The sequence below is a fragment of the Aspergillus thermomutatus genome (assembly GCF_002237265.1).
Source record: "Aspergillus thermomutatus strain HMR AF 39 chromosome Unknown NODE_57, whole genome shotgun sequence".
Classification (NCBI taxonomy): Eukaryota; Fungi; Ascomycota; class Eurotiomycetes; order Eurotiales; family Aspergillaceae; genus Aspergillus; species Aspergillus thermomutatus.
In genome coordinates this window covers 578-69,283 of record NW_020798106.1, presented here as the reverse complement: position 1 = coordinate 69,283, position 68,706 = coordinate 578, and the positions used below count along the sequence as shown (strand labels likewise).

The following is a 68,706-nucleotide window of genomic DNA, read 5'->3' as shown; positions in this document are numbered from 1 at the left end:
AGCCAGTGCGATCAGTTCCAGCCGCAAACATGGCCTGGTTGAGCTGCATCCCGATATCGTACGTCTGCCAATTCAAGGCTGCCATTTGCACGCCACGTCGCCAAAACTTGAGCGGATCGAAATTGGACGAACGCAAGCGAAATCCAGACGGATAGACTCGCGTAAGGTATTTTTGATTATGTCTTTCAAGGATCGCCTTACTCTCCGCATCACGGCAGATGCTCTCAAAAGCCCGCTCCGCGAAGGAGTAAACATGGTTGAACCGTTGACTCTCGGGAGACGTGAAACTATGCCATTTGTATCCACGGGTGTAAACCCCAAGGTCTGACAGAGGCTTCGTAATCTTGCTCTTCTGACGTCGCCTTCTTTCTCTCTTGACTGACACCAACGCGCCATCGCTGTCTTCTGTCGCACTGCTCATACTTGTGGTGGTGAAAGATCGTCTATCCTGTGAAATGAACGGTCCTACACCCTCCTGGCTAATGGTCGAAGGACTGGAGAGAGGAGGAAAGTTTGTGATCATGGGACCCTCAGGCACGGTCGGGCGCATCCATGGGGAACTCGCGCTGCGCTTCCGACCAGTGCTCACAAAAGAAGTTGAGGTATCTTGCCTCATTTCCTCGAGGTTCTCGTCACACGTTTTGACTTTGACGAGAATCCGGCCCTTCAGCTCATCTGGTGATGGAAGAACAAAGCTATTAGTCAAGAGCGGCTCTAGGACGAGTCGTTCCTTGAAAGTATCTTTCATGATCTTGACCATTGCCAGCTGCTGTTCGGGATTGCAATGAACCTCGAGCGAGAGGATCAAGGGAAAGTCGCAGGTGATAAATGCATATCGATTGATAACAGTAATGCAGTCGGCAAAGAGAACACTGGTCGTCATCGTCCGTCCGTGCGAAACGATCGGGCGGCCATCTGCACCATCCCAGCAGTCAATCTCCACACAGCGGCAACCCTGTGACAGAGCGCTGATATACGCCTCCGTGCTGGATGCGCCGGCGACTTGACGACCCAACAGGTACGTGTTATGGGAGCTGGAAATGAAATACTCATTGAGCGGTCGGTCAAATCGCGATTGAGGAGGGCGAGAGGCGTATATCCCGTTCCAGTTGGAGGAGAGAAAGGCAGAGAAGGCTTCCAGGCTCATTCGGAAAGCCTGACGTTCCACGACTTCTGGGAGACTTGAGGCTCGCGGCTTGGATTTTCGAACATATTTGTCAAAGACTGAAACCCAATAGGCTCGGTCGTTATCAACATCTTCTTGCTGTGCGTCGCGGAGAAATGCCAGAAATTCATCGACGGTGAGACCCTCCTGGACATTCGCGGCCCATGTTTTAAACAGGTCCTTGACATCTTTCCTTTCTTTCAAACGAGCGACAAAGTCTTGAAATTCTGAGAAGTTGAGTCGACCATTGTTGCCAAGATCAGCCCTGGAGAACTGGGCCCGAAGCATGTTCTTTGAACAATTGATATGCAAGCTTCGACAAACAGTTTCAACTGCACCGAAGTCAAGACTCTCTTCTTCGCCGGGTCGCAAGCCCTGAGGGAACAGCCTTGACATTTCACGTTGCCAGTGTGCTTTTAAGACAGCCTCACTCTGACCGGACCCAGCCAAGCCAGCCATGAGATTGATTCGATACTGAGAGATGTTCTCCAGAGTTGTTGTCCAAAGATCAAGGATATGGTCATTGGGAGCGATGAGGTGTAAAGTCTTGACCGACCGACCCTTGGACCTTTCAGGGTCAGCAATGACGATGGTGAACCAGCGGCCTTCGACATCCTGAGGAACTTGGTGTTCCTCGCGATAGTTGCGTGCATCCGCTCCGACGCGGATCTCCTTGATATCGTCAATGTAAAACCGTTTCGCCGGGTTTGACAGATCCCAGTACACCTTGCCTGCATCAAGGTCGAGGAAGAAGCGCACCTGCTTCTTGCGCTTCTTAGTCACTTTCGTCAACACCGTCCCGCGCTGAATCGCCGAATCAACTTTGGGCGCAACGGCACCCGCGTTGCGCGAGGCCATCATGTTGGCATCGTTCGGGAGACTGGATGCTTCTGAGCCACACCAGATACCTAGAGAATCCACCGCGTCGTTGCTATCTTCCTCATTGCTAGAATCAAGAGCACACTCACGCCCGGTCTGAACTGCGGTTTTACTGTCGCTGCGTCGCCGCATGATGACCGGACCGGAGCTGCGATCTCGTTTGTCACTGTGAGAAGTAGATTGTCTCCTTCGTGTGAGCTTGCTGGCTGCGCCTCTAGATATTCTGCGCATCAGACCAGCGCCTTTGTTCGGATTGGGGCCGACAGAGTCCCCATTCAAGGCCCCGGGATGACCTGGGACAGCCATCATGGACTCTCCTAGCTCGAAAGACGAAAGAGAGATCGGAGGAAAAGAAGATAAACGGCCCCGAAGGGCGTCGGTAGCGATTTGTAAGGGTGTGCCTGAAGGGCTAGAAGCGTTCGAATGGTTGGAGGTTGGAAAAAGAGATGAGGGAGTATTTGTGAGCGGAGACATAAAAGAGGGTGCTGAGGAGGAGTGAGTCGCGGGCGGAAAAGACGTGATGACATGATGTAATTTTGGAGGTTTGGTAAGAGAAGTGGTGATATTTAAACTGGGTTGAGCATCGCCATTCAGAGCCGCAGGCGACGAAGTAGTAGCATAAGCCATTGCGACTACCGAATAGACCGCTAAGCTGTACAACGTGAGATATAGAAGAGTTGTGGTGAACCGCGTCTGTGCCTGAGTCACCTGGACTCTGCAGAGAACGAATGAAGTTCAAGGCAGTTACCAAGGGATCAGTTGGCTTCGGCGAGCAGCCTATAGCTAGGATGCAATACGAGCCCTAAAAGGGAACGTGTCTGAGTGAGAAATGCACAAGCCACGTCCTTAGCGGGAATGCTCCGATTTTGATATCTGCATCTTGGCCGGCCTTTGATGCAATGCGGAGAGCCCTGCCTGAGAGCGCTCGCGAGAGATGAAAACAGAGAGAATGAAAAGGGGCAGAGAGGTCGACTCAGGTCCTTGATAGCAATTGAGACAGGTACTGGCTTTGTTGTGTAACGATAAGGCTGCGTCTGAAATCTGACAGGTGCGCAATTCGCAGTAACGAATCGCTGAATCGTGCAATTGCGCCTTTGACTGGAGACTTGGCTGCGTGCTCGCTCGTCTTCGCGTCGGCCTCGGTTTGGAGGGCTGAACTTCGCCCTGGTTCTTATTGTCTCCTGTTATTATTATAATTTTTATAATTCTCTTATCTCCCCGGTCGACTATGATATTTTACCCCTCCTCAGAGCGCCGATCTTCCAGTACGCGGGGAAAGCTCTATATCCTCTGCAAGAAAAGTGCGAGGGGATTGCGGAGACGGGCTGTCTCACTGACTGGAATATAGACGGCCGCTGTAGTGTTCCAGTTCGAGAATGAGGGACAAGGCGAGCGAAATTCAAAGACAATTTCTTTTTCGCTCTCTTCTTCTTTCCTCTAAATGAAGGGATGCGAGTCACAACGTATGCAACTGCGCATGTGCTTGGTTGTCAGCAGAGCCCCCTCCGCAGAACCAGGCAGCGCTCTTTTCGCGACAATAATTGGGAACAAGAGCCAGGAAATCGAACTAGGCGTCGGTTGGCGTCACTCCTGACAAAAAGGCAAGGCGGCGCGGGTAACGGAATGGGGAATCGGCGACGAGGATCGGGACCGATTGCAATGCGAATGCAGGATTGCCTGCCAACACAGGTGGATGCAGGCGGTCCAAAAGGGAAGAGGGACTTGATGATGAGCAATCGGAGATTGGACCGAGTAGAGGAACGTCGTGGGAGGTAATAGTGCAGTTTTGCTCGACGTCAAAGCTATGCCGGTTTTTCCTGCACGGTTACGTGGTACGAAGAAGAGTGACCTGCAATAACACCGTCCAGGGAAGTAGACCGACAAATCTCTAAGTGAGTCAGAAACGACGATGGATCATGCGACGGAAGGAGAATGTGCCAGCGTTATCCTTCGTCCAGGTAAAATCGAGTACTTGGGAGGTTATAGATGGCGGTACAAGGATACTTGTAGGATTGAATGGTAGAGGTTGGAAAAGGGAGTAGAAAAAAAAGAAATCTGAAGAATTGTTCGAATTTCTTCTCTCTTTGGATACCCTTTTTTTTCCCCCCTCCCGAAAAATAATAATGTAATAATAAATGACGGGAAGGAAGATGATAGTTTTAGGGCCGCACGGGGCAGGGCTGGGATTATTGGAATTGGAAATGGAAGAAGGATTTTGGAAGGCTCGAATCGAATTCGAAGAAACCGATGGATGTTTCAATTGATTGAAAGAAAGCTCGAGTGGGTCCTTGAGTTGACGTACAGCTTGGTTTTGCAGTATCGTCACAGCCGTTGATACACGTACGGACAAGTGTACCAGTTCCCTAGGTACCTACCTAGGTAGGTAGCCTCTCCAGGCCTTATTCTTGTACTGATAAATGTAACGCGTCGCGATGGCGTATCTTCGGTTGCCTTTTCCTCTCTTCTTTGTCCTCGGAGGCCTGCGGGTATTCGCTGAGGTGATACTGATTGTTCCTTCAATATTACAGGCGCTTCTCTTACTGGTACGGAGTACCAGAGGACGGATTTGGTATTGAACAATGAGTACTTGTAATGATGGTATAACGCAACAATAATGGTGATGCGATGGCTTTTTCAAAAGTCCTGATAGGAATGAAGGACGAGCTCTAAATCGATCTGATGATGGGAATCAAATTATGCTTGCGAAAGGGAGTTTAATCCTCCATATAAATATCGGACCATGAGGGTCAAGAAAGGGGGGTGATACTCCATCAGGCATGTTGTCTCATTAGACTGGGCCGTTGTACTTGTTGAGGTTGCTAAGGCATCTTGATTTCGGGGGTGGAATTTGAACAGCGCATCGCAACAGGCCTTTTTTCTTTTTTCTTTTTTTTCCCCCCATTTTTGAGCTGATCTTTCGACTTACTTCCCGCACCGTTTTGAGAAGAAGATTGAGTCAATCTGATCGGCTTAATTAGATATTGGAAGCGTGACCAACGAGCTAAGCATTTTCTCCTGCTACGTACCTGTATTAGAGCCAACCCCGTTGAGAAATGAGGATTCTCTACGTACTTGATTAATTAATATGATTGAGTCAACAGAGCCGCGCATTAACAATATTATTATCATTACTATTAATTAATATATTAGAATTATCCCATTTTCAATCGTCTCGAAAATGAGTACTACCTAGTAGATACTGGAAGCGCATCTGGCAGAGACACAATCAGCGGATCCCAATACGACTCTCTAATTGGCCAACCATCCCTTGGAGAATGTCACTGTCAATCTCATAGGAAGATGACTAATGTTTCAAGTTCCCTTTCCAACCTTCTTCTCATTCTTTGTTACAGAATAGAGAATCGTGTATCCATATGGAGCTGAAGTCTTGTCATTCCATCTAAGGCGCATGTCTTGTTTGCAACAGGATTGGTAGGTAGATAGTCTATATCAATTCCGTCACAGACTCGGACCCGCGTCCCGACACGTAACCCATCATGATCATGAGATGACATGAGAAGATTGTTTCAGCTGCGTAGGTGCCCACGGAACTCGCTGAGCTTTTCCAGTGTGAGTCTATGCAGTCTATCTACCCTACACACAATACTCCAATAGAAAGTCATGTAGAACATCAAGGTAGGCAAGACCATATATGAACGTTTAGTACCCACATACGTAATACCTTCCTGTCGCTGTCACTACTATTGTTACAGAAAGTGCATGGCACCGACACAGTGGTCCTGGGAAACAAGCTGTGGAGGTCTCAGTCTGGTCTCCTCATAATCAGTATCTGATCGGCGAACTTGCGTCGGCCATTTTGAGGGAGTTTTGTTTGTTTATTCCTACCCAGCAGCACCACTGTCGCTGGCCGCGGAACAATAATATCTTCCAACCCAACACACCCTCAGTTACCTCACATCGCTGTCAAGTTGATACAGGATAGACTTGCTTGACTTGATAGGTTTTAGGGGGGTGGGGCCCATCACCTGACAACTGGAACAGGACTTTATGAATATCACTGTCAATCATCTCTGAACTCTGTAACTTACTCTCAACGTTCGTTGACCCTATCAACGCACTGTATCTGTGATTCAGGAAGATTGATCTACGGATGGCAGTAATGTAAATCATTCCTCGAGAGTAAACCCTTCATATCTCTTGAGGCTTCGAGCTATCTATGTGATAACAACTCCTGAGCTACTGTATCCCGAGCTCTGACGCTGCCGGAAACTTTCTGACTTTGTTTGCCAAACGTAGGCTAGGGATTCACACACTGCGGAGGATTTCCTATATGATTGACATCGTAATTATCCTGGAACCAGGAGCGTTCCCCCCATCTTGTCGGAATATTACACAGTACAGAACCGCGATAAGGTTCCTTAGGCCTACGGCTGAGGCTGGAAGAGAATATTAAGTGGCGGTGAAACAATGGCCGAGGGGCGGTGCAAGAAAGGAGGAAGTCAAAACTGAGGGAAAAAATAACAGGGATCATCATCCTGGAAAGAGTAATAACGAGGCTATGAAACTCTGCTCTTCAAACACTAGTTGGCAGATCCATGGGGACCTCTCCCGAGGATTTCTGCGATGAATTGCTACCGTTGAAAGTCATCCACCAGAAGCTTCCGCCTCAGAACGTCAGAAGAGCGGTCAAATTCCCCGTTATGCTCGATCCTCGGGTGAGATGCTATCTACTGGTTGCGGCTATATACCCACCTAGCTTCTCTCAGAATGAAGATGGGGCGCTCAAAGCCCCACCTATGAATCACTCTTCCTAATCATCATTATTTATGCACTATGTTGAGAACTTGAGATTGTATCATCAGTTGACACTCTGACAACAGACTTAATCACACTGCAAATTCACGTCTGGCCTGATCAGTGCTTTAACATGCTGAGCCTATCCTGTTGAGAGACCAGCTACCAGCGTCATTCTGCAGGGTACATTCTAACCCCGCACATGGGTGACAGTTCCCGTTGAATTGGCGTCGCTCATTTCCTCATATCGTCAACAATAGCATTGAGAAGTTCATTGTTCACTCCCATGTTCAGCTTGCTCTTAACCTTCAAGGGTAAAAGACCCGAGCCAATTCTCGTCTTGACGAACCTTCGACTTTGACTGCCCTGTCCCTGACGCAGAGTATCTACATGCGCGATCCGAAACATTGCGTACAGGCAAGGCTTAGGCGAGGAATTGATCAGCCGGCGATTTGAGGAGGCTCCCATTCCCACCGCCAATCATTTAGGTTATCCTCTATTGATATCGGGAGAAGAGAATGCCCTCAATAAGGATTGCCGTGGATTATGGCTTCTGAGCATGGCATCGTCCCAACACACATGATAGGCTGTTGGGGGTCGGAAACAGCCGCTCAGACACAGCGACTTTCATCACCTAGGTATTCTTTGAGGATTCTTTCACGCTTCCATGGGGCAAGTTCTGATTAGATTGATGTTGATTATCTATCTGGCATGTCTTAGAATAGTGCACTGATTAGCGTAGGTGCTCATTGCACGGAGGAGTATCATACCTCTAGCTGGCATCGTCCTCCAATGAGAGACTAGGCAGAATGCGAATGATCAGGTGAGAGGTTGCAGCTTCCCCTCGGTCTAAGCGTCACAGCCTTGGCTTTGAATCACCAAGAGGAGGATGTATCAAGGTATCACGCTTGTTGTCGTCTAATGAACCAGGCAGCATCGTTTTCTTCACTATTATCGTCTATCATGGACTTGTAATGCAATCATTAATGGATCTCTTCCGGCTTATCCGTTTACAGACTGATTTCGCGGCTATTGCGGGATATGCTTTGACAGAGTCGACGGAAAGCTGAGAATATCAATTTGGTCTTCAATATCAGAATGCCTCATGTCTCTATGACGCAAGGGGATGTACATTGCTCAGTTGCTCATGATCACCAGGAAGCTGCATGTACATACTATTAAGGCATAGTTTTACCTGTAGACAGCCCTCCGAGGTAGGTACCAAACATTATCACCAAGATATTCGGGATAATCTTCTGTTCTCGTGATAAGAGAGATGTCCGAGAGGATTGTGCTATTAAATTACCTACCTGGGTAATTAATGTGCTGAGACACCATTTCATACAACCTTACCTACTGCATTGTGCATATGCTTATACTTGAAGAACATGCCCCATGAGCAGGAAATGCCCAGAGGACCAGGGGGTCTACCTATCTACTTCCAATACTAGTAACTTACCCCTCCCCGACATCCAGAATCTATGACCATTAATAAGTACAACATCTGGAGAACGGAAGTTTTTCTCTATTTCTGATACATGCATCTCTTATCAACCGATAAGCTAGTCAGACCACCTGATGCTATCATCCAGTCAGCCTTGATAATGCTGATACTCTGTATTGGTGCTGACAATCCTGATGATCTGACCGCTCTAGTGAGCATCATCCAGGCGCGTCCTGACGTGCCACGAAGTCAACAGATAGCAGTATGCTTTCGCAATCAAAGTATGATTGATGATGATAGATAGGAAATCGCTGCGAGTCCCCTTTTTCATAATGATACCAGTCAATAAACAGAAACATGAAAGAGCGAAGCAACCATCTTGAGCCCCGTGACCACCATCTCGACCCCTTATTCGTGGCGGGATGGGCCGGCTCCTAGTGCTGTGTCACCACGACAGTTGATTCAATCACCTCAGCTCCAATATCAACGGCGTTAAGTGTTACATGTCGAAGGCGATAAAAAGAGGTCATCCAATCTACTCCGTATTTAGGCAGGTAATCATAATAGTTTGAGTCATGGGAGTGTCTCCTCCCCCTGGAGCTGTGCAGCCTAAGGCATCCAATAAGGACAAACTCCTGAGCGACGGTCCAAGCCAGCTGATTGGCTTCTTGAGGTCTACCGTAGACCTCATGGGGCCTTTCCCAAACGGTACCTAGCTGCCCCACACTTGACAGCTTCCAAGCCTTCCATCCATCGTTCTTTCCCTTCACCCAGGATCTCGCATCCGATAATTTTTTGCTACGATCACACACTTGCCAGCGGCCAGCGACAGTGCGGTCAGAATCCCCGCTTCTTGCTCGGTCATTGTTTTCGTTTCGCCCTACTAGATGAAATCAAGTCTCACTTGTTCAAGTCATCATTATATTCCGTTGCTGATAGCATGTATCGCTGATGACAGCTGGGATCTTCCATTGTTCCCACGTTCGTTGATTTTCCTAATCTGTCCCCCACAAAAACTTGTCACCTACAGTATTACAGAGCTCCACTGGAAAGGGAGGGAGAGGGGGAGGGGAAGGGTAAGGGGAAGGGTAACACGCGAAACGTGGCAGGCTTCATTCTCCATTTTTAATACGATAATCAACGCATCAAGTTAGTCCATGGCAGAGCAAGAAGCGATATCATGATCCGGCCAAAATGGCAGCAGTTGTTAAGGATATTATGACATCATGGACAAATTGCGCCATGTAAGTGAACCAGGGATCCCCCGCTTTTCAAGTCTTTCATACCCTTCTAAGGTAAGTAATTCGTAGGTACTCCGTACACCACAAGGTATTGAAAGCATGAAAGGGGAGAATAACAAGCTGCTTCAATGGAAATACATACGAGAATTTCGAGTCTACTTTACCTTATGAGTATCTAGCTCAAAGAAAATAGTTAAAACTAAAAGGAGACTAGGTACCTTAGTCTATCTTTTCCCGCCATCATGGTTACCGCATCAGATGCATTAGCGTGTATCATTGGGCTTATCAATGTAATTCCATTACAATGTTTTCGTAATAACAAAACATACAATACCTCCCGTACAAGACAAACCTGAGGTTCTGCCCTGTCGGTATTTCGCGGCCCCAAGTCCAGTGTCCACAGCCCACACAACCCCATATCAGATAGAAACCGTTCGCAAATAGGTAGAATCCTCGCTGTCGATCTTCGATAATTGGCCCAACTTCAATCACAACACTCGGTCAGATGATTCTGTCGAATACGTATTTGTAATCTCGTCCCTTGATCTTCAGGAGACTGACTGACGGGGCGGACAAACAACCCCCCTGTAAGCGGTACTACTTGCATACCTAGGTAGGCTTTGACATCATCGGCGACTAGGGTTGAGAAATGCAATTCCTTTGTAATTATGACCAGGTGCAAGCTGAGGTGAGCCGTTCCCAACTGGATGGAACGTTGCGCCTCTCGGACCGGGGTGGGATGGGTGTATTTTCCTGTTCGTTCGCCTTTTAGCTTGAGCGTCTACCTTTCCTTAGGGAGTATAGAGGATTTCGATCAATTCCGTTCTAATATCGTTTTGGCTCTCATGAAGTGACAGTGACACTAATATTGATTTAACTTGAGATTCACTCATGATTACCTTAGTCTGACTTGCTGGTAGTACTTTGTATCTTGTGCCCAAGGCCCCAATAGCATCTCATAAGGAGGAGCTGAATGGTATGCAGCCTCCTGCCTCAGGCATGGGTGCCAGCTCAGCCGCTCCCATCGTTCGATGCGTCTTCGATGCGGCAAGTGCAACACCAAGTCATCTCTACGAATCATGAAAAGTCGTCCAGAGCATGCGCCTCAGAGCGTCAGCATGGTCATCTCCTTCGTGCCTTGTGCCTTGGATCGATGAGCTGCACACTGCAGTCCTGATTCTAACACTTGCCCTCCCTAGCCAGCCAGCCAGCCAGCCAGTCAACCCACCAACGTGCTGTGGCTGGCGAATAGTTGTCAATAGTGGTCGATTCGTGAATGATAGCAGCATACATAGGTACTCTCAACAATAATGGTGGCTACTGGGCTAACAATCTGCATGAGCGAAGCCTTTCTCCCTCTATCGGCGGTCGAATCTCGTGATCATGATTCTCGATAGGGGCTTTTCCTCCGTTGTTTTCCCTGAGCTCACAGGAGTTTCTGTGACTCTGTCTCTCATGGTACGGTGACTGGGGACCATGGTGCTTGTCACCTGTATTCTCAATAACGCATACTCTTCATGTGCTGATGACCTTATTATTGAATTCTTGCGCCGCTAGCAATGCAGCCTCATCTGGGGACAGCGAGGCTCGTCACTCACCGATGTGTGATTGAAATTATAAAAACCTATTAAAGACAATATTATTATACCTTACAGAGACGAGAACGGGCTCTTGGTGCTTCTTTCGACTGTCCATCCAGACATTCTGAGACACGCCAGCTGCGGGATAGATTCTATTGCCTTCTTGCCGGGATACACACCGGCAGAGTCTGGTTTGAGACAGCTTGAGATCCATCATCCAATCTCGGACCCTTCCAACAACCTGTTTCAGTATCTCCGTCTCCAGGGACTTGGTTTTGAGTGCCTGATAGTCTGATACTGGCATGCTTCGCCAACCAGCCACCAGTTGTCCTACAATGAATTATCAGTGATCAAATCCAGATGCTCTCAGTCAATATCTACTGGTAATCGAGACTTCTACACTTCACTCAAGAGTTTTCACTCTTTCTATCGTCTCGCAGTCCAGACTCAGATGTTGTTCTCTTGTTACTTTCGGTCCGCCCCGGCAACAGGGCGCCACTCCCGTGCTCAGCTCTATCCTACGCACAAACCGTTAGGGTCGAAATTGTCAGTTGCGCTCCTTGATTGAACTAGAAATGAATACGAGTTCATTATTGCTTCCATGGCCGACCTACGGAGTAGTAGGGGCCAAAATGCCGGCTATGAGAAGCACTATCCACTGATCAAGTGATACATTGCCAATTAAACTACTAGTTTCAAGCACTCTCTCGCCAGAAAACCACTTGTTTTTATTTTGTATCGTCAAAATCCACCACTCCAGATCTTCGTCTAAAAATAGCCTCACTTGCTTGGGATCTGAAACTATTTATCCAATCATCTATGTCCCAGGTGCTTTTTCCAGAATCCTTCGACATCCTCATCCACGGTATTAGGACTTGGTGGAAAAATTGCAAGTCTCACTCGGCTGGCTTGACGACCTGTGGCAGTGCATATTGCAACCTGTAAGGCAGCCAGGTTTGTACCTTGTCCTCAACGACAATCCCTGAATCAATATTTGCGTCCATACTTCATACGGGAATAGGATCTGAGACACGAAGAATCACAGTTGGCGACCCCGCCTTCAAATCGCCAATGCTACCAAGGCCCTAGGTTTTTCGAAAATGTGCTTAGCGAGAGCCGAGGGAACCCCACGGAGAGCCATTTCCTCAAATCTCAGTGCTGGACTTGCATCCCACGCTGAAGACATTATTTGCATAGCCATGAGTCGCGCCAGCCGCAAAATGAGCTTTGAAATGCCGATGAGAGAAGAGAATGTGAATCTTCTGTTCGTGCTACAGTGCCTCCACCATGTTCCCTATCGGCGCACTGGTTGTCATAGTGATATCCAGATAAGAGTATACGAGAGTGCCCTTGGGCAAGTGTACAAATGCATACATACGACAGGCGGCTCACAGATAGCAACAATTTTGCAATTGATCAGGATTTTAATTCTTTCGAGTCTTGTTCTGTGACCTTCGCGCACTCCCGTGTTTCCTCAATCGTTCTCCACTTTTCATTTCAACCGTCTTCTGAATCCCAGAGTCCAATATATTCGAAACTGCTACTGACGGGTTCAAAGGCTCTGTGATTCCATCATTGCAGTTAATGTCGACAAGACTAACGAGTCCCCGCATTATGCAGTTAGCCTGCTATCCACTGCATCCGAACGTCATCTGACTCTACCAGGATTTACATCGATCAGCTCATCGCGGAGGAAAGTCCTCACATGGGCAGGGTCCTGCGTTTCTAAAATCAGCTATGATAAAGATCATCTTAATGACAGGGATATGGACTGTTCGGGAAAGCAGATGCTCAACTTGAAATGCTGAAGCAAATATATTACAGGCATCCGTCAAGCGTGGGCTAGATAGATATTATTTGACTCCATCCGCCGACAATTGACTTTGGTGAAACCCCACGAGGCAGCACCAGTTAGAGAAAGTTTCATTGATTTATGCGCGGGAGGAAAAGGGACAATTATCGGCTTTCAGGGGCTGTCACTCATTCAGCTGTCAGGCCATACAATTTCTGAGCATCTGGCCTGGCCACGTACCTTGTCATTTATCGGCCGAGGTGAAGCCAATTGGGTCGCTTCAGGTCCTAGGATGTGACTGACGAGATGGACTACTTGTTGTGCTTCACAGTCTGCTTGTGATGTTTGCAGCAGTACGAAGTGCCAACAATCGAAACATGATGGCAGAGGATGTAATGCCGAGTCGTGCGTGGTAAGAGACCGGTACTTTGTAGAGGATGATGAGTCTACTGTTTGTTTGACGTGCAAAGTACTTCCATATGACCAATTCAATTGAATTCCAATTATTTGATCTTCTGACCCATGCTTTCAAATGCTTCTTTCCTCTCCAAACAGGAGATTCTTGCAGAGTAGAGCAACATGAGACTCAATGTACTGATCGTCAAGAATATTCGAAGAGACTGCTCACAAGGAAAAGTACTGAGCAGCAATGGTAAGATTGAATAGCACAGAGAGCACAAGAATCACCTCGTACCCGTAGTTACTCTCAAGAAAAGAAGAGACAGAAATGGTTGTGCATCCTCAACGTGTAAATGTATCCGGCATACTTGCTATGTGAGGAGTCACCGCCATCTTCCCCACGCCAACTCACCTGTAGCTTCATCTTGCGCCATTCCAGCTTCATCGTCCGTAGCGACTAGAGATACCACAGAAGGATATCAAGTCGATATACAAAAGTTATCCATCAGAACCATGGATCTTTCCAAGCCCGTCGATGCCACATTCACCAAGGCGCTACCCAAGATCGAGGTACTGTAGTAACATCCCCCAACACCATCCGACAGAGTCTAACGAGTTCCAGGTCCATGCTCATCTGAGCGGCAGCATCAGCCGCCAATGTCTCCACGAGATCTGGCTGAAGAAGAAAGCCCAAGACCCTGGCTTCGACGTTGAAGATCCCCTGGTAGTCATGCCACCAGGAAAAGTCGACTACTCTCTTCAGACGTACCCCAAACACAACCTGACCCCCATCGCACAAGTACACACCCGCTAAGATGCATCCAACAGCTTCTTCTCCGCCTTCTCCAAATCCATCTACCAGCTCTGCAACGACCTCGACAGCCTCGCCTACGCCACCCACTCCGTCCTGCAGGACTTCCTCTCCGACGGCGTCCGCTACCTCGAACTGCGCACCATCCCCCGCGCCTCACCCACCCACGCCTTCACCCGAACAGGATACCTCACCACAGTCCTCACCACCATCGAAGCCTTCCTCACCACCCACTCCCCCCACCTCTCAGTCTACCTCATCCTCGCCATCGACCGCGGCAACAGCACCGCCGCCGACGCCCTCGAAATCGTCGACCTGGCCATCGCGCACGCCCCGCGCGTCGTCGGCGTCGACATCTGCGGCAACCCCACCCGAGGCGACGTGTCGCTCTACGCAGACGCCCTCGCGAAAGCCAGGGCGCACGGGCTTGGCATCACGGTGCACTTCGCCGAGACGGAGGTCTCCGGCTCGGAGAGGGAGCTGAGCACGCTGTTGTCGTTCCGGCCGGATCGCCTGGGCCACGTCATCCATGTGCCGGAGGAGTTCAAGCGGGAGATCGCGCGGCGGAGGCTTGGGCTCGAGCTGTGTATGTCGTGTAATGTGCATGCGGAGATGATCGATGGCGGGTTTCCGGCGCATCATTTCGGGTATTGGAGGCATGTGGATTGTCCGGTTGTGTTGTGTGTATGTTTGCCTTGCCTTTTTTTCTCTCTTACTTTACTTCCCCTGGGGAGTCCGAGGGTGCGGTGGCTGAGGGTGCTGACACGGTCTCAGACGGACGATGTGGGCTTCTTTTGTAGCCCCGTGTCGAATGAGTATCTCCTGGCGGCGGAGCACTTTCATCTCGACAGGGCGGATCTGCTCGCGCTGTGTCGGGAGTCGGTGGATGTGATTTTTGGGGGCCAGGCTGAGAAGGAGCGGATGAGGGGGCTTCTGCTGGATTTCGAGGATACGTATACGTCGTAGAAGTGACTATGTGAGTTATGACGCGGATGATTGATGAGATATGACCATGAGTGGAATGAATTGTCTAGGAATACAATGGGTATCAAAATATCGTACAGTTTTCAGCCTTGCCATCTGAACTTCCCCTCTCTCAGCGTCTCGACGACCCCCAGAGGCATGAACTCCCTGTTGACCGCCGCCAGACTTCCAAACTTCTTGACCATCTCCTCGTGATACACCTCGGCCGTCCAGCGCCAGTACGGTGTCATCGTCACCCACGAATCCGTGATCCCACGTCTGCCGCCCGGCCCCGTCACCCCCGTCTTGTTCAGCGACATCAGGCTACTCTGAAACCCGGTAGTCTGGTTGATACTGACCTCTTCGGGGATGCGGATCAGGTCCTTATAGGCCTGCAGCAGAGCCCGACTGTGAGACTCGGGGAACCGCATGAACTCCTCCAGCGACATGAACGCGGCCGGGTCCCTATCATCACCATTGATGTAAACCCGCACCGAGCTCCGCGGCCCGCCCTTCTCGAACCGCTCCTTGGCCGCATGCCACGCGTCCTCGTCCTCCAGGAACGCTTTCTGGAGACGCTGCTGCGGCGTCTGCTTGATGTCCTCGCGCATGGCCAGGAGCGGAATGTACGGATTCAGCAGCTGCAGGCCGCCCAGCTCGATGGGGAAGTAGAAGAAGCCCTCCGGGAGATCGTGGACGTCGAACTGGTCCGCGATCATCCGGCGGAGGTGCGCGGTGACGCCGTCGGGGAACAGAGTCCGCTCGATGCGGCTGAGCGTCGAGATGGCCATGTCGATGTGGCTCCGGCCGAAGCACATGGCGGGTTTGCCGAAGTTGTTGGTGAAGAAGCGCGCAAAGTAGCTGTTCCAGGCCTGTACCCAGGCGAAGATGCTCTTGCACGAGGCGAGCTGGTGGCCCAGTTCGACAATGTGGCTGTCCACCTGCGACTGGTCGATGATAAAGCGGCCCTCCTGCGGGTCGAGCTTCAGAAAGCCCCAGCGGATGTCCCCGGCTGGTAGCAGGGAGGAAGGCTCTTGTTCTGCCGGGACTTGGCTGCCCTGACGGGGGTTTGGCTTTGTCAGTCGGACGGTTCCTGTCTTTTCCTCGTTGAGCTCAAGACCCATGACCCCAGTGAACTTGGTCATGGCGCCCCAGGCTTTGACGCAGGTATGCTCACGGCCCCAGAACCAAAAGTCATCATGCAGACGGTACAGGTAGGCGCCGCCGGTGCTTTGGTTTACCGCGTAGTCCATGCAGAAGAGGACCGTCTCGCCAAAGCAGTCCGATAGGGCATGACTCACGGGAACTCCCCGCTTGCGGACTTGCACCGCGGCGTTCTCTCCGTTGTGCGTGAATTTGAGCGGCGCTTCGAGGAAGACTCGGAAGAAATCGAGCCAATTCTGGGGGACCCCGAAGTACTTCAGCACCTCCATAACGGTCGCGTGTGGCAGCGACGGGCCGAACCACTTGAAATCAGAACGGATGGCCGTAAATTGGCCGTACTGGGTGGTGTGGATGATTGACTCTGTGATCAAAAGGTGAAGCAGCGAGTGCTTTGTGTCCAGAGCGTGCTTGCGCGTTCCTCTGTCGGTAATATCATCGCTGCTCGCTTCGTCACTGTACTCGGGAACACCTGCTTCCACTGACGAGGGCAGCTGGGTCATAAAGTAGTCCGCCTCGTACGTCTGCCGTCTGTAGTCGTTTACGCAGCTGCCGTCAACTGTCGAGTCCAGAAAATACCGGCGCCGTTCCCGCTCTTCCTTGGAGATATGCTGGCGCGGCGATTTCCAAGCGCGAGTCTTGAAAAACGCCTCGAATGCTTTCTTGAACGCCACCGACCATTTAAGTCCCAGGTATTGGAAGAGAAGACTGTCCAGCAGATCCTCGTCCATAAACACTCGGTACTTGCCGTTGAGCTGACGACGCATCTCCACAGGTATCCCTTCCTCAGGCCAGCTCCAGCTATCAAGCGAAGCCAGACGCATATTCAACACATCGGCCACCTCCTGAGCCACTGCCTTGTTGCGCATGAACTCCCTCAGGATGCCCATCTTCTCCTTGGTGAGCAGGTCAGCCTTCAACAGCGACTCGGAGACCCACTTGAGGTCATCGACGCTGAACCACTTCTTTTTCGCAGCGAGGTCGGTCCCAAACGACTTGACCCTTTCCCGGAGCTCCTTGAGCGCCTGCTGGGTTAAGGGCGTCGTGTTGAACAGACTGTCAAGGTACGCACGGATCGTATCGGCATTTACATCCGCCGTCGAGAAAACCAACGACTCCCACGTCGCGCGCTGCTCCTGCATCTCTGCGCGTCCCACCGGCTCAAACTCTTTACCGGCGCTCTGCTCAGCCTCCAAATTCTCCAGCCAATCCGTCACCAAATTACTGTAGAACGCAGCATGCTCATGCTTCAGCTCGAGCGACTGCAGCTCCCCCTCCAGCTGCGCAATCCAGTCTTTCAAGCTACCGTCAGAAACAGATGGGTCATACTGACTCTGTAGGAGGAAGCGGCGAATGTTGGTGTACGTGGCGCGGTCGGAACAATCTGTGACTCTGGTCGTGTGCTGCTCAGTATCATCCGCGTCGAGATCCTCCTTATCGAAGGCGTCGTTGGGATCACCGTTGAGCTTGGTGACTCCCTCGAGAAGGATCTGGACCTTAGAACGCAGATCGGGGGCGTCCCGTGAGGCTTTGAAGATCTGGTCCTTGCGTTTTTCAAAGAGGCTGCGCTGTTTCGAGAGTTCTTTGATTTTGGTGGCGGTGATGGACTTGAGAGTTTGAGGAAGGGCACCGGTGGATGCCATTCTGAGGTGAATGAAATGGCCGGACAGCTTCAAGGATCCTCTGCGATGAAGTCTCAGGGCGTTCATGTAGTTTCCTCACATTCAATGAAGAATGGTGAGTTGTGAGAACCCAGGAGTGTGGCTTTTAAGGGCGCAATACCATACAGTCGTCCTGAGGATGGTAGAATCCCAGAGAGAGAGAGAGTAAGATGAAAAAGAAGGAGATGGTGAGATGAGAGACTCTATTTATGTTTGATGCGACGAGAGTAAAGCCATAAAGAGTAAACAGTGTGTTACGGTGCAGTGGATCTAGGCGCAGATCGGCCTCCGTCGGGGTCACGTAACAGGTTAGCTCAGCCTGGAGCAATCAATATTCAACCTCCTCCGGCCAGACGATGAATCGGACAACATTTCGAGTCATGTTTGAACTCATTTGTGACTCATGGTCTGCATATTGACGAATGAGACGCAGCCATGGACTAAACAGTGCTTTTAAGCTACCAGGCAACCGAGCTGAGCTATGCTTCATTCACTCAACGACATGTCAAGCGGCTCCAATTCAATCCAGCACTCGTCATACTGCATCTCAAGCAAGCTTTTGCCTCGCAGCTCCCCCTTACTGCGGAATCTCCACTGCTGGATGATCCCAATCACTGCCTGTGCGAGAACAAGCAACGCCAACTCGCGTCCGACACAGCTCCGCGAGCCCTTGCTGAATGCCACAAACTTCGTCTCTATCTCTCGACGCTGCTGCTCACTCCCCAGCCAGCGCTGTGGTTCCCATTCATCGGCGTCGTTGCCCCAGAGCTCCCGCGATCGACCCAGCACAAATGTATTCGCTGAGACCATTGTTCCGACAGGCAGCGGAGCAGGGAGGCTAGGTATGGCCGTCTCGGCTCCAGGTCTAATCACTCGGGGGAACGCAGTCGGAAATGGGGAGGCTAGTCTTAACGTTTCTTTGATCACCGCCTGCAGTTCCGGCGAGGATGGCCATAAATCAAGGCCCTTGGATGCACGGACTTGGCCTCGAATCTTTTCCTGCCAAGTTTGGCCTTCTTTCGTGCCCAGGTGAAATATGACCGCTGTCAGAGCAGCGGCTGTGCTTCCTGGTCCTGCTATGATTAAGTTGGACGACTCTGACGCGACTTCCGCTGGAGTCATACGATTCGCATCGTCCTGAGGGACTTCTAGCCAGCTCCTGACGATGCTCGGCTGAGGAGATGCGACGACTTGTTGTGGGTTCCTCAGGAGCTTCGGCATGGCCACGCCCATGAGGCCCGCCATACCGGTCAGTACGCCTTGCTTGTTGTAAATCGGTCGGCGTAACATTGCATCTATCGGACGTGTGTTCATCAGCCACCCAAAGGCCGGCCAAAGCGAGAAACTCCAGGCCATTTTGGTCATGACGCGGAGATTTGAACATACCCCTTCGCCAGCAGGGGTATCGGTATACGGGTGGGCCGCTAGGCTAGGTCCAAAGACCAGCTCAAGCATTGTGTCTAGAGTGAACTGATGCACAATGGGTGCCATGTTCACTTCAGTAGTACCATTGTTCCTCCCATCTAGTAGTGAACCCGTCAACCGTGACTTCAGCCGCGCCAGCAGAATCCCCACATGCTTATCGATGACAGGCTTGTATATAGCGATCCTGGTACTAGTCAAAGCTGGACCGACCACCTTCTTCTTCTTGACTCGGTGACTGGCCTCTGTCTTTGCGGCGAAGATGCTCTCGGGCCGGCTGCCCCGATTGCGACCAAAGTCATAGAATTCGTTCTTCTCGATGGCCTTGTTGAAGCCATAAATAGCCTCGAAATCGTCCAGACCGGAGAATGACAGCCAGTTAGGTGCAACTCGAACCACACGACCGTATCTAGCGTGTAGATGCTGTTCTATCAAGTGATGCTGGCCGCTGAAGAATGCAACGAGTCTCCTGATTGTCGTAAGCCTCAAACCAAACAAGCATTGGCCTTCTACATCTGAAGAACAGGAATGAGAACGAACCAGGCATTAGTGAAGCGGGCAAGCCAAGGCCCAGGATAGCGAGCGAGAGGATGAAAGTAGCAGAGATAAACGACATGAGTTATGAACGCTGCCAGCGTCAGTGAGACCAGAATCTTAGCCAAAGACATGGTGTCTCTGGGAATCAACGTGCTCCTCAATGGAGAGTCAACCGCCGCGGTACCATTGGGATGAGAGATGACGATCAGAACGGACTTTTGTCACTGAGAAGTCATTAATGTTTGTAATCGACTGGTTGGATGCATCAGAGCGCTTTGAAACCCCACCAGGTCATGTGCATTTGCTGCATCGACTGGGATATTCTGATCGCCTCAATTTGTCTTCCGTTGCTCATCAGCCAGTTCGATGTAACCAATATTGCAGTTGAGTCGTCGTAAACAGACACTGATTGTCACGCTCGAATTACTGCTGTCCCTCTACCGAGTCAACAAAAAGCTTCGATAGCTCAAGCCGCCGATCACCCGGCCTATCACCCACAATCCGCTGGCTCGTGCTCAAGTACTTCTCTCGAAACGCCTGCCAAAGAAACGACTCCCCCTCTGGCCGGGGATAGAACGGATCATTTTTCCAGAAAGCAACGACCGCTTGCTCTACCCCGGCCTTATCCATAGACATATCCCTACACAGGTCAAAATCAAGCACCCACATCGCATGCTCGCCGAGCACATTCTCCCACTCGCCTTTCTCCCCACCAGGAGGAGCCAGGACAAACTCCACATCGTTCGCATCGATCTGTACGGCCCAGTGCATGATCGCTAGTGTCTCCGCCATGGCTTCGGCGTACCCCCTCATATCCTGACCCGGGATACCGAGTTCCTCCATCTGGTCTATATGTAGCGGGTAATTCCGAAGCGAAAAAGCCTTAAACCTCGACGCTCGCGCGGGCTGATGCACCTGTGTACGTCTTCGACCGAGATACGGCCGAACCAGACAATCCTCGTTCATCTCGCTGGCCAGAATCTCAGCTACGAGATCAGAGGGGCAATATTTGGCGACGAGAAGCTCTCTACTTGCTTTGGGAAAGGGGAAGACGCGCTGCGAGTGGATGACATTGCAGGGTGAGTACCCCTCAGGGAAGCGGGAGAGATGTTCTGTCCACCAGCTTTCATCTGTAGGTTGAACGAAAGAAAAGCAGCAGGAAACGTGAATACGAGGCTGGAGTCCTGTGTGTGATAGGTTACCTAGGCTGTGGAGGATTCTTTGATGCTTCTCGTAGTCGTTTCTGAGCGATCGAGCAAGCCCGCCGTCTTCTCGTTTGTATGCTGGGCCTCGCTCTGAGGACGCCCAGACTGTCCCGCAGGCACCAGCTCCGATGCGGCGGTATCGAGGTGGCTTGGCTTTTTCTTTCATCTGGTTTCGTTATGATGTTGTGTTGAAATGTTTCGTGGGGTAGTTGTAGAAAGTGAGGTTGGATGGTTGATGGTTGATCTGGAATACCACAACCAGTTTACGTCATGCAGACTCGTCGACTCTTAGAGCAGATCACTTCACTTTCCATATCCTATTCTGAAGGATTAAATATTCACTCAAGAGTTGCCATTCAAACATTCACTCACCCCTCCTCTGGACGACCCGTCTTCCGCGATCGTGGAGAGTATGCACTTCGAGTTCTCCAGGTCACTGACGGCTAGACCTGAAATTGACAGAAATATCACGAGGTGCTGAAGGTATCATTCTTGTATGGCATGATCATAATTCGTCATTAGATTACAAGCGTATCGTGCATCAAGGAAGAAAATCAAACCATTGCCCCAGAGGCAATCTTGGCTCCTTTCTGATCCGAATCTGAGCCTTTATCCAGCGAGCTTACTTCCCCGGGCGCGTGCATGTCGTCGGAATCCACTTCCTGTCCATAGGCCACCTCGTCGTCGGAATCCATCTCGTTCCATCTGTCGCTCGTCGCAGGTACGGGAAAGACGCGGGTGAGGATATAGTACATCACGGCGGAGACAAAGAAGCCCGAAAAGTAATTGATGTTGTAGATGTACTGAGCTCCCACTGGCACGGTACGACCAACCGCGCCTGCAAAGCCGACGATATTGACAAGGATACCGGAGAGATACGAGGCATACGCATGCCAGGAGAAACCGAAGACGAAGTAATATGCTCCATCCTTGCGGGCGCTGTAGAGATCTTTGACCTGAAGGTAGCCTTTGCGGTTCAAATAATAGTCACAGATCATGGGGCCGGCAATGGCGGACAGAAAGATGGAATAAGCCGAGAGATATGTCGTGAACTGGTTGGACGAAGACACAAGGTTCCACTATAAGATGTCAGTGCATTGTCCTCACGCTACCAATGTGGAGGAGCAAGAGGAGCATACCGGACACATAGCCAAACCAATTGCAGCACAAATATAGCTACCACGCCGGATGTTGAGATAACGTGGGAGCAAAGCAGTCAGGTCCGTACCAGCAGACACGGAATTGGCTGAAATGTTTGTTCCCAGCTGTGCGAGGGCAAACCCGGTGGCAATCACAAAGATTCCGAATCTTTCCACCGAGCTAGCTCCATCCAAGAACATTCCTAGCAGGTCAAGCGGATTCCACACAGGGTCTGTGTTATAGATGACTGCGGAAGCTGAGGATGCGATAATGCCGATGAACGAAGTGATGCCGAAACCAATCGGGATCGTCAACAGCTGCGACCACAATGCATCCTTTGGCTTTCTCGCAAATCTCGAGAAATCAGGATCGTTCATGATGAGAGCGGCGAAGTTTCCCAGGCAGCTCATGATTGCCTTCACAATCGCCCAGGCAAGAGTGCTTCCGTGGACTGTAGCGGGCTGATGTACAACCGGCCCAATACCGTGAGCGCGAGCAATAGACCACGCAAAGAAAGCTATGGCGGCAATAGGAGAGTAAATCGCCTTGACGGTAAACAGATGTCTGATCTTATGGATTGGGAACCACAGAGCAGGCAATGATAGAAGCCAGAAGAGGAAAAAGCTGACGAAGTTCTTGGTATCGACACCAGCGCTGGCAGAAAGGGAGTTGTGAAGATGAGCATAGCTAGGCCAGATGGCCTCGATCATCAAAGTAACACATTGTCCTGTCAACAATCAAACTCTATCCAGATCCGCTGCTACCTTGCTGGCTGGTGACAAAAAAAATACTCACCTCCAATGTATGACTGCACTCCGTACCAGATGACAGCCATGACGGCACGATTTAGGACCGGCCAAAATGAGCCCCAGATTCCAAAACTCGATCTCACGGCGACAGGGAATGGAACGTGGTATTTCGCGCCGATGCGACCAGTAAGACAGACAAAGGTGGCTGCGATGAAGTATCCGATCCAGACGCAGATCCAAGACTGCCACCATGAGAGGCCATCGACAATCATCGAAGAGGAGATCATCCAAGTGTTCTATACCGAATCAGTATCAGCCTGCCCCAAGCCTTGCAACAATTCCTGCGCATGCGACTTACGATGTTCAGCGAATCGGCAATCCAGAAAGCGATGAAATTGAACCATTTCCACTGACGCCGGTCAGGATCGACTGCAAGACGAAAGAACACCGGTAAGCCTCATTTTCGATCATAAAACTCTCAAGAGGGTCTAAGACAAGAACGCCGTCCCATAATCAAATAAGCCGAGAGTAACAATGGCAATCTCACCTGGCCGCAAGTCTTCATTTGTCAACATCAACTGAGCATTGCTCAGTCCGGGCTCTGACGACACCTTCAGCTTTTCGACCCATCGCCTGATTCGGGCCATACTGCTTGTACACAGATCGTAGCCGTGCAATCCAGGATGCAGTGCTTGGTGGGAAGACACAGAGATGAGAGGTAGATGACGCAAGGCACTATATCAATTAACCCGCGGGCTCCAGTAACACAATCACCTCCCAGACCATCAAGAGAAATTCATGTGAATATATAAATTCAGGTACAAACCCCATGCCTTGGGTAAGACAAGACATTATGGTGCGACATGACCCAATAAACCCGACCTTGATAAACCTGTTGATAGCAAGACCCGGTAGTACACCCACAATGACAGCCCACGACGATAACCTTGAGTTGCACCAGCCAGTAACATGCGACCACTACCCCGTAGGTACGGGGAAAGACTGCAAGTACACATTATGATAAGGAATTAGTATCAAGGATCCGTCGTCCAAGAATGGCCAGGACCACGAAGGATCATCCCGCCCAGTGATCCATGGGCAAACCACCGTCCCTTATCGCCCTCCATGAGATGATGAGGGCCGTGGTCAGGCCTCTGGAGACGGCTATCTTTCTCCGTTGCTTGATTCGGTCGAGTAAGCGACCGCCGTTATCAGCAATCAAGATCATAAATGGTGGCTGCTGCTCCACTTGGACTCTCCGCAATCAGCCTAAACACTGGGGAGCTCCACGGCTCCAGCGACTCAGAGGCCGCGATGAGGGCGCCGGTGGGCTGGGCATATCTAATCTCACGGTCATTGTGACTCGATGCGATCGAGTAAAAGATTCATAGTCAAAAGTCGAGATTGAGACATCCTCACCCCTTATCCGACATCAGGAGCCGACTTGACAGATATTCTTATGATTGAGGATGCGACGATAGATAGAAAACGAAGCGAACACCCAATAAACCATGGGGGATTTGAATACCACGTGATCTGGTCTCGACGAGCCAGTGCAGGCACTATTAAATGCTTCGTTACATACGTGTTGTAGAATTCTCATAATTTAGCATGTAGTGGAAAAATGGTATCTGTATACATAAGAAGAAATCTCAATTCAACCTCAACCTGCTGCGTCATCCGCTCACGCCTTAACCCTTGTTCCATTTGCCAAACTTCACGTAGTCATCATAGAGACCCTTGAAGATTGCCCGTCCAGAAACATCCAGGCCCGCATTCATGGCCCGCATGGTGTCCCGGGACATCACGTCCAGCACGGCATAGAGACCAGGAAGGATTGCTGCTTTCACTTCCGGTACCAAGGAGCCGCGAAGTGAGCTCTGCGCGTACTCCATGATCAAGTACTGCAAATACTGACCCGCAATACGCTTGGCTTTCTTGGTCTGGTCAGTGAGAGCCTCGTGGCTGCCCCCAGATTGTGTGGGTCGTGAGACGGCGGAGACAGTGGGATCGCAGAGGGAGGTGAGCAGACGGGTGAAATGGACGGCATGTGAGGCCTGCAATGGTGCAAGCCAGTACGGCTGCTGTGTGTGCCCCTTTGCAGAAAGCATGGATCGACTTCTCTTCTTGGAGCGGGCGAAGAGACAGTTCAAAAGTCGCTGCATGGCTGGAAGGATCAAGTGGAAACGCCCGCCGAGTTTCTGACGATGAAGTCCCAACAGCACTCCCACCAGCTTACAGAGCCGGATGTATATCGTTGCCGCATACTCCGGGTTGATGCGGGGCCCAGCTTTCGAGGCGCATACTGCGATAGCTGACAGCAGGCTGTCGATGTTCCATTGCGCGATGCAACGGGTGTGATTGCGAAGTAGAATGTCCAGACACTCTGTAGCGAAAGTGAAATGTTCAATGGAAGTACTGTGCGAGAGAGACTCTGTAACTGCCGTGCATAGGAGTGACAACTCTTTTCCTGCAGAGCTCTCCTTGTCTTCGATAGACGGTAGCGAAGCGACTGCAACGCCAGCAACAAGTAGGCGATAAGCGGCACTGTCGCCATCGAATCCAAGCTCCCGTATTTCTTGAATCACTGCGGTCACTTCATCCACGCTCATAGACTTGAACTTCTCTGTAGTCGCTCGGATGAAGAGCTGCTGCTCCTCGCCAAACATATGCTGGAGGGAAAGAGTTTCAGCACATTGAACAACAGGAACTGCGATGCTTCTATCCGATCGCCGACCAGTAAAGACACGGCGTCTTATGAGCCTCCGCAACGAGGATCCCGAGTCCATAGACCTTTCGACGTAGCTCTCGATCTTCGTCAGAAACTTCTCAACCTCGATGCTGTCCGTCACAAAGTCTTCAAAGTCCTCCAAGGCATCTAGGATCTTGATCAAGGTAACGGTTTCCTCGATCTTCTTCTTCTTCTTCCATTGATCCTTGACAGACCGAACTTCAGCCACAACCAAATCAAACACCTTTCGGCGGCAGGAGTCGAGCTCCTTTTCAACAAATGCCCCAGAAAGCTGTTTCCGATGGAGCCAGAATTGCGATAGGGAAATTCTGAAGAAAAAGCACTCCATTGAGTCGCGGTCCAGCGATTTCAACTTCAGAACCTTGGTCGAAACCTTGCGATACATCTTCTTAAACAGCTTGTAACGATCTTCCTCCGATAGAACAAGCAACTTGGATATCACTGCTCGATGTAAATTGCGGAACGCTTTCATGATCTGTAGATCACATTCAGTTCCCTGCAACGTGACAGCTTTGGCAGCGGTCCACATAGGCTCCCAATCGCTCGTGAAAGTCGCTGCGGTCTTGGGCATATCGGCCAGCTTGGCCATCAACGACAAGAATTCGAGTTTGATCTCCGCCATATTATCCTCCTGGACGAGAATTTCCTGAAGCAGGTCTAGAAGCACACCTCTCTGGCGCCGCATGATCAATGGTCCAGGCACTCTTTGAAGGCTTTCAATATAGAGCTTGCGATACTCCTTATCCTCCTTCAACCGCTTGGAAAGTACGTGAACCAGATCCACTGCGATAGCCGGTGAGTTAAGTAGGTATTCATGGCAAACGACTGAGGCCCATGCCTGGAGAAATCTCGCATTCGAAGGGGTAGTCTCCAAGTTCGCGGAGGGCAATCGAAATTGTGCCGCTGCTAGACCCAGAACGCGCTCGAAAAGAACACGCCTATCATCAGTTTTCATCTGAGGCCAAATATCAGGGTTTCTGACGAGCGTAAGGAAGTAGCCCAAGGCAAGAGACACTGGCGAGTCCAGTGTTTCAACCCGACCATTCCAGGGTGAAGTTAGGGATTCTAAAGCATCTTGCTTGGTGATTGTGCCAATATAGTCCTTGACCTCGCCGGTTAGGACGTGGAATCTCTCCAATCGACCTTTGTCGGTTGTTTCCTTGACAGCGGCCAGCGCGAATTGATACGCTTCGAACGATTCCAATGCAGCGCAAATGTTCTTCATTCGATTCTTATGGTTACGCTGAATTGAATTCACGGCCGCATCGGTAAGATTCAATGTGGCGACCATGAGCGGGTCTTCGGCTGATTGCACATTATTCTCGAGTAAATTGCGAGCCAGTCGCCACAAACGCCAACGCCAGTGGAAACTCTGCTTCGAGGACAGCGTCGCCGTCAGGGTGTCAAGAATAGAGTTCAACTCTTCTCTCGCGCCCGCAGCACCGATGGCTCGATTCCTGAGGCCAGCTTCTAAGAGGACGAATTGAGCGAAAGCGCCGGGGGCAGAGGATATTTTCCCGTCCTCGCTTGTTATTTCCACTGCGGCTGCTCGCATCTGCGCAGCAGCAGTAGCGTGTGTGAGGGGACTCCGCAAGATAACGCTGTAGACGCTACACAAATCGTCGTCCTCCCAGATAGAGAAAAGACTCAAGCTGTTATCCGCGAAGCGCGCCTCTTCGACATCGATCAACTGCTCATACCATAGTTGCATGAAAGTTGGAAGATCTCTTGCAGCCAGGAACGCGCGCAACAAGGGAATCACTATTCCGTTCTTGATGATTTCGTAGCTGTTGTCTGTGCGGTGCACGCCACTGCGCCAATGCAAAAGTATCTTTTCAACCAGAGCTCTCAACAGCTTGGCCGAATCCTTAAGGCCAGAGTTCGGTAAGAAAATATCAGCTCCCAGTTCGATTAACAAGGCCGTCAGGCCCCATTCAACCTGTGACAGATCATCCTTGAGTAGCCCCGTGTATGCAGCATGAGTGAGAAGCGTGTGTAGAGATAGCTGCACGTTCCGGTTTAGGACAACACGGAAGAGCTGTTCCAGAATAACAACGAAATCCGAAACGTAGGCGGATGATGAGCCCAAACTCTCCTGTTTGACGATCGAGAATGCCAGCTCCGCAACAGCAACAAAGAGGGTCTCCAACCAGGGAGCTTCGTGCGTCTGCCGGCGAAAGGTATCTCTGGGAACGGAGCGGGCGGCAATATCGAGGAACTCAGGCAGCAGCTCAGCAGTTTTCCAGAGCCTCTTCTCCTGCTTGCTGGTCTTCAAAGACTCACTCGCACAGAGAATAGGCCCGAAAGTCTCGGACACCGGTTTGACGGAGCTCCAGTCCGGCTCGTCACTGGAGTAGTCTATGCCAGAGCCACCTCGGTCGAAGAACGCTGTACGAGCGGGAAGGACGACATGGAGAGCAATCAAACGCTCAACCCCGTGTAAGACGTGAGCCCTCTCGTCCGTGTCAAGTCGGATGGAGCGCACACAGAACTGAAGCCTGAGTGCATTCTGGAAGCAATACTTTGCAAAGCATTCATGGCTTGACCCGGCGTCCGAATCGTCCCGACGGGAGGATCTCAATTCCCACAATTCGAATATGGCCGGAATAATGTAGAGGAGATGTTGCAAGTCGGTCGTCTTTTGTCCGTCGAAGAGCTCTTTGGAGACGATAGCAGCGAGCTTGAACGATTGACCCAGCAGTTTTGCGACCGATTCTGGTTCGCCGCGGAGGGCATGCTTCAAGTGTGAGCTGGCGACCTCATCAATACCCGATGTCCGTCTCGTCAACATGACCAAGCCATACAGGCAATCCAAAACGCGAATAAAAGAGAGGAAGCAGGAAGAGGACGTCTGCGGCTGCTCGTCGGTATCCATAGCATCTTGGTCGTCGTCGTCCGCTCTCTTCCTCTTAGTCCCCTTCCTATCGTCATGTGGTGAATCGCCCAACGTATCGCTCGACTCCGAGCCAAAGCGCAGATCATCGGCTTTTCCATTCTCAAGACTAGCGAAAATATCCTCCTCCAGGTCTGCAATCACGTCGCTTAATGTCGCAAGAAACTTCTGGTCTTTGAGGATGGTCGCCAAGGTTTTTGGAGGGATCAGATCGATCAACTGTCGCAGCAGGAGAAATGAGGCCGGTTCAACACGATGACTCTTCCCTGCCCGCAGCTTCTTCAATAACCACCGGAGAACCCATTCTTCTTTCGGGGTGGCATTGGTCTGAATGTGTCCGGTTCGATTGATTTCCGGATGTGTCGCACACAGCGTCAGATCAAGTCCGATAATGTGAGCAGCGTCGTTTATCTGTGCTAAAGGTGAAGCGGTGCCTTTTTCGAGCCGTAGTAGAGTTTCTTGCGAGGAGCGCGGGCGCTGTATATAGCAAAGCAACACAGGATCAGCATATGCATTTCACAGAAGACAAGTCTGAAAATACAAACCTCCGCGACTGAGGGCATCTCGTCCGAAATCTATGTAGACAGAACTCCCCGTCCGTCTCTCCCAGATCAAAAGAAAGGAAGAAAGTGGGGTGTTCTTTGCGTTCAATGATTAACACTATCAAAGAAAAAAAAAAGTTGCCAAACTGACTGACGACAGAAACCCGCCCAAGCCTATTTTTTCCGACCGCCTTTGCCCGGCGAAGCTCGATCGACGTCGCTCCCCAACTCATTCCATCATCTCCTTAATTTGGTTATCAATTCACTCGCGTGACATTTGCCCAAGTCTATTGCTGAATGTCAGTTGCGAACCAGCCCCTGCTCATACTTCCCATAATACTAATGGCCATTTTCTAGATCTTCCGCAATGGCCGACTCCAATGAATCCCAACCGGTTCTCCGGTCCACTAAGCCCGTTAGCGAGGCATTGCTGAACGAGAAGGTACTATCACGCTTTCATGACTTCCTTTCTGTCGGTGCTGCCAGCCTGGCCCCGAGTGCAAGGGGTCGATTGTTACAAGAGTCCGATTCAAATGCAAGCCGACTGCATACAATTCCTGCTCCAATGGCTAATATGACTGCTCCGTTGTTTACAGTGGGACCGCGCCATCTCCTCCATGATCATTCGTTCCTCCCTCGGTCTCTCCTTCGGCATTGTCTTCTCAGTCCTCCTCTTCAAGCGGAGAGCTTGGCCCGCGTGGGTTGGTCTGGGTTTCGGAGCTGGTCGTGCTTGGGAAGAAGCCGACGGTATGTGCAAGGCTATTGATTATCGATACCGACAATGACGAACAAGACGAGTACGGCGGCTAACACAATTCTAGCTTCCTTCCGTCGGGGTGATTCTCCCGTTAGAGATGCGCTGCGTAAATAGAGATTGGTTCAGCATTTTATCATGTACGATACCTGTATAGGTGTTGAAAACAAGGCCGGTTGAGGCGCTTTTCAAGCAGTTTAGAGATCTTCTAGGCTTTATTTACCTTTTAGCATGCAATATATCTGTCGTCTTACTGCCTCTTCCATGTCGCTTGTCGACTCGCTCATGCATCATACAGCTATTTTTGCCGGAACAGCACAGGACACATTCTCGGAGGAAGTGCGATGCTTGCGCATAAGGAGCTTCCATATGATTTGAAATACCAGAGCAGTAGACTGTCTGCGTTCCTTTGCCTTTGAGGCTACTCTAAGGCATCTAACGATTCCGGAGCAAAGAAGACGAAACAAAGACCAATTCTTGCAGCGTGTGCGCGTTCAAGACACGAACTTCGAATGAGAAACTGAGAAACTGAGAAACCCCAACACCGGGTATGTACCTCCGCAAAAGAGGGGAGAGCTTTCGGAAATGAGAATTCAGAGAAGGGATGGACGCAGTCCGAGCAGAACTATGCACAGAAAAAAGAAAGGAGAATCAATAGCTCTAAGGTCCAGCATCTATGTAGGTGGGTATCGGGGTCATAAGTCATGGGGCGAAACATTCCATTTAGCGATGTGCAGCAGAAGCGCCATAAAACGCCAAAGCTCTAGAGCATCGGGTTCGGGGATTGAACGGTGGCGTGTTCGAGCCCGGGTACGTGCGGCGAGCCGACGCCCTTATGCTCTGCAGAAGGACTCGATTGGGACAAATGGTTGTTCTCCATCGTCGAGGGCTCGACCGCAAAGCCATTGTGACCGTTATGCGTGAGACAGCCAACGCAGCTACAATCGTTGCCGCAGAGGCAACTGCCGGTCACATCGGAGCAAGCACTCGGGAGTTGCACGGGATATTCGATGGTGTAATATTCGGAGGGTACCATCAGATGTTGTTCTGAGGTGTACTCTGTAGAAGGCGAGCCGCCATTTGGACTGGTGTTGTCCGTGTTTTCGTGCATGGGCCCTGAGTGATTTTCATGGCCGAAGTGGCTGAAATTGGCGAAGTTGTAGTTGAACCGAGTGGCATCAGGGTTGCCATTTGATTGCAAGTTCCGGTAGCCATTCGAACGCTCGAAACTCGATTCCTCACCATCAAGCGTGACTAAGAGACCCATCTCTTGAACATGCTGTCTCGTAGTGCTATTAAAAGGATGGGTGGCGCATCCTAGACACTGACAATTGTCTCCACAGTCGCAGTCGTGCTTCGAATCTCCGTTAAAAGTTGCATGTGGGGGATCATGAGTCTGCGTCTGACTGGGCGTTGGCTGTGATAAGGTGCCCTGGAAGAAGCCATTGCCGTTGGAGACATTATGCTGCGGGAAACTCGGCTTTGAGTAGTCTAGTGTCGCTTGAGGCATGTAGTTCGGCATGACCCTGGGCTGTCCGAGGGCCTGATTCTGTAAAGTGTAATGCGACGAGTTGTTAGTCTGGCCAGCTGTGTAGAAATCCTGCCAGGATGAGATCTGAGGAGTCGAAATTGGTGTATACATCGCGCGATCCGAGTACGACGGATATGATGCAGTCTGCGAATCCATAGGCGAGTCATTCTTTTGGCAACAAGAACTTTGCGTCGGCGTGGGAACGGTTGCTGGCGCCTTCGCAGAACAGCAGCTCTTCTTTTGAGGCTTTGAACTCTGGACATCATCGAATGTCTGCTGAGCCAGAAAGGTAGGCGGAGTGACGATTCCTGAGTTTGTAGCGCCGCTCGAGTTGCTAGCAATACCAAGGCCTGCGTCATATGGTGAATATGGCGGCAGGTGGCTAAAGACTCCATTCTCGCCGTGCCTGTTCTCAAATCCAGACATAGAAGTGAAACCACTGGCGAAGTTCTCCGGGGATGGTTGGAAAGTACTGGCCCTTCTCTCGAGCTGCTGGCTATCACCGGTGGACGGTAGTTGCGAGGTCATGGGGGCGACAGAGAGTGGATTTTGAGCCGGAACATGTTCGCCCATGCTGGCAGGCACCTGATACACTGGCCTACATAGACAGGTAGATCCTGAATACTGTCAGCCATCACAATTGCGAATGCAGGAAATGGCACGGCAAGGGCTCCTCTCCTCTCCGAGACATACTAACCTTTGGGTATAGCAATCATGAAGGCGCACTCCCGCTGACAGCTACACTTGCCTTTGGGGTGTGGACATTTGGCAAGCGGACGCCCAGCCTTTGGGACTTTGATCATCAGTCTGTCGAAATGCTGGCATTTTGATGAGCGATGGCCACGAATACATGGTTTACTGCATAAACAGACTTAGCAACACCGGAAGACATCTCAATCGTGAACTAAGAGAGAAACGCCTTACCATGACCATTTGGCCCCCTCTTCATCAAGAGGCATGGTTGCAGTTGGTTAATCTCAACCCAGTCTAGACCATATGTTGACCGTCAACCACTTGAGATAAGTGCTGAATGACAGATATGCCCCTCGGTTGGGATCTGTATCAATTGACCCTGCAAGAGTGCGCAAAGTTCTTACCCCACTTTGGCAAGTGACTAAAGCGTCAAAGCTCTGATAAGGTACCAAGCAGGTAGATAAGGGTGGCTAGGAAGTAAATCGAATGTTACAAATTGAAATCGTTCGGTCAAAAACACAATTTCCGAGGTTCGTTCTAGGAGATGAGAAGAATCATCGCAATGATCAGACACTATAGAGTACGGAACGTTCCGGTTGCTCGACTGAGCGGTGGGGGAGGGAGTTCAGTTGAACAACTGAAAATCGGACAAGAGAGGGCAGGACTTGATTTGTCAACTCTGCAATTGCCAATAAGCAAATGATAACAGCAATGAGGAGGCAGAATTCGGACAGGCAGAGTGCACCCCGGTAGGCGCTTGAAGATGCGGGGAGTAGCGACGAGAGATAGCCGCAGTAGCAGTAAATAATTTTCCCCTGGAGAGTCGGAACTTTCACAAAGACGTGAAGATCCAATCAGAATGGAGAGAATGGAGGCTTTCATGATGATGGTGGGGGAACGTGACGTGACGAGGGCCTCAGGCATCCATTCCTGGACGCCTGAGGCACATTAGCCGAGTTTATTACAAAAAATGCTGCAAACAAGCGGATGCGTTGCCATTCGAGCTGCGACTAGCTTCAGGTACCATCATTCCCGCCCCTGTTGTTTCTTATTGCTATAGGTTCGGTATCCTTATACCCGTCTGACGTGGGATCCTTCTTCGTACAACCACAGACATTGTCATACAGGGTTTATACCACAACCCAAGTCGAACCTCTCCCTTCCTCCGTCATCCATCCATGTCCCCAGACAACCGTGGCGCCTCCGGCCAGGCTCCGGATAATACAACGACGTCTCGCGCTCGGGATTTCTTCTCCGTTCCTGCACCGATTAAGCGCATCTTCGACCAGTTCCCTCTTGTCACCTACCCTTCAAATGACCTTCCTCACCATTCAGGGACAGCTCGACGCGGCAACCGTTTGTTTGTTTTCACAGATCCCGCGAGTGCCAGACGAGGGAGGCCGTCGTTCAACCCGCAGTGTCTCAAGTGGCAGGTTAGATGGGTGATGGTCGAATTCTCATTCGTAATCAATCGCTGACTGAGCCTCTTTGAGTACAGGCATACTTGAGATTCGTAGGAATTGACCTGGAACTCGTCCCCTCAAACAACCACGCTTCTCCAACCGGCGCACTTCCTTTCCTTCTCCCCGCGCTGCCAGCCGGCACTACGGCGCCAATTCCCTCGAACAAACTACAAAAATGGGCCATTGAACAGGTCCACTGTGAGGAAGAGCAGCAATTGAATTTGCGCTTTGAGGTGTATGCCTCATTACTGGATCACCGGATACGAAATGCCTGGGTGCGTACTGTCCTCGGAATGTATGAACTCGAGCCTCTGACGTGAAAAAGCTATACATGCTATACCTGGACAAGAAGAACTTTGAAGCGGTAGCGCGGAGACTATACGTGGATCCATCGACCAGCAATTCTGCAGTGCGCGCCGCTCTAGCCATGCAGCTCCAGCACGCTGCGCATGAAGAGCTGCTGAAGACCTCGGCTTACGTGGATGTCAGCGCATTGGAGGCCGATGCTGCGGACGCATTTGAGGCGCTTTCGACGCTACTAGGAGACAACGAACATTTCTTCGATCGAGGGAATCCTGGGTTGTTTGACGCCAGTGTTTTCGCATACACGCATCTGATTCTGGACGAAGGGATGGGGTGGAAGCAGAATCGACTGGGACAGCTGCTGCGGCAGCATGAGAATCTTGTACAACATCGCGACAGACTGCTAAGATTTTTTTAGGTCGACAGCCTACTGTATAATATCTACTAACTATACTTGCATCCATCAAGGAAGCTGTTTTGATAACAGATCGCCAACAGTGAAAGAAACAAGACGCTTGAAATAGAGAAATCAAAGAAAATTAATGTTCACATCCGCTTCCTAAAGCAAATGCCAAACCACACCGTGATCCCAACCCACTTTTGCGCCCGCTTGCCCAACACCTCGACCATGTTCTCATCTACCTTCGCCTCACGAACCACTTGACCCTCCAGCTCCTCAGCCTCAAAACCGGCTCTTTCAGCCGCCACCAACACATCTTCCACAGTGTGGCAATAGCTCGTGGGACGAATCTTCGTCCCCGTCGTCGTATCCACAAATCCCGCCTGACTGATCGACCCCATCTCCGAGTGCATATTCGTCACAAGCAGATGACCCCCCGGCCGCAGAATCGCTGCCGCCGCATCAAAGAACTCCTTCAGCGGGATATGCTCGACCACCAACGTGGAAACCACACCCGAGGCACCAAGCGAAGCCTCCGGTGGCGCGGGCGGCGATCGCAGCAAATCAAATAGCTCCAGATATACGTTCCGCGGCCTCTCGTCTGTGTCTGCAAGTGTCTCCTTCCGGACAGCTGCACGAGCTGCCTCCAACATCCCCGGCGAGGCATCCAGCCCGATAACCTCGGCATCCCGAGGCGCGAGCCTCAGAAGCTGCAGGGTGTTCCGGCCCGTGCCACAGCCTAGATCGACCAGTCGGGGTTGTCGCGGCTGAGATTGGGAGACTTTGGCTAGAAACTGGGGGAGTAGATCGCGTAGTTGGAGGGTGTCCAGTGCCTGGAGGAAGTTTCCGTCTGTGTCGTAGACCTGGGGGGGCAGAGTTTAGTCGTTGGCCTTATAGTCAAAGGATTATGGCGCCATACCTCTGCCCATTTGTTGTATGCTTCGACTGTGTCCATATACTGAATGGTTTTCTGAGATGTTCCGCCGCCCTTTGAGCTTGCTTGGAGCATTTCCTGGATTGTTTGGGTCATTTTCGGGTCGTGTGTACTTTATGTAACCGCCAGACTGCACGCAGCACAACGCAGTGTAAGAACGAGAAGTCTCTTGTTTTGGTCACTGGAGAGACCTGTCTGCGACCAGTTTAACAAGTATTTGTTCATGTGAGATGTGATTCTATACGAGTCCAGCAGATGAGTCACAAATGTCGAAAGTGGAAACGCAGATATTATTTCCGAGGTTGCATGCATAACATGCAAGTTAAGTTTAATCGAGTGACAGGCAACACGTCAACTTGTGTATACCAAGCTCTAGAACTACTTGATACATGAAATTGAGCATTGATGCTCTTGGATTTTTAACTTAATAGGTGTAATCACAAACTAGCCAAGAACCAGTATTCATAGACAGGAACCTTGCGATCAAAATCGTCTTGCATTCAAGTGTTGCGATCGTTATCTTTTCAGACTGCCTGACATGACACCATGAGACATCAAAGATCGTGAATCGGACATGGAGAAAGAAAGAAAGGGAGAGAAAACAGGGAGGTGAAAGCCACAGAAGAGGGAAAATTGACCCGACACCGTACCAGACGGGAGGAAAGAAGATATGAAAGGAAAATGAAACGAAAGAAGCACCGGGCCTTGATCCAAATCCCAGAACTGAAAACAGAAAAGACCCAGCAATAACCGATAGCACCCATACCCATGAACGCTCCATCGCTGAATAGAAACAAGAGAGATTAAACGGCAAGATCAATCCAGCATATCATGTCCACATGCTAATAGACCGTCGCTCCAAAGGGAGCCGTCTCCTTCAGATCCTCCACTAGGTCCTCCACATTGTTGAGATACCGCCCTAACAGAGCTTGCTTCTCCTCGGTCGTGCGCGTATCTCCATGGCCCTTTCCTCCATGCCCAGGCCCGGCCACATTGAGACTTCGCGAATACGGACCATTGCCCAGTTTGCTAGGACTGCGCTGCAAACCACAGACCGCCGTGTTCGGAGCACTTGCTCCGATGGGATATGTTGGCGTCTCTGGCATCAGATAGAAATAAAGGAATTCCACAAGCTTGAGTTTGACCTCGCGTGACGTCGCGCGCTGCTTGAATAAGGAAGTCACGGTGAGCAGTCCGTCCAGTTCTTCAAAGGTTCGCGTGCTGGCTGGGTTGTCCAACAAGGCTGTGACAAGGGTGAGAAGGGTCGCGGACTGAATCGCAGGACAATTAATGGGGTCGAGGAGGTCGAGAAGAAGATTCATGTAGATTTCGCGAGCGAAAAGAGTCCGCGAAGGCGGGTGGAGGAGGAGAACGCCTTGAATCAGGTCAAGTGTAGAGAGAATGAGCAAGTCATTGGTGCCATTCCTTCCGCGACCCAGCAGATGCTCCAGGCAGGTCACCAAGCGCATTGCGACTGCTGAATTGTTAGTCTCCAGACGAGCGCGACACTGACCACAACATCACGGGAACTTACCGTTCCATTGGAAGCCTTCTTGCAATTTGAAGAATTCTCGAAAGGCCGGATCATCTTTCAAGTCAGATAGAGCCTTAGGCACTGGTTGTGGAGCTCCAAACGACAGCAGCGACCTCCGTTTATCAGACACCGGCTGTTTCGACTTGGACAAACAGATCTGTGCGAGCAGGCCTTCCACCTGGCGCAATCCCTTGCGAACTTTGCTTGGCTCGTAAGAAGAGAGATAGTCGAATGAGTGCGCCAATAGCGTCTCCATGAGTGGATATGATGCGATGCGATGCGATATGATATGATATGATATGAGTGAATAAGAAATGGAGACTTCAAGGATATAGGATAGATAATGGAGGCATAAACCGAAAGGATGAGGCCGATCGAGAAGAAGATAACCCTTCAGTGCCGACGCAGAGGAACGCTGGAGGCACTGTGTTATCTATAGCTCGCTAAAAAAGAAAAAAGGTAAAATAGAACACAGGCCAGACACTTTTTTTTTCTCTCTCCTTCGCTGGGACGTGGATTTAATTAAGATTGATAGTTGTTAGAAGGGAAGATAGCGTGCCCAACTCATCATTGACACTTCATCTGGACTAACTTGACCCGGTCGTAGTTCATCATCATAAGACTCTTAGTGTCCAGGACGCAGGACCTAGACTAAATCCTAATCCGCATCATCGTGGGATGATCGTGCCGATGAATTCCATCATTCTGATCCGTTTTCCCCTCGCTAAGTGGCTCACTGGCTCTTCTAGACTGTCCCTTCTCTCTCCACATCCCAGCCTCCCACAGTCTCTACAGTCTTACAGCGAGGTGGTTGCCCCGGGAAACCGGCGACCCTCATTGACCCGTGGGCGCTTACCCTCCAGCCCTGGTGACGAACTATGATCATCTTGTTGGTCGACGGAGGAGGAACCTTTTAAGACTCAAGCTAATGATGTCAGCCTCAGCTACGCCATGTTCGGTCCGATTAAACTTGTTCAGCTTGTGACGATCTCTTGCTACGGAGTACTCCGTAGAGATCCCAGCCCCAGCCCGGGTATCAACAATGACACCATCATATCAACAAAAGCACAGCGATGCCTGAAGGTGGAGAAAGACGGAAAGAAAAATTTTTCTTCATCAAATTACCAGCCCCTTCCTTGTGTCAGGATTCTCTAATCGCTCCTTGTCTTGATTCATCCCTTGTTCCTGCGTCAAGCGTCCTCCGATTCCGAATGTCCCTGGAATCCCGTTGGTGCATCGCTCACGATCTAGTCACATGACTGCTGCCTTGGCGCCTAAGGTTCTTCAGTACCACTGATAAATGCGGGGAGCATGTGATATATCACAGGCAGCACTGCGTCACTTTTTCACGATGCATATTGAATGTGCTGGCATGCGCACACACTCTGTCCCATGCCCTCAGGTACTCGAACAGAGCTTCGAGCATCGTTGATGGATGCAATCATTTGCATCTCCATATTATTTGTTCCAGATCTGGTTACCTGCATGTTTTTGACACCCCCTGGGCAGAGGAGCAACTTTTAAGAGAGAACTTTATTAGGAGCCCCTCATGTCCTCGGGATCTGCGTTTCAATCTCCGATAGAGATTCCACCTCGAAAGAGCTCCGCCGGTATGGCAGACCGTCTGCATACAAGCTCATCTATGATGAACGGAAGCAAGTCAAATGGCGAGAGACTTCAGACCAACATGGACTCTTCCAAAAGACATACTCGGAACCGATCCAGCTTGGATGGCACCAAATACCGTGATGGGAGATGGTCGCAGGAAAACGAGAAGATCTTGATGGGTCCGTATGACTACATGCAACAACATCCCGGCAAAGACATCCGGCGGCAGCTCATCACTGCTTTCAACGTCTGGCTTCAAGTTCCTCCGGAGAGCCTCTCGATCATCACTAAAGTAGTGGGGATGCTTCACACCGCTTCGTTGCTGTAAGTCGCAGAATACTCCCACTAGGATAATCGCTGATTCGCGTCTCCTGCCAGGGTCGATGATGTTGAAGACAACTCCATCCTCCGCCGCGGCATTCCCGTCGCTCACAACATCTTCGGTACCGCGCAAACCATCAACTCTGCCAATTATGTGTACTTTCTGGCTCTTCAGGAGGTCCAAAAATTGAACAACCCCACTGCTATTGATATCTATGTTCAGGAACTCTTGAACCTGCATCGGGGTCAAGGGATGGATCTGTTCTGGCGAGACACCCTCACCTGTCCTACCGAGGAGGAGTATTTGGAGATGGTGGGGAACAAAACGGGCGGTCTCTTCCGACTCGCGATCAAGCTGATGCAAGCCGAGAGCACTACCGGCAAAGACTGCGTGAGCCTCGTCAATGTCATGGGGCTGACCTTTCAGATCTGCGATGACTATCTCAACCTTTCTAACACGACCTACACAAAGAACAAGGGGCTATGTGAGGATCTGACCGAGGGCAAATTCTCGTTTCCTATTATCCACAGTATCCGCTCCAACCCACGGAACCATCAGCTTGTCAGTATTCTCAAACAGAGAACCAAGGACGAAGAAGTCAAGCTGTATGCGGTCAATTACATGGAAAGCACTGGCAGTTTTGCCTACACGAGGAAAGTGGTTCGGGAGTTGCGTGACAAGGCGATGACTCTCATCGACGAGATTGAGGCACAGGGAAATGGGAAACAGGCCGAGGGGCAGGATGATGGCGCGATGGTGCGGGCGATTCTCCACAAGATCACCGAGTCGACATTGGGGGATGATGTTGATGGCGCTGATGGCGCTGATGGCGGCAATTGAGAGTTTTCGGGTCTATTTTCGAGTACAACTACATTATGCCCTCAGAGAGGGTGGATACCCCCATCGTTGATCAGGATAGCAGCATTTGAGTGATTTGCGATTGCACTAATGACCTTTGTCATTTGTATGATAACGTACAATCTATGATTGTTCATATTCAAGATAGATTGGCAATACAGCAAATGATAATGTGAAGCTCTGCGTGGTAAAACAAACTGAGTGGGTGACCATGGATTCACTGTAATTTCTTGCATTATCATGTCTTTGTGGGTTATGTGATAACATTGAACTGTAGGTAGGTATCTCAACCGAATTACCACGAAATTACTGTACTATATATAGCCTCCAAATCATATACATACCCATGAATAGAACGAACCAAGAACACCCTCACATAATTGTACAACAAGCCTTTTCCAGCTTGCGCAACACCCGGGGAAGAATAGCATTGACCACCTGCTCGATCTCGTCCTGCTGCTGCCCACCCTGCTGCTGTTGCTGGTGCGGCTGCTGGCCATGACCGTAGCCCTGTCCCTGTCCATGTCCATGTCCAGTCGACGGGGGCATCTCCGCCGGGCCCCCTGTCAGATTCACATAGATCCGTCCCGCATTCTCCTCGGTGGCATACTGCAGCCCCAGCTCGCGACAGACCTGCTCAACACGCGGCTTGATCTTCTGGACGTGGTTGGCGGAGTGGTTTCCCTTTCCCACGATGCTGCAAAAATCAGACCATTGAACAACGTCAGCAAACTGATCCCCTGCCCATCAAACTAGAAAAGAAAAGGAAGTAACCAACACATGGAGATGAGTCTGCCCATGCGCCTTGGCATATTTGATCCTCTCCTCGAGGATATCCTCCGCCTCCTCGACGAACTGCCCATGCAGATCGATCGTGTCGGCCGGCACGCGCCCGTTGGCGTTATTCTCGCGGAAGATGAACTCGGACGCTCGCTTGTTGTACTCGTCCATTTTGCGGCCGTGGGCTTTGCCCTGTTCGGAGAGCTCCTTGGCCAGGGCGCCGTCGCCGCTCGAGTAGGCTTCTTGGCTCTGCGATGCATGGTGTGCATGTCAATTACACGTTATACTGTGCCGGGATGATAAATGAGCGGGCGGGGGGAGGGTGATGCGCACCCGTTGGAAACATGAGTTGCGCTTTGCGGCTTCTTGACGGGCTAGGTCGCGGAGACGGTCGTATTCGGCTTCGGCGTCGGTGCTTTGTTCATGGTTGAAGGCTGGGTTCGCGCATTGGTTGTTAGCCCATATTGGTGTATGCGAATGGATTGGGTTGGGGTTTCGCGGAGCAGTGGACGGGACTCCGTGGGTTGCGGCGGAGGCGACTTACCCCGAGGGCCCATGTAGGACATTTCGTGAGACATTATGACAGGGGATGCGGGATTATATACAGGTAAGAGGGTACTATATCATAGCATGATTTTTGAAGACGATGAGAACGCAAAATCGAGAATAATATCACGGCTAAATCCAAGCTGAAGAAGAGAGATCGGGATCGAGGGCTGAATCGGGGTTTGTTGCGACCAGCGAATGGGCGGCCGGAGGGAACTGAATCTGCGTTGAAGATGTGGAGCAACCAAGATCTTCTCATTCTTGTCCAGGGTTCAGGAAGCAACCATGAACCATCGATATCCATAGTCGATACGCCGCTGAATATCAACTCTTTCGCGACTTGACTCATTGCTACATCATCAATTGTAGATGCCATGTTGTAGTTGAAATGCTGGGAGCATGTACGGAGTACTCCGTATACAGCGTTCAATAGTCTCATCGACTAGGCTTCTGCATAGTGGGTACAGACCACAAAGACGGAAATGGTAGCAGCATACATTTGATTCGAAGTATGGGAGATGAGTTGACACCGTAGCTATCATACTCTGTACTTTGTAGTCATAGTCCTCAGTCTAATAGATCATCAAGCACAAAGGCAAAGCGCGCGGCAAGAGGACGAATAATCAATCAGTGGAGTGAGAGTGAAGGTGAGCCAGTTGCAATCCACAGTTTGCATAGCAAAGAGGAGAGTCTAATTAGCCGGTTATTTCACGTTCTCTGGACAGGAAGTTGGTACTTGGTACTGTACTTGTATGGACAACCTACCTATGATAAGTACAGTTCGATGATGACTTGTGACTATATATCCGAAGGCTACTACCACTATCTACTACCGTTGCTGCAAGAGATGAGGGGAGGAGAGCCATTTGTCTTGCTAGACTCCTTCAAGAATGCCTACTGATGATTTACGTCTGCGGAGAAAAGAAATTATTGATCGACAGACTCGGAGTGGAGAATTGAGGAATAAGCAAATAGGCGTATCACTACCTTAACAGATGGGATGGATGTATTACCAGGTAGATATCAGAGGTATCAGAGGTATGATCTTCTCAATTGCTTGACAAGTTTGACACAAACCACAAGAATAGAATCATCTGCACAAATGGCAAAGGACGCCGACGCTTGGGACAAAAATCCTTCTAGAAGGATGAGAGAAAAAGCCACTGTAGGAGCAGCCACCATTAGTCGCGCAGAATTGTTTCTCGTACCGGGACCGATGCTAAATCTGTGGCTCCGATCATAGGCCATCTCCACTGCGTGGCGACACTCTGAAACTGCACAGTTTGTTGCATCGCAGTCGCAGTGCGGACTCAGATGACTATCTATATGTTGTACTATCGAGACGTTGCGCAATTGCTATGATCGCTCTGGCTTCCTGGTAGGATGAAAACAGCAAGGGCAAGCCGAGTCCTAGCTCAGATGTCATATTCACCCACATCATTGATTCAAGTGCTTAATTATGCATGAGCCAGCATATGAAAGATAAAGCACCAGGTTGACGTGATCAGGTGATATCTATCTGGCCAGTATCTACTCCGTACTCTGGATTGACATATGGTGCTCTCATTACAAACTCTAGTCAAACAAAAATGATACTGAGTCTCGGTTGCATCAACTGCCAAAACACAGATGACAACATCTTCAGTCTCATTCTGAGTCCACAACAGTTTCAATCTGCTTCTGAATGGCATCATCTTTGAAGATACTGAATCATTTGCAGTCTAGATACTCCGTCCGTAGATAGATAGATATCGCTCTGTCTTGCAGCCAGCTGTATGATAAACCGTCCTGTCGGATTAAATAGGCAGGTAACCTTGGTCCACTCACCAAAAAAGGAGAGGAGTATCGGTTCTGAAGAGTAATTGGTTCGCAGAATTATGTCTCCACCATAGCCCCTTACCCTCACAGCCAATCATCATGGCAAATCAAGGAAATAGCCCACAATTCCAGTCGATTGGCTCCACTTCCCCCTTATTGTTCTTTCCCAAAAGTGAAAAGAAGAGACGAAAAATAAGAGCCCTCATGGTTTCCTCTGCAAATCCGCTTCATTTCGTCTCGTTGGCCGAAACTTAGTTTTGCTCATAGGTACTCATCCTCATCCTCATACCAGGTACCTTAGGTACTACTACTACTACTAGATCGTTGACTCCGTAGATATCTTCGTCTCTGGCTTTTCCCTCTCCCCTCTGTCTCTCAGTCTCTCGGATTTTCCCCTTACCTTAGCTTCCCTTTGGTCCCTCTACCTCCCGCTCTACCTGCATTTTCCCACCTCCGAAGCCTTTTCTCTTCCACTCCCTCTTCTCTCGTCCTCCTCTTTCTGTCTCCATAAATCATCCATCATCATCTTATCGACTCCTTGACTTGGGTTGATAGATAGATCAATTTCTTCATCCCGCCTTTCTCTAGCTTCTTTTCTTTTGACCGCTGTGTTTCTTCTGCATCCTTTATTTTCTTCTTCTTCATCGTCGGATCGAGATTGCGGTTCCTTAACCGGTGCTTAACCCATTCTCCCGACCTTGCGGGCGGTTTCACTTTCACCAAACGTTTTACTTTCCTTTCGCCTCCTTTCCCGCCCGGTCCTAACTCGTTCACCTACCTATAATTTTTACGCCCCTTTAAACCTCCCCTGTTTGTCTGTACTGTCACTCATCTTCTCGGTAATATTATCGTCAATTAAATCCAGACAGCCATTCGCTCTCCTCTTTCTATCTGAGAAGGGTGAAATATCATCCTCCTGTCCGGAAAAGGATTTCGAACTAAAGTGGGTGATTCTGTCCCTTTTACCCTCTGCACAGCCGCCCATCTATCTGTCTGGTCTGCCTTGAGAGCCTTTCCGCCGCATGAACCTACATCTCCTTGCGTCAGCACGATCACTCGGATTTGTAATTGTCTGTTGCCTGTCTGTTATCTATGGGCATTTTCCATTTTGCGGTTCTTCTCGCCCGTGGTGTACCACGTTCAATGTGGTGGACTGTCTCATTTGATGGTTTCGTGACGATACTTGTCTCCTTTGCTGACACTGTCATTGATAGGCTTCCACAATAATCAGCCCCGCGAAGTTCCTTCCGAATATACCTGCCTATCACTAGACTTTCGTTAACAAACCCTAACCAACTGAATAATCGACTTCCGCCAAGATGGGTTGTGGAATGAGTACCGAGGATAAGGAGGGCAAGGCCCGCAACGAGGAGATTGAGAACCAGCTCAAAAGGGACAAGATGATGCAGCGGAATGAGATCAAGATGCTTTTGCTCGGTATGCCTCCGTCATCGAGCCGCTCCTCAACCTCGGCAGACCGTTTTCACTAATGTCCTTGAACAGGAGCTGGTGAGTCCGGCAAGTCGACGATTCTGAAGCAGATGAAGCTCATCCATGAGGGTGGGTACTCGCGCGATGAGCGGGAATCCTTCAAGGAAATCATCTACAGCAACACTGTCCAGTCGATGCGCGTCATTTTGGAGGCCATGGAGTCGCTGGAACTTCCCCTGGAAGACGCTCGCAACGAGTACCACGTTCAGACCATCTTCATGCAACCTGCTCAGATTGAGGGAGACAGCCTACCCCCAGAGGTCGGAAACGCCATTGGTGCTCTTTGGCGTGATACTGGTGTTCAGGAGTGCTTCAAGCGTTCTCGCGAGTACCAATTGAACGATTCCGCCAAATAGTGGGTTTAGTCTGTTCCTCTGCGGTGCTTCGGAATGTTTGCTAATCGGATCGACAGCTACTTCGATGCGATCGATCGTATCGCTCAGCCCGACTACCTTCCCACCGACCAGGATGTTCTGCGCTCTCGAGTCAAGACCACTGGTATCACAGAGACAACCTTCATCATCGGTGACTTGACCTACCGAATGTTCGATGTCGGTGGTCAGCGTTCGGAACGTAAGAAGTGGATTCACTGCTTCGAGAACGTGACGACAATTCTTTTCCTGGTCGCCATCTCGGAGTACGATCAGCTGTTGTTCGAAGATGAGACCGTCAACCGTATGCAGGAAGCGCTCACCCTGTTCGACTCGATTTGCAACTCGCGGTGGTTCGTCAAGACCTCTATCATTTTGTTCCTGAACAAGATCGATCGATTCAAGGAGAAGCTGCCTGTCAGCCCCATGAAGAACTACTTCCCCGATTATGAGGGCGGTGCCGACTACGCCGCGGCCTGCGATTATATCCTGAACCGCTTCGTATCACTCAACCAGGCCGAGCAAAAACAGATCTACACTCACTTCACATGCGCCACCGATACTACACAAATTCGATTCGTCATGGCGGCTGTAAACGGTACGTTTCTTACGGCCCTTGTTACTCTTGATTACCGACCACTAACGTCTTCCAGATATCATCATCCAAGAGAACCTCAGACTCTGTGGTCTGATTTAATGAGCCATTATACTTGACGGAGTGAGGATTTTCTTTCAAAACATTTAGACCGCATACGATGTGGCTTGTAATCAGATGTCGATGTTCTGTATCTTTTCCTGGATGTTCTTGCCATACCTGATCTCGATTTTTCTCCCTGTTCGAGACCCTGGCGTTGAGACATTCAATCTGTCCATCTACTAATCTCCTTATTTCCTTTGTTGTCTGGAAATGATATCTCACCAGCTCTATGTTATCATTATTAAGATTATTGATATCCCCAAAGACACAGAGCAGGAGTTTGTTCGTCATTTCTTTTTCAATTCACCATGTGCAGCGGGTTATCTGTGGTTTCTTTACAACCCTGCAGGTTTTTGTGTGAGACCCTGTGGTTTATGTCCCTTTCCTTGTTGATTTTATTTCTTCTATTCCTTTTTTTGATGGGATGCCCGCATTTTCTTATTCAATCTTGTCGTTTCTCTGTCTTCTAATGCTCATCTCATCCCTCTTTCCGTTTCCATACTCCAGTCGTCTCAATTTTTCATGTGTCTGCTTTTCGAATACTGGATATCCTCTCATCATCTCTTGGTGCCCTCGTCACAGATTCTGTGTGCAACCTAATACCACGCACCTTATCCTTGGTCTCGTGTCCATTGGGCGCAATGAAGGACGATATGGCAGTGGGCACAGGGAATGGCAGGATATGCAGATTATCATGTCTCTTCTCACGTGTCATGTCGGGTCGGTCGTTGGTCATAGTCAGAGTTAAAGGAATTGTGAATTATTCATTTGTTTTAGCCATGAGATTGCCGTATCTACTCGTACGTATGTCAAAGTAAAGGATGGGTATGTACAGGCCACTATGACTAGGAGCTCGTCTATATAGAAACGCTGGAATCGTCAACGCTTAGATCATGATCGAGGGTTAAGACTCTAAACCAAAGGACTGGCACTCAGAATCGCAACTTTGGTCCCAGAAACACAATCAACACGGCCACAATCCACAGACCGAAGATCCATGCATACAGCATCATCCGCCCCCACCAGCCTTTCCCCTCGGTCATGCGCCGCAACATCCCCATCCTCTTCTCAGCAGCGTCCATATTGGTACTCGTACGGTCGAGACCGTCGACCGCGCGCGCCAGCACCGACTTCTCCGCCTCCAAACTGGAATGAAATGCCTGTGAGGATACCTTGAGCTGCGTCGCAAGGGAAAGCAGGGACGTAGTGAGGTCTTCTTGCTCGGCGCGGTGGGCGTCAAGCGTCTGCTCCGTTTCTTGGAGGTTGGAGGTTGAGGTCGAGGAGCCGGTGGTTATTGCTGTGGATTCCGTTGCAGCAGCAGGGCCTCTCTGATCTCGGTGTCGGTGCCGTAGTGTCGCTTTTGCTGCTGCTGTCGCTGTTGCTGATGGCGGTGCTGTCCTTATTGACGCCGTAGTCTGCGGTGCAGTCTTGTGGATATCCGTCTCGGGTTCAGCTTCGCCTTCCGCTTCGGCGTGTACCTCCTCCCTCCCCTCCTCGGAAACAGCATCCCTGTTCCCTTCAGACGCGGACGATGTACTTCCCGCCTCGGGCATGACCGTCACAGCCTCCTCCTCTTCCCCATCGAGAACTATCTCGTCCTCGTCCTCTTCGTCAGAGTCTAGATCGCTTGCGGCATGCTCAGCAGATCGGGAAAGTCGCGTTTCCGCCTCCGTGGAACTTCTGTCTAGTACATCCCGGAGGAGCTTGAGTGTTTGTCGTTTTCGCGTGAGGTCTGTTTGGAGCTCGTGGCGGCGGTCGAGGGGTTTGAGGGTTGGGAGGGTGCGTTCGAGTTGTGACAGGAGGGTGCGGGCGTACTCGACGTTCTGTGATGGGGTGTTAGTTTCGGCTGGATAGTGGGCAGGTTGATTGCTGGGTTCGATGTGTAGATGGATGGAAGAGGGAAAGGACGTACGGCTGCTATGCGCATGCGCTGGTACTCGTTTCGTCGGAGAGACTTGAGGTCTGCGGATGGGGAGAGCAGGTTGTGTTCTAGGCGGGTGAGGAGGCGGGAGAGGTTGAGGATTGTGAGGTCGGGGGAGGAAGGTGTTGTTGATGAAATCTGGGGGTAGGTTGTGAGTGTCATTTTTGCGCTTCCTGATTCTATCGGAAGATTGTGGTTGGGGAAGTGAGGGGATTGGTGCTCTGTCAGTTGGAGATGGAGATGCTGTCTGTCACTTGGCTGTCTTATCCGATGCTGTAGATCGCATGTCATGGATGAGTAAGCGGTGGAGATGTTCTGCACTTTATCCATCTACGGAGTACTCTTATCATAAAGAAATAATGGTGGGTCTTACTGAATAATCACTTAATAATCACTTAATAATCACGTATTTTCTATTTAAAAATTACCTCTTATAGATTAGTGCATCTATTTATTTATTTAACCCCTTTACTTACCTATTTTAAGCCTCCTATTTTAGCTATAAGCATTTCTCTCTTATCTTACCTATCTAATTTCTATTATTACCTCCCTTTTTATATCTATAACCATACCCCTATTATAGTTTTACTACTATATCTATAAGAAATAGAGCTATAGTAATTCTTTTACTTATAGTTATACCTATAATAACTATACTATATATACCTATTACCCTATTTACTATACTATTCTATATGCTAATACTCTATAGGCCTATAGAAAGAGGTTTTACTTCTATAGGAGTATATTCCCCTTCTCTCTCTTAAAGTAGTCTCTCTGTATTAGTTTCTCCTACCCCTCTAGCTATTTCTATACCTACTCCCCCCTATTAATAGTATTAGCTAGCTTAAGATACTACTTTATATATACCCTTATAGCTATATTATTATAGCTACCCTTTGTGACAGCCCTCTCAGAGGTTGCTCACATTCTGCCGTACCAGACTGTTGACCGCCATCTTGAAGTGATTCCATATCGAGAGATTCTGTTGGGGATTTTCCGTTTGCTTTGTACAACCAACGGCACCAAGATGTCTCACGCTCAAGCTGTACATAGATTCCCTCTCTTTCCTTCCCTCTTTCTGTTTCTTCTTCTTCTTCTTTGTCAAGCTTAGTATTCGCATCCAATGCTACCGTATGTTTCTTACGAATGAGCTGTGTGTGATAACCCCTAGATATCTATCTATATAACTATGTATAAGTAGCTACTTCTTATTTAGGATTATTTAACTTCTATATCTATTATACTATTACTAAAGTTATATTTAGTTATAGAGGTTAGTACTAACTATTATTAGTTAAATCTACTAATTTCTGCTAAGGTTATAGCTATAATTCTAAATCTTAGATAAGATTTTAGGTACTAAATATTTTAAGATTTATAGCTTATACTTCACCCTTGTCACGGGCTAGAAGCCGAACCTATGACCTAGGTTTGGACGGTAAGAAATCGCTAAGGGGTTCTAACTAGGGCCGCAACGGCCGAACAAGAAAAGATGTGTGCGAACTGCAGGCGAGGTCACGTGACTTGGTGAACTCGTGATATCGTTGGTGCCTAAGGCAGCTCGCGAGTGCCGATAGGCTCGAGTATACAGCGGGCCTTGCCCGCTACAACCCTAGTATAGATTAGTCTAATATAATCTATATTAACTCTAGTTATCTATCCTATCTACCTCTTTACTATATCTTAATTTTCTCTTATAGAATACCTAGCTAGGGTTATAATATACTACTAATTATATTACCTAAGCAACCTATGTATGCACCTACTTAGGGTCTATCTATAGATTATACTGCCCTATTAGCAGCTACTATTATTGTCAAGGTGCAGGCTCGTAAGTAAACGGAAGTAGGTTAATGAGGTAGTTGACACTCAGGCTGGCTACAGTGATCTCTATCTATCTGTTCAGGCTGCAGGGCAGGTACAGGTGGGCTTTATAGACAGGACGTAGCTCAAAGAGCTTCAACAGGTTTTGGAATTGTGCGGTGAAGATATTCCTAAGCTCACGTGATTTCTCATTAGCAGTTCCAACTCCTATCCACGGCAGCACCGTGACAATTATAGCTAATAATACTATTAAGGAGGCTCCTATACCTGATATATGTCACAGGCTACGCCTGGATGTTGCTTGGCTTCGGCCTGCGCGTCGTGTTCCTCACGTGACTGTTATTGACGTCACGTGACTCTCTTTGTGTTCGCCTATTCGATCCCCATCTTCGTGGGCATCTCTCTCTGTTTTCCCTTTCTCCCTCCAACGAATCCATTTCTTTGGTTGATATCGTTAGATTCAATAAAAAGGGCTTTGGCCCCCCTACAATATAGAGTATATAGATAAGATATAGGCTAAGAAGGTAGGTCATCTTACTCTTTATATATGGTATACTTTCTATATATTTACCTAGGCAGATATATTTAATACTATATATTATACTATATGCCTATACTAGTAATTCTTAATTAATATAGATACTATAGTTAAGTAGGTATATCTAGCTTATTTTATCTACTACTAGGATAAGATCTATACAGACCTATATAATAGCCTTATAGATACTATAGGTATTAATAAGGAGGGTAATTTTAATAAAGTTATAGATAGTATATTAGGTTACTATATTATTTTACCTTTAACTTATGTTAGTACAATTCGCATTTACCAGAGGGCGGCCGTTTTCGGCAACTCCCCCGTTCCGGTTTAGCGCCCGTCCCGTGGTTGCCCGATGCGGTTTGGCGCCGACCCGGTCGGGTTTAGCCTCCCGCGCTATACCGCGCGGGGAACTGCCGCCCGTCCCTGCCTTCACCTCGTCCGCTGAACTATATAAGGCCGCTGGTGCGTTGCTCGACGACCACCTCCTCTCACTTCCTTTACTTCCCTCGCAGCACCGTCCCTCAGCACCCTGCAGTCTCGTCACGCGCACTGGACCAGCCTGCTCCGGCCTCCACCCTTCGGAGATGACCGTCCCCCAACAAGGACCGCTCAGCCTCCGTCTGCCCACCGTCGACGTGCAGCTGTGAAACCGCCAGGCGACCATGGACTGCGTCCGCAGTCTGATTTCCTGATCTTACTGGAGGGCCCAACACGGTCTGTGCCGTGTGACCAGGAAGAATGCCTCGAGAAGGTCTCATTAGGCGGTCGATCGTCATGTCTGGCTGGCTGACGGTGCTTTCCTCCGGGCCATCCAGCCTCGACAAGTGTTGCCTCCGCGAACTCGGCCAGATCATGAATACCAATGGCAAAAATGCCTCAATGGGGCTGCATCGCCTGCGATGGAGTTTAGGAGATTCCGGTTGCGTAACTAGCTCAGCGCCTGGAATTGATCGCTCGTTGGCTGTGCTTGCTGATTGCCTTAAGCGAGCGATGGATACGCCTGATTGGGAGGAATGTCGTGTCCAGGATGAGTTGCGACGAGCAATCCCGTCGCGACCTGGTGTGAAGCCCGTTCGTATCTCTGCCAATGTCCGCCAGGCTGACTTGCAAACGAAACGATGTGACGGGCGAATCCTGGATTCGTGGGTTACGTGGCCACTCCTTTGTTGGACCTCCCGCCTACTGATTGGATTGCGTCGACGCTGAACCTGTGATCGTGTGTGCGAAGCGCCGAGGCACTATCCATCATTTCTGCACTCCTTTTGGCTATGATGGATTACGGCTCTGAGCAGGATCAGACCGATTAATTTCCGGGTCCACCGAGTTGCGGATTATGGGAGGTGCGCCTGTATATTTGACTTATTTCGTGAAAGGTGTGCTTTCGGGTATAAAAGCCCCATCCTTCACCCAGAAATTCAAGCGTCGACAGTCGTTGCCTTCCCATCTCTGCCCATTCTTTCATTCGTCGTCTCCTCGTCTTTACTGGCATCTCTCAATACTGGTTTAAACAATGTCCATCAGCCTTAATAATATCAACTTCTGCTACCAATACCCTCCGCCTAAACCTATTACTGCCTCTCGTTAGAAGCCGTATTAAGTCCCTTCAACTCCAGCACACATTCCACCTCGGACTTGCCTCCTTCCATCTAAGCCAGGTGCCTCAACGTCGAGCGCTCCAACCCGGAGCGGTACTCCAGAGATCGCCCAGAGTCCGAGCATCTTATCAGGTGGAAGTACGAACGGGGTCCGCAGTGAATCTGGCATCAGGACAGAAGGTATGGCTCTGGCAGAACTCAGTTTGAAGGTGTCGGAGAAGGGTCCAGAGACGCACCAGGCTTGTGGCTTCCTTGATGAGACTGCCACGGATATATCCTGGAGCCTGAGCGCCCCTTCAGTAGGTGGTACGTGCGACCTGCGGTGGATCTGTTTCAGAGCCTTACTAACTTTGAACTCTTTCAAGCCGCCGTATTAGAGCCGGCACGAATCTAGACAAGCGATGGTGATAGCCGCAAAACCGTGCATCATAAACCAGTTGTGGTGGAGGATGTCTTGCAGAAGCAGTCGGATGGGCAGGCGTCCCTCTCAATGCAGCCTGCCACTTCTTCAGACTCTGAACTGGTTGCAACTGAGCAGGAAGTTCTAGGTAAGGCATGATTTCTGGAGACAGGTTATATGATACTAACATGCAATAGAGTTGCCAAAGTCTAGAACTCTGGGCTCGCCTGAAGAAAGTATTAAGGTCTCACGGATTTCACGCCAGAGCAGTGCACGGTCGACGCCATTAATTGGTGACTATTTATGTGCGCGTATCTCTCGGTCACCTTCGATAGGCGTCCTGGAGCACACACTTAACCCGGGAAGGGAACATCGAACTGAAAATATCCATATCAAAGAAAGGACCGTTGGAGACTCTCAGGGCCAGGAAGCCGCAAGCTATAGAGCTAAGGATGCAGGAAGTAAAGCAGGTTGCACGGAGAGCCTCAGACACGGGACCCTTGGGGCCGAAGACCAAAACGCAGGTACAGGCGGGAGAGATGATAGGGGCGCTGCCGCCTCTGGTCCTGTTTAAGTCCGGCTTAACGGACCACCTGCCGGACAAAGTTGCCGTGTCTGTTGTCATCCGCAGGCGAATATTGGAGGGCCGAAGCAATTGACACCCGTTGCTGAGAACTCACTGATCTGTCAGCCAGGCCGCCAGATAACCGCGATGACTGAGAACACTTCATCCTGAACACCCTATGATTGTGAAAACTCCAACAACGATTGGGATAGCGAGAACGGTCAAGCAGTGGATGGGCTGATTAAAGGTTATCCGACATTGACATCCAGACCCATTCGCGAACCAAACGTACGCCTGGCAAAGAGATGTAGGTGTCCGCCCGGAGTTGAGACAACGGCAGGATGTACTTCGGCGTTGGCCGATGACGCCACGAGAGAGCATTCAGGTTCACCCCAGAGGCCGCCGGAAAACGTCTTTCCGTCCACCTCTGGTGAAGCGCAGGAGGTCTTTGGCCGAGGAATTTTGCGCATCCAACCCCATGGACCTCGGAATGCGTATGTCATCACATTTCTGCCGGATGTCGTCCAACCGGCGTCTATGTCATCGATGTCCGAGATGCCTTGCGAGAAGCCGTCCCACTCCACTGGCTGTGGACCGGCGAATCCGGCAAATGCCCGAGTGGCTGACGGTGTGCCAGGTGGAGAAAAAGATCTTCCCATCGACCCTTTGATTCTCGCCGATGATGAGCCGTGGGAGGCGGGAGATCTACGTCAGCCCTTCTCTCTGGGTGACGATCCTAAGCCTTCGGAGACGATATGTCCATATCCAGACCCGTCTCCCCTTTTCTCCAGTGCAATTGAACAGCAAGACTCCGTCATGCTGAGGCAGGACAAAGATGCTCAGTTTATCAGCTCCCCTCACGACTGTCACAGCGTTGCGGCCGGCAATCCTCCCTCCAGTAACCCTCCGGGTCCCGCCCACGGTGGTAGACAGTCTAAATCTCGCAAGCGAAAGCCGCGCCGACCGGATGGACAACAGCCCAAACGGGTTCGAGGCCCTCATACGTCCACCCCAGAGGGGAATTCGTTTGCAGCGCTCCACACTCATTTCATGTCTCTGCTGCTTGACAAGCGTTTGCAATTCCTCCCTTGGCTGTTGGAAGGTGTCCTGCCACATCACATGCCTAGGCCTGATCCGCTGACAACTGGGAATGGAGATGCGCGGCCAGCAAGTCGCCTGACTCAACGGTCCGATAGTAGTGAGCCTCATGGCAGCTCCAGAAAGGGCATGCCGTGGTCATCCGAAGAAACAGAGCTCCTACTGAGACTGAGGAGGGACGAGCAATGACCTTGGTCGGAGGTGACAAGATTGTTTTCGGACCAGTTTCCGGGCCGGAGCCGGGGCTCCATTCAAGTATATTGGAGCACAACCCTCAAGAAGAGAGCACATTAACACAGTATGCCTTTCCGTCTCTTGATTTTCTTTCTGTTTCCGAAATCTACACAGTGCCATTTGTAGTTGTAGAATGATAGAGTTGTGGATGCGACCGACCGCCATGTTCTGCATGGCACGACGGCCGGTAAACAGCAGGTGGGTGGACAATAGGAATATCAGACCAGAGAATCCCGAAGTATTCCCGATTTCCGAACAGGGAGGGAACTTCCCACCTCCTTAGGGGAACTTCTCCTTTTTCATGGGGACTTCCCACAGGATGACTTCTGCAACCGACAACTGAAAGTGTCTGTTCTATTCCACGAATCCCTCAGCGTTTGCACAGATGCATTAACCCAAGGATACAAACCGCAACACAAAGGGGAGACCTTAAAAAACTTAGCTGCAGGGACTACCCAGGTGTGGAGCGGTAGTGTCCATTGTGCAACCAAATGCCATTCATGCGAAGAACGAGCATAAGCAACAAGCTAATTCTCAAGTATCTAGATACATCATTTTCCAGCACACTTCCTGCGAACTATCCTTCCTCAGACTGATACTGGTTCCCTACCCTTCGGCCTCCTGATGTTCAAACTGAGGATACATGGCCTCGACAGACCTGACCTCCTGACCGTCATCGTCTTCACTGCACGAAGGCCCCAGCACCGTATCATCTTCGACTTGTAAGCGTCCCATTTCAAAATCGATCAGAGCGTCGGACTGGCGCTCGACCAACTTATGCAGTATTTCGTCAAATGGAATACCATCCGTAGAGCACTTTTCGATGCAGGCAAGCGTAGTATACTGCAAGATTACTCCCCATCTGTGTATACTTAGAATAGGAAGATTAATATCAAGTTATCCACTTACACCCACTGCACACAATGGCAGAATTCCCGTCGCTCTGTAAGATGATCGGGAAACCACATGTACTTTTTTAGCTCATCAATTGGTGGACAACCGTCATTGATGCGGTACTCAAGACTCGTGCAAAGTGGCGCGGCGGGAGTGTATTTCCCGAAAGATCTGCATTGATACATTCCCCCAACTCGTTGAAGGTGATGGTCCAATGCGCCCGGCAACGAGAGGTTGAAACGAGCTGAGCCTTGATAGAGCGTTCGGCCATGGTATCCATTGTGGAACTCGTCAACGGGTGGTCTAGAAAGGTTGTTCAATAGCCGCGACGAACCCTGAGGTATACCGGCCTTAAGCAGTAGAAGCTCACTGCTACTAGGACGAATATAAACCAAGCAGCGTATAGATGTGACGCAAGGCAGGTGAGGGTGTCCAACATCACAGATGGACTGGATCCTACACTCGGAACGTATCCGCTGAATTAGCCGTCAGGGAGCCACATGTCAAAGAGCAGGCGTTATAACTTACTTGAGCCGGTTTCTCAATCAGTAATTTTCCACAGGTAGAGGAGGAGTTGGGTTATATGAAAACGGTGGCTCGGTGTCGCTGTTCAGGCTGGATACCGGCCTAGAATCCAAAACACCACCTCGCAGGGACGAGTTCACCTTGAGCACCCAACCGCAGATGACGCCCATGCAAGTCATTTTGTGGCCGTCCATAGAGTGAGTTGCTATGAGGGGGATAAACCGCGCAAAAGCACAGAATACGAATATCGCAATCAGCCCTCGACAAGGGACCATGGCCGTGCGGAGAAGCAGACTACCAAGGTGCTGGAAACTCAACCTGTCGTACAGAAGTGGGACTATGATTACCCGGCCGATGGAGGACTAAACCAGACCCTCACGACTACCAGCCACGATGGGCTGACCACCAAGAAGGAGGTTAGGTATTCTCTAGTGACTGGGCAAGCTATCGCCCATACAGACCAAAGTTGTGTGCAGGACCGCTTCGACTATGATAAACTTGGCCGCGTCGTAAAGGCCACAACGGCTCTTGGAACGCCGTATGAAGCGGCACTGTCCCAAGAATACGCCACCCTAGAAGACGGACAGGGAGCTTCCCTGACGGTAACCGACTCCAACGGGGTCCAAACACGCTACATCACCGACGGCTTGGAGCGGGTCTGCAGGGTCGAGAAACAGGATGCTGATGTCTCCTAGACATCAGTCAGGGCATCTAATGAGACGTTCCGAGTGGTACAGGAACGCAGCTATAACGAGCTGGGGCAATGCGTCAAGGTGGTCGAGATTGACTGGCTGCGGAAGAAAGACGCAGCACCGACGGAACAGCGGAGCGTTCAGACTCTGGAATACGACGATTGGGGGGAGGTCTGCAGGACAGTTAATGGCGACGAGATGGCGACCATCTCGCTCTACGATCCGACTGAGTTGACTCGGACGGAAGGCATCGAGGGTGAAGGCCAGAGCAAGGCATACCTCAATCTTTTCGGTTCCACGGACAAGATAGAGCTGCTCACAAGGAAGGGGAAGGTAGAGAGTAAAGTTGAGTATCATTACGATGGCCTCAGCCGCCTTGTTGCCGAGGTAGATGCCTTGGGTCGCACCACAGAGTACGAAACCGACTCGTTTGATCGAATCTCAAAAATCACTTGGCCTGGTAGCCGAGTGGTCGAAACCCGCTATGCAGGCCACAGTGCCTCTGCATTGCCCGAGTCCGTGACCGTCAATGGACGCACCCTCGGTGCGCAGTTATATGACGGGCTTGATCGTGTCAAGGAGAAGACGATCGGGACCCGCACCACTCTTCAGCACTACAAGAACAGCTCGCCAGAGCCGCACGAACTCATCTCGCCAAGGGGCACCCGCGCCGACCTCGAGTACGAGCCAAGTTCGGGGTACGCGCTCACACACAGAATTGCCGTTAAAGGCCAAGGCACTGCCGGAAGTCCCAACGAAGACAGCTACGGGTATAACGCGCGAACTGGGGCGCTTTCAAAGCTGAGAAGCCCATACATTACTGTTGATCTCGAGTATCTTGCCTCCGGTCTTCTGTGGAAGGAGACGATCCAGGTGGCCGATGGACCTAAGTTCTCTACCATCTCTACCTACACCATGGCGGGGAAGCTGCAGGGATACACGGATGTACACGGGCATGAATATGAAGCCCAGTATGATGCTGATGGCCGAGTTGACAATTTGCTCCAGGGATCTCTGAAAGTCGGGTTCACCCACAACGAACGCGGTTATGTCTCGGAGGCAGAAGTCAAGGACGAAGATAGAAATAGTATCCTGACTACTCGTTTGTGGTATGATGACTTTGGCCGCGAGACGGACCGGGCGATTCTTCATGGAACTAAGACCCTGTTCAAGCTGAAACCGATTTACGGGCCCACTGGCCTGGTGGCTGAGCGGGATCTCAAGGACGAGGATGACAAGGTGCTGCGGCACGAAGGATTTGAATACGATGTTCACAACCGCCTTGTTGACTATACCTGCAGTGGTGAGGAGAGTCAGCTGCCTGTCGATGAGCATGGGCATACGATCCTGGGTCAGAAGTTCGAGTTTGACGATTTCGAGAATCTGAGCAAGGTTATAACTCGCTTCCAGGACGGGAGTGAGAATGTCGCAACCTATACCCCTAGCGAAACCAATCCAACGCAGTTGGACAAGATCACAAACACGCACAAAGACTTCCCTGCCGACATTGACTTGGAATATGATGAGAATGGCTGCTTGACCCGCGATGAGAAAGGTCGCACCCTAGAATATGATGATATGAATAGGTTGATAGCCGTTCGAGACGCCGGTGGTAAGACGGTCAGTGAGTACCTGTACGATGCGACAGGGAGACTAGTCTGTCAAAGAGTCCCCAATGAGCCAGACTACCATCTCTTCTATTGCGAAGACCAGCTTATAGCCGTCAAAGCGGGCGACCGCAAGATGAGCTATCTGTCCGATGGCGAGGTATACTGGGGGCAAACAGTTCTTCACGAGGAGATCATCGAAGACATAAGAAGAGCGAAGCACATGTTCACCCACTGTGATCTCACAAACATTATTAACTCACTGTGGACTGATGATGACCCCAAATTCATCCACCCGAGGTACAGAGTGCAACTGACATTTGCCATTCTGATATATTGCTACTCGGGGGCTCGAATCGGCACGTTTATACCAGACACGTCGAAAGCGGATGAACGCGGACTGTGATACAAAGTATTTTAGCAAACCCGCAGCGCATTGGTGTGGATATGCGCTGACCAGTTATAGGATATTGAGCTCTATATCTATCGCAGACCAGACGGAGAGATTGAGCTTTTTTCCGCCTTAGCGAGACATGGGTTAAGAATAATGATAATCCAAAGCATACAGCGTATGTCGGTCCTGGAGATACCCTCAAGTATCCCCTCACCTAATAACACGAGCCCAGTTTCCGTGTCGCAATGAGAGAGCATGGAAAGCTACGGTTCAATCCTGTTGCCTTCCCGTTGGAGATGGCTTTTCAGGATGGTGCTTTCCGGCATATCCATTCGCTGGATACCTTGAAAAGGTGGAATCCTAATCATAATGAGCCAATCCCACTCCTCTGGGCATCATCTGTGGCCGAGGAACCTGTTTTACGAACCGTGACCAGATTTGGTGGAATATCAAAGCGTCCATGGACACGAGAGTGTTTCTGCAGTCTATTCAGGGCAGTTGTCATCAACGCTGGATATCCAGAGATCATTACGATCCATACTTTGCGACGTGGCCTTGCCAATAGGCTTGACAGTACGTTTTGACCCAGTTGTCCTTTTTGACCAGCAAGAGCTAACATCTGCCTATAGAAGTGGCAACCGATGCTGAGAGGAGCCAGGTCCTCACACAAAAGGATCCGAATGTTTTCGGAAGAAGTTACATAGACAGCACCTCAGCGCTAAGCCCCATGGATGTGTTCCTAGGTGAGGCAATGCGCCTCGACCACGTCGAGTATCTTAGAGGTGTGGGCAAATACCGTGCAATAGGATATCCGAGACATTTGCCAGCGCAGAGACAGCATGCTATTCAGCAAAACCAAGACCTGCAGGAACTCGGAAAGCGACTTCAGGAGCTGCATGTACAGCAGAAGGCCAACGACGATGATTCTGATGGCTATGAGGATAAGGATGACGACGATAGCGATGCTGGCGATGCTGACGCGGACGCCAAGTTTGCCATCAGGCTAACAAAGAAACAAGTGCAAGTCTTGAAAACTCGTCTTCACGACGCCGAGTTAGCTCAATATCGGAAAGAGTGGATCGAAAGTCGAGTGGAAACGCAGGTAAAATCAGGAGGCAAGGCTTCGGAAGCGATCGTGTTTAACGATATTACGCGCTGCCTTTGCAAGGCTCAGCCCGAACGTCGGCATCTTGCTGAGATGATACCCTCGGAAGAGCTCCTATCCTATCAGGAGATGCTCTCCGCGGTAGAGAGCCTGCTGTCTTTATGTACCAAAGACTATGATGTTTTCTATCGTCCTGGGCAGGAACCGCTGAATGGAAGATGCCCAGTCAGCCATTGCAAGCATTGCAACCTAAATGGGTAAGTCGGACCCCTGGAAAATGGTACATACGCCATCCTTGTATCCTAACATACTGCTAGACTCACTCGTCCGAAACGGTCTAATCATGTTCAAGCTTGCCAACTCAAGGAACGCTGTAGAGCCCTAGGTTGTAAAGAGGCCCAGCTGAGGTATTGCTATGAATGTTTTGGATTTTTCGCTGGGGAGCAATGGGAAGAGCATTGCAACAACCATCTTGAACATGATGTTTCCAGAAGATGCGAAATCATCACATATTGCTATACCCTCATCCGACCTGGGTATTGTCCTTTATGCCTAGGCTGCGATAGCCTTAAACCTTCGGAGCGCATGAATGCCTGGAAACAGAGCAACGAGTTGAGAGCTCATGTCAACAAAGACATAAAGAAGATGCGAGGAAACTACATGTGTTGACACCCGATGTGCCAAATCAAGTTCGACTCTGAGATCCAACTTCGTTACCATCTGAGTGATATACATGGGCTGCACAAGGCAATCTGGGATGAAGCGGATGATCCCTCTGAAAAGGAAGACTCGGCTCAAGCTGACTTCTCCGTCAATACCGGTAAGAAGCGACGGCAAGGGCGGGTTGGGCAAAGGGACAAGAAAATACAGAGAGTTGGCAACGGACAGGGTGAATGTCTTCAAATCATCCAATGGGAGTATCCAAACTCTCCTAGCCATCCTACACCCCTGGCCCCATCTGCTGGCGACAAGGGACAAAGCCCGCATTTGGCAAACTCAAACGAAGCAGTTACTTATTTTTGGGACCATCATGCCGAGAACGCCTTGGAGGCCGACGCTGAAGCAGGAACAACATCCAACACCAGCTGTGGCAGTAGCATTTCTAATGGAGACCGCCAACCTCACTGGGATGGCTCTATTTTCTGTGGCTCTGACTCGTCCACCCCCCTGAGCCTTACCGCAAGCGTTTCGTTTGAACCTTCAACGGCCGGAACTAGTCCTGATCTTCTACCAATTGATCCGCAGATACTCCAAGAAGCCAATAACCCGCCAGTTGGAGTAGGCGGACGCAGATTAATCCTTGATAAAAAAAGGACTCAGCGAACCTCGATGCTGTGGAAATAGTTTTGAGGCTAGCACCTTACATGGTATCTGTTCATTGGAAGATAAAGGTGAATTCGTAGATGGCTAGGCTCAAGGAAGGTAGAAAACGCACCAGACAAGTCTATTGAAACCAAACTGAGTATCGATCACAGCTTTGTCCCTGGCTAAAGTTCACTGCCTTTAAGGAGCACTGTTGGTCTTGTTTTAATGTGAACCTGATAGCAGCACTAGTCCTAAGATTGGCTAGATGAGAATGGCTACTACAGGTATATTAACACGTGATCAACGCGCTTTACGAAATGTACCTAATTGCTGCCTTGATGCCTGATATTGTCTACTCTAGATAGAATTACCTACTGTAGTGGTATTTGATATTTGATGACTTTGATGAAGGTACTACCTCCTAAGTGGACTCCTCCACTAGATAAAGAAGAATAGCCTATGACGAAGAATCTGGCAAAGAATACATGATTATATTAAAATATGATGTCTAGACGGTGCTTCTTTGAGGGTTACAGTATTTCCAGTTATAAATGGTTTTCATCAAAATGCTTTGCAACTTGTCTAGTACTATCAGGCAACTACAGTGCCACAAGCAATCCAGTATGGACTTCATCAGGGACTCAGACTATTAAATGCCCTCATTTGACTTTGGAGTGGTCTCTGTTCAGGTTCATCCAAATGCTGCCACGTCAGTGTGGCTTAGACACTTCTCCTTCGGCTAGGGAAGTGATCAGCCTCATTCACCTCAACCTTTGCACTGCTTAGATCTCTTCTCACTATCTACCAAACTCCGTCTTCGACGTCAGATCAGATGCAGAGTCCGTGATGGCTCTTAGAAGACCATCTCGTACAGATATTCGGGCTACGGATCCGACAATATCCCTTAAGGCAGCGTTGCTGAGTTTTGAAGATATCCTGACGGAGGAGCAAAAGAGACAGTATCACGCCAATACTACGAAACCAGATGCTGCGAGCATCATTGCTTTCGTTGCAGACATCGATGCCAACAACAACAGTACGAACAGGAGGTGTGTCGCGCCACGCTTGTGCACCTTTCTGGAGGCAACACAACAGTTTAGCAGCGTCGTGGATACGTTTGTTAGCTCCAATCCCACACTCGCCGCCCTAATTTGGGGAGGCGTGAAGATGGCCATATTGACGGCTAGCAATGTCGCGTCTTACTTCGACAAGGTTACCAGCATGATCATGGGAATCGGAAAGTCGTGTCCGACGTATCAGAAATTTGGTCAACTCTATCCCGGCTGTGTCGGGCTCCAACGTGCGTTATGCGATTACTATGCCATCATTGTGAAGCTGTGCATCAAGATCATCGAAGTCTCACGGCGGACTGCTATTACACAAACATTAACAGCCATCTTCGTTCCCTTCGAGTCCGAGTTCAAATCTTCGCTAAATGAAGTAGACCAAGCCGCGAAGGATATACAGTTGCAAATATCACTTGCCTCGAAGCAGACTCTTGAGGAAGCAAGAAAGTTACTGGAGCACGAAAGCCAGGACAACACAGCATTCCGGCGGTTGACGTCGAAGTTCCAAAAAGAGACCGAAAAGGAGCATGCTGAAGCAAAACAGTTGCGAATCATTCAGATGGAAAGAGAAGCTGCAAAGTTGAAATCTAGCATTAGAGATAATCTTTCGTCCGTCAACCATGTTAAGCCATGGAAGCAGGCTATGCAACAACGTGTTCCCTCCACAGCCGAGTGGCTGCAGCAGGAATCCCTTTTTCATCAGTGGAAGGACGACCGGGATACTGCCATCCTCTGGTGTTCAGGCACAATGGGTGTGGGTAAGACAGTGCTCATGTCTAATGTAGTAGCCCAACTGCATGCATCACGCAAAACCAACGACATTATATCCTATTACTTCTGTCGCGCTGACGATGCGCCAACCCTGTCAGCAAGGAGCATTCTGGGAAGTCTCGCTCGCCAAATATTAGATTCCCAGATCGAGAATGCCGAACATGAAAGTCTACGCGCCATAGACAAGGATAGTCGTGACCTCGACACAGCTAAGGTCATTGATTTCTTATTGTCTCACCTTCAGGTTGGCAAGACGTACTATCTAGTTCTCGATGGTCTCGATGAATGTGATGGGGGCGATATTCAAATGGTGGCGCGGAGCCTGGCTCAACTCTGCGACAAGCATGTTAGTGACATCAAAATTCTCTGTGCGGGCCGCCCTGAGCTTGAAAAAGAGCTATGGAGAGTGATTACACCCAAGTATAGGATCCAAGTGACTGAGAGGAAAGTTGAGTCAGACATGGATCACTATATCACCACGATTCTGGGTCGCTGCCTGGAAGAGGAGCAGCTGAAGCTAGGGGATCCGAAGCTCATCATGCCGATATCCAAAGCTCTACAAGAAGGATCTAAAGGGATGTTAGTGACAATTTGCTAATTAGAGATCATGAAATGGCAACTGACAGGCTGACTGAAACAGGTTCCTTTGGACTCGTCTTTTCATCGAAGAGCTCTGCGCACAAAGCAGTGACAATGATATATTGGAAGCATTAAAGCATCTGTCGCGTGGCTTATCTGACATTTTCAATCAAAAGCTTCGTCGTGTCCGGGATAGAACGGCAGCAAAGGAAGCATTAAAAATACTCTAATTTTGTGGTGTGGTGAAGCGATCGTTGACAGTAATGGAATATCAAGAAGCCTTGAGTCTCTCCCCTGGGCAAAAGTCTCTTAACCGCGGGAAATTTCCTAATGATATATTCAGAGCCGTCAGTGACTGTTGTGGGTTAACATTTATCAATGAAGAGGACAACACTGTGCACTATGTTCATCAAAGTGTTAAACAACACCTTTTCACCATCCACAGTCTACACTCGCCGGACTTTGATATGGCGAGAATTGATCAGCATCTCGGATTCCTCTGCATGACCTACCTTGATTTCACTGACTTTAAGCGCCAGCTAATGAAGGTCAAAGAGGGCTCCAACATTCCTATCAAACCCCTTCAGCTTGGGACTTTCCCCATCAGTCGTTCAAGCAATGTCACCAGTCGAATAGCTCTGAAGCTACTTTCCTATCGTCGTCAATTACAGCATCTCAGCGCTCAAGAGCTAGAGAGGAAGGCCCAAGAAGTACTTGGCGACCTGGAGTCTTCACGTCTAGAGTTGGAAATCCAGAAACGAGACTTCCAGTTTTTCAACTACGCCTGGACTTATTGGATTAACCATGTGGCTGATCTGGATCCTGACGCAGAAAACAAAATGTGGAGATTATTTTGCCGATGTGTAGAAGGTAATGATATTCTTGCATGCAGACCCTGGGAGTCAAAGCAGCAGAACCATGGAGAAAGGAGCAATATACCGAAGGAGATACAGTGGCTAGTACCCCACGGACATTACAGCTTACTTCTGTACTATGCCAAGCATCAGTCACATATTTTGACTGAAAATGTGAAACGCCAAATCCTTTGCAACACCGCCATTCATGACCGTTATCGCTTCACAGAGCTGATCATCCAACAAATGAACACTTCCAGAGAAACCTTGAATCGTGGATTGCTATATGCTTCGAGAGAAGGGTGCAATGGTTCAGTGACGATTTTACTCCAAGCAGCGGCCTATGTGAATGCTCGAGTGTGTGACCGAACAGCGCTGCAAGCAGCAGCAGGAGGTGGTCATCTTGAGGTAGTGGAGAGACTGCTGGCAGCAAGAGCCGATGTCAATGCACCTGCTGCTGATGATTATGGACGAACGGCACTCCAAGCAGCAGCAGAAGGCGGCCATCTTGAGGTAGTAGGGAGACTGAAACAGGCTGGTGCACGGTGACTGTTCCCAATCTTGACAATTACTTAAATAGTGTGAAAATTTCTTTTCTCTAGTTAGGACCATTCCACATACTGAGCCTTTTTGAGAAGTAAGGCGCGTGCCATTTTGGGCCTGACGAAGGATCATAAGGCACATTTGAGAGATTAATCTTATTTGATCCATTCCTGCGAGACTTCAGTTGAAGATAGAATCCGAGTATAACCCAGGACTTGACGGCCCTGAATGATTTACTGTATGTAGTGAAAGCTTAGTTTAACTAGCATGCGCAAAGAACATACGACTTTCCTTCCTTCAAGAAGAAGTACTTCCCTGATCCTGAGTCTTCTCTTCATATCTATCAATAATCTGTAATCAAAGCCTGGAACTTCAATCTTTCCTCCGTTGGTTTGAATGGTTCCAAAACCTCCAGGAGTACTTGTTTCCACTCCTCATCATGCCGTGATATCTCCCTCGCAATGGCATATTCCGCCCATTCCGGGAGGAACCCACTGGCTTCCCAGTCCACTATGCCCGCAATTTTCCAGTCCACCATGCCCGCAACTTCCTCACGCCTTACCATGATGTTTTGCGCAGCAAGGTCACCATGCGTTAGAACAAACGCATTCAAGTCCTTTCCACACAACGAATGCAGTTTCCATCTCCACTTCATCTTCTTTATAAACCCAAAGATTACACCTTGGTGTGAGTTGATTCGAGAGAGACACCACTTGTCAAAATTAATCTCGGAGTCAAATGGACCCATGAATTCGTTTCTAGCCCACTTATAGAAATTCACAGTCGGTTGGTGTCTGATGCGCCCAATGTATCGTTGCTGGCACTTCCTGAAAAGCTCTATCTGATGCCTGAGCTGTTCCTTGATAGAAATCAGATCAGGTCCACAAGTTCTTTGCCTGATTGTGCAACTCCCTTAATCATAAGCGGAATGCAACATTCAGATGAGTTACACATTTTTTTGTTGACAATTTCTGCATTATCTAGAATCGAAAAGCAGCAGCACGTAAAATCTTAACTATATAATAACCCTCTTGTCATGAAGTGAAGACAAAAATTCGGAATTACAGGAAAATAAATGGCACAACATGATTCTCAAGTCTCAACACACCCGCCTTCCAAACCACTATAGGAACATGATCTCGTCATATTCCAATTCTGGGAGTTTGAAAAAATCCTTGACTTTCGCCTTGTTTTCCTTGAAAAATTCGTTGAGTTTTTGAGGTGCGTCATCAATCGCCTTCTGTGGTACGTCGCTTGGATATAATCTGTTGAGTTCTTTCAGAACGTCTAGCACAAAAATTTGGCAATTATTGTTAACAGGATTGTATTTTTGAGTATTTTGGTTCTAGCACTTTTTTGCAGCTTCTTTAACTTGCTGCACAGTTGCTTTAGCACCTGAAATGGTACAGGTGCTGTAGACTGTACTCGCCGTGGCTCTGAAATTTGGCTGGGTCTTTGCTTCGGCCGGGCCTTTCGTGGAGAATGATGAATGCTTCTCAACAACAAGGTGAACCAGTGTCCCTGTAGGCGAGCCCTCTTGGTTTGGAATAAACAAAGCCCAGTGTGACGTGATTTTCTTATCTCTGATTACTGGCGGAAAAATAAGGATCATAAGTGTGCGCTTTGACATGTTGGTTGACAATTGTGTACCAAGGATGGCGATAATTGGGAGGTATAGGAATAGGTATAGACAGGGACTCGATTAATAAGAATTTATCAAGTGAAGCAGCAAATTACTAGCCCTCTTGATCGCAAAGAGCAGGTTCAAATCAATTCACCGAAAAATGCACGATTCTATAGAGACAGGAAAGGATTTTGGCCAGCATTTATAGCCTAGACTGTTACGGCCTAATCTCTAGGGAGCATTCTAGTATCTGCAAAGATGACATTGCTAACCTTTCTCAAAGCTAACCGCTTTTCGTGCACCTACTTCCTGAATTCAGGGTCAGCTGGCACCAGGACCAGGGACGTGCATCAATGGGGCGATACGGAGGGGGAGCCATTGACAGGTCAAATGAAACCATAAGTATTTAGTTCCCTGAATCTACTGTACAGTAAACTGCGTATAAACTACTCCAAAAGGAGACAAAGGAGACCCAGCAGTCGTCAGAAATGTGATAACTTATCAGTGAAGCCCAGTAAAACGTCCAGCTCAATGATGCAGATGACACAACTATCCACTTATTTCTAAGTGGGGCGAGCTTAACATGCATTCGCAATGAATCTCCTAATTGACCAGATCAGAGAACAAAGATGCAAATGAATAGGGTACAGTGAGAATGCGAGGTTGAAAGAGCCCTTTTAGCTTGATGACCCTTTCACCAAGGGATCTGAGTGCGTACCCAATCTGCACCTCTGCAACAGATCCTTCTGGAATCCGCAGCAGTCAAGACCCCATAGACAGTCTGTGACTGAGTATATGATTGGTCATTTCCTTGTTTAATAAGAGGTTTCAGCCCGTCAAGCCGGATTTGCACTGAGCGGCCAGTGGCGAAAGAGGCAACCCAGCATACAAGGTTGTCTGGCCATCCCTGGACGCGTAGTCTGAGGGCTAGTCGGCCTGGGAGGACTCCATCAAAGGCTCCTTTAACATCAAGAGTGAGTAGTGTGGCCTTTTTGCCTTGGTTTAGTGCTTGTTCCACATTGTGCAGTAGGCATGTTGTTAGGTCAGTAGCAGAACATAGAGGCAGAGCTCCAAACTGCTGGCTTGCTAGGACCTTATAAGAGATAGCAATCCATGCCATATTTTGTGCTATTAGGCGTTCAAGGCCTTTGCCTAGGACTGATAGGAGGGCGATTGGTCTATATGACCTGGGATTGGTCCAGTCTGTCTTCTTTGGTTTTGGGATAATGGCGAGGACTGCGTGTCGGAAGCATTTAGGGTGATAGCCCATTTTGAGGCAACCTTGATATAGGGTTAGTACCTTATCCTTGATCAGGGGCCATGCCACTCTGAGTATGTAAGTTGGTAGTTCATCTCTTCCAGGGGTTGTGTTCCCTGCCTGTAGGACAGCTATCTCCGTCTGTGTCATTGTTATTTCAGGGAACGGCAGGCTGCGGGATGGAACTGCCGGGGTGTCTATGGGTATGTCTCCTGCTTCAGCAGTGTTCTGGAGAAGGTTACGGACTAGAATATCTTGTTTATCATGCATAGTTGTTGCTGGGGGGCTGCCTGGCCTTAGGGGGTCGTTCATTGGAGGGCTGTGGTATGTGCCTGTGGACTTGTGCCATTTGCTCATGTTGAAAACATCCTTCATCTGTGTCACTGTGCTGATTTTATTTCTCTAGTACTGCTGCTGGGACCGCCTGGTCACCTGTCGGAAGTCCTTCTGGGTGATAAGACCAGCCCGGTAGTCTGTAAGCGCTTCTTTGCATTCAGTGTTCCACCATGGTTGGCCGCCTCCTTCTGCCAGGGACCTTTTAGCTGAGCCTTTGTATGCGCTGTGGATGGCGGAGGTGATATCTTCTGCAAGGTTGTCCAATCCTTCCTCTGTTTCGGCTGAGACCCTGACGCTGTCTATGTTGGACGCTAGGAGGGAGCAGAAGAGAGTGTGATCCAGTGTATTGAACCTTAAATTCTGTGCTGGCTTAAAGAATCTCTGGCCCCAGGGGATTCTGGTAAGGAGAGGTCGATGATCTGAGGTAGCGTTTAGGTGGTTTGCCAGCTTAGTATGCACTCCCAAAAGTGTTAGAGGGCTTGAAGTAAATGTAAGGTCCAGAACATTGCCTTTATCGTGTGTGGGTATGTCTATCTCTGAGATGAGTAGTAGCCCTTGCCGATCTAGCCATTCTGTGAATGGTACAGCAAAGGTGGAGGGCCCCTGTTGGAGCGATGGCTGCCACCTGCTATGAAGCAGGTTGAAGTCGCCGGCCAGTAGGACAGGCTGGGTGAAGTAGGAGTCAGGTAGCTGTGTGAGTGCTTTCACTGCATTGCCTGGCCTGATTAAGCTCCTTCCAGCATTATAGATGTTGATTATGAGGACTGATTGTCCAGAGTGTGAGTAAACCTGCAGCAAGAGGAGGTCGGAGAGAGTATCCTGGTGTGTTGGCTGGGGGCGGAGTTGGTAGGTTCGAATGCCTCTTTTCTTCCGGACATAAGTGAGAACTCGGGGGCGTCTACTTGTCTCCCAGCTGTCTGTTGGAGAGAAGCACTCATAGGATGGGTGTCTTTTTGTGATTTTTCGCGTGAGGTTGGTGTATATATATGGTTCCTGTATGAGGATGATGTCGATGTTGCTAGAGTATGCCTGGGAGAGGGCAATTGAGTGAGTGTCTGGGGTGCGGCCTACATTTAGTTGGAGTATTGAAAGCAACTCCTTGTTTGAGCGTCTTTGGTATTTCATAGTTCTTCATCCATAAGAGAGTTAAACTGGTTTGAGGGTTTGGGCGTGGTAAAGCGGACTGCTTGGGCTGTGACTGGAGGGGAGTTGACAGGTGGAGCAGGTGGAGGGGTGGATGGGCGAAAGGGGGAGGCCACAAGTGGAGCTGGTGGCAAGCTTGTAGATTTGTTAGCAATGGAGCTGTCGACAGCCATAGCCTGTTCCTGTGGGTTGGAAGGGGCCGGGGTGCAGCAGTTGCTCTCTAGGCGAGCTTTAGCTAGGTTCAGGGAGCCGGTCTTACGGATCTCAGAGCGCTGAGCTTTGGTGGGTGTGGAGCCTGTCTTGCTGGACCGGAGTGGGCATTCTTCATGGTCTGCTGGGTGCGGACCGTGGCAGTGTAAGCGTAAGCGTCTAGGAGGACATCTATGGGGGGATTGAGCGGCGCAGTTGTTGGTGTGGCCCTCTTCTGTATGCTGAGTGGAGCCACAGAGGCGGCAGCAGGGTTGGCGAGCACAGGATCTGGAGTTATGCCATTTCCAGCATTGGTTACATCGTATGATCTTCACTCTTCTAGTTAGAAGCTGGGCGTTTGTGATCATACCAAATAGGTGAAGCCGTGTGGGAAGGTTGGGTTTGCTATCCTCTAAGAAGTTGACAAACCAGCTAGAGGAGACAG

General features: G+C 49.7%; 15 protein-coding genes across 15 annotated transcripts in view; 6 read left to right on the top strand and 9 right to left on the bottom strand.

Annotated features, from left to right (window-relative positions):
• The window catches only part of CDV56_106806 (putative 1-phosphatidylinositol-4,5-bisphosphate phosphodiesterase Plc1), a gene marked incomplete at both ends in the record, with an annotated part of 3,441 nt that extends 770 nt beyond the window's left edge, over positions 1-2,671 (bottom strand). The window contains one exon of the mRNA XM_026760425.1: positions 1-2,671. This exon is cut by the window's left edge and continues 770 nt beyond it. Within this exon, the coding sequence (XP_026615791.1) occupies positions 1-2,671 (2,671 nt within the window).
• Positions 2,672-13,768: 11,097 nt separating this feature from the next.
• Positions 13,769-15,032, top strand: CDV56_106052 (putative adenosine deaminase; the record flags this gene model as incomplete). The annotated part of the gene is made up of 4 exons (XM_026759671.1): positions 13,769-13,825; positions 13,878-14,020; positions 14,084-14,750; positions 14,841-15,032. 4 exons carry the CDS (start codon positions 13,769-13,771, stop codon positions 15,030-15,032), a joined length of 1,059 nt encoding a protein of 352 aa, XP_026615790.1.
• Positions 15,033-15,133: 101 nt separating this feature from the next.
• Positions 15,134-17,833, bottom strand: CDV56_105850 (uncharacterized protein; the record flags this gene model as incomplete). The annotated part of the gene is made up of 1 exon (XM_026759469.1): positions 15,134-17,833. The coding sequence occupies one exon, from the start codon at positions 17,831-17,833 to the stop codon at positions 15,134-15,136; it is 2,700 nt and encodes an 899-aa protein (XP_026615789.1).
• Positions 17,834-18,337: 504 nt separating this feature from the next.
• Positions 18,338-23,551, bottom strand: CDV56_105428 (uncharacterized protein; the record flags this gene model as incomplete). The annotated part of the gene is made up of 10 exons (XM_026759047.1): positions 18,338-19,742; positions 19,814-20,025; positions 20,252-20,940; positions 21,013-21,181; positions 21,388-21,492; positions 21,576-22,094; positions 22,155-22,882; positions 22,951-23,200; positions 23,263-23,333; positions 23,452-23,551. The coding sequence occupies 10 exons, from the start codon at positions 23,549-23,551 to the stop codon at positions 18,338-18,340; spliced, it is 4,248 nt and encodes a 1,415-aa protein (XP_026615788.1).
• Positions 23,552-24,595: 1,044 nt separating this feature from the next.
• CDV56_104996 (ribosome biogenesis protein URB2) lies at positions 24,596-29,112 on the bottom strand (the record flags this gene model as incomplete). Its single annotated transcript, XM_026758615.1, has 2 exons — positions 24,596-29,026; positions 29,095-29,112. 2 exons carry the CDS (start codon positions 29,110-29,112, stop codon positions 24,596-24,598), a joined length of 4,449 nt encoding a protein of 1,482 aa, XP_026615787.1.
• A 346-nt stretch (positions 29,113-29,458) lies between these two features.
• Positions 29,459-29,962, top strand: CDV56_104920 (MICOS complex subunit MIC10; the record flags this gene model as incomplete). Its single annotated transcript, XM_026758539.1, has 3 exons — positions 29,459-29,533; positions 29,688-29,838; positions 29,913-29,962. 3 exons carry the CDS (start codon positions 29,459-29,461, stop codon positions 29,960-29,962), a joined length of 276 nt encoding a protein of 91 aa, XP_026615786.1.
• Positions 29,963-30,608: 646 nt separating this feature from the next.
• mac1 (putative copper-activated transcription factor GRISEA) lies at positions 30,609-31,904 on the bottom strand (the record flags this gene model as incomplete). Its single annotated transcript, XM_026758375.1, has 1 exon — positions 30,609-31,904. One exon carries the CDS (start codon positions 31,902-31,904, stop codon positions 30,609-30,611), a length of 1,296 nt encoding a protein of 431 aa, XP_026615785.1.
• A 1,343-nt stretch (positions 31,905-33,247) lies between these two features.
• Positions 33,248-34,253, top strand: CDV56_104564 (putative mitochondrial outer membrane protein (Sam35); the record flags this gene model as incomplete). Its single annotated transcript, XM_026758183.1, has 3 exons — positions 33,248-33,502; positions 33,568-33,807; positions 33,858-34,253. 3 exons carry the CDS (start codon positions 33,248-33,250, stop codon positions 34,251-34,253), a joined length of 891 nt encoding a protein of 296 aa, XP_026615784.1.
• Positions 34,254-34,381: 128 nt separating this feature from the next.
• Positions 34,382-35,265, bottom strand: CDV56_104467 (class I SAM-dependent DNA methyltransferase; the record flags this gene model as incomplete). The annotated part of the gene is made up of 2 exons (XM_026758086.1): positions 34,382-35,098; positions 35,155-35,265. The coding sequence occupies 2 exons, from the start codon at positions 35,263-35,265 to the stop codon at positions 34,382-34,384; spliced, it is 828 nt and encodes a 275-aa protein (XP_026615783.1).
• A 746-nt stretch (positions 35,266-36,011) lies between these two features.
• CDV56_104295 (cell division control protein 14) lies at positions 36,012-36,959 on the bottom strand (the record flags this gene model as incomplete). The annotated part of the gene is made up of 2 exons (XM_026757914.1): positions 36,012-36,643; positions 36,704-36,959. 2 exons carry the CDS (start codon positions 36,957-36,959, stop codon positions 36,012-36,014), a joined length of 888 nt encoding a protein of 295 aa, XP_026615782.1.
• Positions 36,960-38,390: 1,431 nt separating this feature from the next.
• AL3 (FPP/GGPP synthase family protein) lies at positions 38,391-39,473 on the top strand (the record flags this gene model as incomplete). The annotated part of the gene is made up of 2 exons (XM_026757665.1): positions 38,391-38,635; positions 38,690-39,473. The coding sequence occupies 2 exons, from the start codon at positions 38,391-38,393 to the stop codon at positions 39,471-39,473; spliced, it is 1,029 nt and encodes a 342-aa protein (XP_026615781.1).
• Positions 39,474-39,863: 390 nt separating this feature from the next.
• On the bottom strand, positions 39,864-40,849 carry CDV56_103919 (Smr domain-containing protein; the record flags this gene model as incomplete). The annotated part of the gene is made up of 4 exons (XM_026757538.1): positions 39,864-40,188; positions 40,270-40,520; positions 40,605-40,705; positions 40,816-40,849. The coding sequence occupies 4 exons, from the start codon at positions 40,847-40,849 to the stop codon at positions 39,864-39,866; spliced, it is 711 nt and encodes a 236-aa protein (XP_026615780.1).
• A 3,105-nt stretch (positions 40,850-43,954) lies between these two features.
• On the top strand, positions 43,955-45,194 carry gpaA (guanine nucleotide-binding protein subunit alpha gpaA; the record flags this gene model as incomplete). The annotated part of the gene is made up of 4 exons (XM_026757082.1): positions 43,955-44,072; positions 44,139-44,481; positions 44,539-45,095; positions 45,151-45,194. 4 exons carry the CDS (start codon positions 43,955-43,957, stop codon positions 45,192-45,194), a joined length of 1,062 nt encoding a protein of 353 aa, XP_026615779.1.
• A 932-nt stretch (positions 45,195-46,126) lies between these two features.
• On the bottom strand, positions 46,127-47,277 carry CDV56_103253 (uncharacterized protein; the record flags this gene model as incomplete). The annotated part of the gene is made up of 2 exons (XM_026756872.1): positions 46,127-47,017; positions 47,107-47,277. 2 exons carry the CDS (start codon positions 47,275-47,277, stop codon positions 46,127-46,129), a joined length of 1,062 nt encoding a protein of 353 aa, XP_026615778.1.
• Positions 47,278-49,749: 2,472 nt separating this feature from the next.
• On the top strand, positions 49,750-63,717 carry CDV56_101052 (uncharacterized protein; the record flags this gene model as incomplete). Its single annotated transcript, XM_026754671.1, has 15 exons — positions 49,750-49,945; positions 49,996-50,197; positions 50,245-50,625; positions 51,251-51,384; positions 51,516-51,626; positions 51,676-52,002; positions 52,384-53,230; positions 54,901-54,991; positions 55,052-55,396; positions 55,490-57,393; positions 57,720-58,060; positions 58,117-58,733; positions 59,283-59,870; positions 60,807-62,314; positions 62,658-63,717. 15 exons carry the CDS (start codon positions 49,750-49,752, stop codon positions 63,715-63,717), a joined length of 8,652 nt encoding a protein of 2,883 aa, XP_026615777.1.
• Positions 63,718-68,706: the final 4,989 nt, after the last annotated feature.